The sequence below is a fragment of the Mytilus trossulus genome, chromosome 1 (genome assembly GCF_036588685.1).
Source record: "Mytilus trossulus isolate FHL-02 chromosome 1, PNRI_Mtr1.1.1.hap1, whole genome shotgun sequence".
NCBI lineage: Eukaryota > Metazoa > Mollusca > Bivalvia > Mytilida > Mytilidae > Mytilus > Mytilus trossulus.
This window is the reverse complement of record NC_086373.1, coordinates 66094635-66166723: the sequence shown is the minus strand read 5'-3', so window position 1 is coordinate 66166723 and position 72089 is coordinate 66094635. Positions and strand designations below refer to the sequence as shown.

The window sequence follows — 72089 nt, the reverse complement described above, 5'->3', positions numbered from 1 at the left end:
GTCAACCAACTCGTGATGGCGTCCAATATGGCTATCAATCCTGTGATACATATATACTTTATTCGTAAATAGCATATTAAATTTACTGTTAAATGATGAAGCTTAATGTAATCAACCAGATAAAAAGTGACAAGTGAGGTAGAAAAATTAACATATATGCTGGAAAGACGATTGTTCGCTTTATATGGTGAATTGCCAACCAACTCATTAATTGACGGTCTCTCTCGTGACAGATGTAGTGTGATCAAAATAGTTTTTTGAATTTGAACATCTTTCACAGAATTATTTTCATTTCACTTCATTCATTAGAAGTTATATTTTTGCCTAATTTTACAGTAACTGTAGGTTTTACATATCGCTTTGAGTCGTGTAAACTTCGTACTTTTCTTTCTCCGAAGTTTTATTTGACTAAATCACAAAAGGACTATCATATATGCATATTATTGTTGGTGTCATGAATAAAAGATCATTAAACAAAAAAGGGTAAAAAATAAAATTCGGTAAATGGGTTTTAAAGTGTTACTATGTTTTTAAAGGACCAAAATATCAACTTTATTTTTTTCTTTATTCTCCCCCTTTTTGTTTGAAGAGGAGGGGTGTTGTTTGTTATATCAAGGATGTATAACTAACATACGTCTCGGTTATACAGAGTCTGATCTCTCTATACTTTCCCATCACGTTGCCATTGTAAGACAAAAATATTACAAAGTCGCTACTTATTTAAGTGTATTTGATCCACCAGCTGAAACTGAAACGGTGTAACTCTTCTCGTTTTGACAATGATCTTTAAATTTACTTAAAATTTTAAAAATTTAATTTGAAGTTAACTAGTTTACTCTAGTTATTTTTTATATTAACAGTCTTCAAATTTACAGTTTAATTGATCTGAAAATAAACATTTGCCTACGTCTGGCTTGCTCGTTTGGTTACAGTTGTTTAATTGTTTTCAAAGAAAATTAGTCTAGCTTTCGGTCTCTTCTTGATTATCTCTCACCGAATTGATGTCTAAATCAATAATTAATACTCATTTCAAAGCTGCTTTTTTTTAATTGCTTATTGGATACCTTTCTAGATGTGCTACTTTTATCGCCTCGTCTCCTTTTTCTAGTACATATAAACTTAAATCTTTCAGTTGAATACCAACGTGTGAGAAATTAGGAACAAAAAGGCAATACAAACGCTGTTTAATTGATTTTATCATTTACTTGGTAGCAATATTCCCAGACTTATATTCCACGAAATTAATTTGTGTGTACACGCCCGCATCTGATGAAATTGAATTTAACGATATTAATGGTACATGTGCTTTTGCGTCATATCCTAAATATGGTTTGGAACTGATGGTACAATGGTCAACAAAACTCAGTATTTCTATAATGGTCATCTTTTCGTTCAACGTAGTAATTATCTAGCTTATGACGCTGACTCAGTATTTCACATCGTGCAACGTGGTCTCATTATGAAGATTTCATCAACCGAGTTGTTCTCTAAAAACACAACTCAACCAAACAAGGCTATGGACGATATCGTATCAGAAAATGTATACCCAAGCTGCACACTAAGTTGATCTTAGTTCTAATTCTTCAACTTTTCTACATGTGCCTCCGACGTAATATATATAACTGTCAGCTCAGAATCCAGTGCTTCAGTTCTTACTAGTTTCTTCGTTGATAAACTAATACATCATTTAGAATTAAGAGTCTAACTCCCTTAGGCAAAATCGACAGTAGATGGTTTTGTCATGTCTTTTTTAAAAGTCGGACAGCCATCTGTGTATTGAAGTACTCTGCGTCCTACTCATTCAGTTTTTAATTTTTTGTGCGTTATGAGAAACGTATATCCATTAAAGCTTTTCAAACGCATTTAATTTTAAAAAAAGAAGAAAAAAATAAAGAAAAAATGTTATTTCGTTTAATATCCATTTAAATTTAATTTCCTCGTGGTTGTATATTTTCCAATAAGGGCTTACTTAAGTGGTTAAGCATATTTTTTGATTCCCCAAACAGTGTTTAATTACAATCACAAATGTATTCGGGATATTGTTTATTCCTATTGCACAACATAGGCAACTTCTGCTGTGCAATAGTTGAATCTCGCTCCTTTTAAAATCTTACTGTTACACTTAACGGTTCACGAACCTACCGCAACAAGCTACTCTAGCGAACGTGTCCACATTTGAATTGTGACCATGCAATCATAGAAACGATACTTCGCGAGGGAAGAAGATTTAGTTTTGGTTTTTTTACGTCCATCACATAATTCCTTTTTTTTAAACTGTGCAATATCTCAAGTTATTTCGTTGCATGTGCACACATATTCCTGGCTCTACAATCTGTCGATAGCTGTATCTCGGCATTGCGCTTTGTCATGTTTAATTTTCTCGAAATTACGTCTTTCATCTTAATCTTTTAGATGTTGGGGATTGATATTTTAGTCTAAGATGCATGATTATTTTTATTAGTTGTTATTGGCTTTGAACTAGCTGTCGGTAACTGAGAGTACTTTTAGATATGTACTTAGTGTCGTTTTGATGTGGGGATGTGTAAGTACCCTGCCACGTCCCTCTATGTTTTTGTTAGATGTATTGATTTGATGAATGAAGCCTTTGTTTTAGCTATATTTTATAGTTTGTCCCTATACAGTACTGTTACACTACTGTCCGATGTTAGGGGGTGGTTGGCGCCTCCATACTATATTTACTCCGCCTCATTCTGTCTGTTTCTGTCATAAATCAAGAGCCTGTATTTCAGTGGTTGTCTTTTGTTGTTGTATAAAATATTTGTTTTAGCTCATTATTTTGTTCATACATCAGGCCGTTAGTTTTCTCTATTGTATTGTTTTGCGTTTGTCATTTCGGGGTCTTTTATAGCTGACTAGTATGCACTACGGATTCTTTTCGCATTTTTAAAGACCGGTGACCTATATTAATTTCTGTGTCATTTTTGTACGTAGTGGATGTTTAACTGGCAATCGTACCACATCTTTTTATTTTTATATTATATTTTGTAGATGTTATTTCTTAAATATTGCTAAAAATATGCATGCAAGGCCTGTCAAGATTTTTCAAAATCGTCACATCTGATTATATGCAGTGTGACAGAATCATCAATGTAAATCGACTAAGAAAATAGTAAAGTACTTAACAAAACTTAATGTGAAAATGAACGTATTATTAAACACATCCATATCTTAAATAACCAAGTTAAAGAAAGCTAGCAAGATATGACACAAACTGAAGGATAATAAATTTACTTCTCATAAATCAAGCAGATTTATTGTATTGTATATAGTTTCAGCAACCGATTTTGAAGTTTAGATACTTATTATAGTGACTGGTGGATTTGTCGTGATAACTAAACGATACTGTTCGTAAAAGAAAGCAATAAACAAAGAACTTATCACATATTTATATCGTTTATTATACATTTTCTGAAACCTCCAGGATCTGACACTACAGTGCATCCTTAACAAAATCATCTCTCCAATATGAGGAGAATTGTACATTGTTATCTCTTTTATCGAGAGCACTTTTAAATGTCTTTGAATTTGAAATACACAAAATATAAATTGCATGATGTGTTAAATGAGATGTGGCATGAAATCGTTCAGATTGCATAATAGTTAAATTGCATTGAACAAATTCAAAATTGCTTAATCAATTAAAATATCTTTTTGCCAAAATTAGATTATAGCAATATTCCTTGTGTTTAATTTCCTTTTTCACAACACAGAAATAATACATTTAATTGATTGAATAGATGATGAATTTTCAACATTGTAACAGTTTTCAAGGAACAACTGTCAAGATCAATTAAGTTTTTAAATTAAGAGGTATATTGGCCAATTTCTACTGTATTTGATTCGCTATTTCACAAATGATCAAAATCTAAAAGAAATAGTATTTTAGAGAGTCTATATTATATATTTCAAACATTCTTCAATAATTTTACTTGCAGCCGGTATTCAGAGCTACATGTTGCGCTTCAGAAGGCATTTTGAAAAATATGGTGATGCGTTTGGAAATAGCCATGTTTGACCGTTGAAGTACACATGCAACGAGCAATGTTTCTGTGAATTTTTACAGAGATTAAAAAAGCTTTTGAAATATGAAATAAATTATATGTTCTCTCTGATGATAGAATGTATAAAAATTAGCATTTCAACCTCTCATTTGATTTGTCACTATTAGTCAATTCAACTACAAATACATATTTCAATACTCAATCTGAATATATTTGCAGTGGTGTAAATATAAATGTAAATGCAACTCCTATACATACATTTGATTCAAATATACATTATGTAAGTAACAATATATGTACCAAATTAAAGATGAAACTACACATAATAAAATAAGTTGTACGGGTTTTGCAATATTCATTGTCTGAAATGAAAGTCGGATTTTAGTTGTACTGTCACTATCACCCGTCAAAAAATACTTTGCATACATTACAACGTTTAATCCTAATATGAAATGACTGAAACTCAATCCTCTTAAAACATCCACACGCAAACATACATTCTACAATTAACCTGCACATCCACCGCATCCTCCACAACTACCACACGCTCCGCCACAACCGCCACAGCCACCACAACCACCACACCCTCCACAACCTCCACAAGCTCCTGCCTCGCCTCCCGCCTCGGCGGCAACCTCAGCACCAGTATCACCGATGTCACCAGCAGACGCTTCACCAGGTGCTTCTATCGTGTTTTGAGCCTCAGTCATTGGTTCTGTACCAAGTTCTTCAGCTATAGCATCACCAAAATCGACACCCATTCCGTATCCAACCATTTCAGTTTCGTCCTTTGATGAACACGGACCATTTCTATTCCGCAGTTGAAGTTTTCTTATGAATTGATTGGTTGGCGCTTCTACCGAATACCCTGCAGCGACTACTAGCCCTAGATCGCTGGAGGGAATGGAGCGTATTAGTTTCATTCCTCTCATTGGCGTTGTATTTTCACCTAGTTTCTTTAGTTTCTTCCTTGGTTGGCAGAGAACATGAAGTAATGCAACACCAAAAGCCATAGTAAGATTCTCAGCGACTTCTCCGTTTTCAGAAGATATGGTAAGGACGCCATTTTGAAGGTCCACATTTGAATCGCCAAGATTAAACTTGAATAGATTTTCCAAGTAAGGTAAGGCTAAATGGTTCCAGTGTCCACTCTTTATATGGAAGAATCGGATCGTCAATGTACCTGGACTTCCTTTAAGTCCCTTTTGAGCTGTAAAAGAGATGAGTGCCTATAGATATTTTTAAGAATATTTTGTTGGAAGTAGTATTTTCCAATTACTTATCTGCTTTTTTTGTCATCATTTGATAGATTTTGTTTTTATTTTATCTATATGATGTTATCGACGGATTTTTTTTTGTAATTGCTTGTTTATTTAGTTATCAGCTTATAATTGTCTGCATTTCATTTTTCTTCACGAACATATGTTTAACCATGGAAGTATTATATTGACAGGAACTCCAACGAAAAATTAGCACATTCCCATCCCACTGATTTCTTTAAGAAAATAAAAGGTTCCGACTCAGTTTGTCAAGTACGTGATAACTCCTTTGTGGGGTATCTGTGATGCCGCCTTCGCCTGTTCCTTTAACTGAAGCTGGTCTTATCACGTGATTTGGTATCGATTGTCTTATCTACCTACCAATGTAAATAAACACGGAAACTCCCGTGGTTATTTGTGAATCGCCACATGAATAACAACACCTGTGTCCGTTCAATAAATGAAGAACAAAGCTGAAAAGATCGAAAAAATAGGTCCACATTTAACAGAATGACATAAGAAAATTAACTGCATTCGGAAAGAGGGCAAGCTTATTTTTAGTTTTGTTGAGAATGTTTTAATCATTGGAACTTGGAAATCGGGAAATATCCGATTTTGAAAATTACATGATTCTGAAGAAGAGTGTTAGCAGAAAATAATGGGATGCGCGTGTTGTGTGCCAGATATTGCCAGATTACTTAAATTTTAAGTTAAAGATTGTAAACTTTATCGAGTGTAACACAAATATTTATGGTTTTCTCTATCGTAAAATATCGTAAAATATCGAAAAATGTAAACTTATTTATCAAATATGTTTTAAAGACTAAAAGAGGTTAATAATACAAAGCAATATCAGGTTACGAGACATACAGATGAATTGTTACACCTTTTATGATAATTCCAAAGTTGCAAACAACCTTAAACATTCAATCTAGTCCGAGATTACTCTGACGTCTGACAGATTTATTTTTACGGATGGCTTTAAATATTTCTTGATGCATTTAAAGATCGATCATCATGATGGTCCCTTACTTGGCAGTTTAAGTTTTTTTTATCATGGAAACCAAATTAGAATTTATTTGTGTTTAAAAGCTTTTACAGTTCTGAAACATCTTACACCGTATGCTACGCAATTTATTTTTCTATTTCTTGTTTAATTGCATGAAATATTTGCCATTGGACTTTCAGTAAAGATCAGTAAACAATAAATCAATATATTTGATATTTTTCGGATCAAAGCTCTTTAACCCCGTACTCTCGGCCAACTTTTGGATTAAATTTTTGTTGGAAAGAATTTCCTTAAACACTTCATTAGAATATTTGTCAAAGATAGCAGTAAAACCTGATAATAATTAGTAACTGATCAAAAACTTTTCCGTTTACTTTACATGAAAATTTTATGATTTGCAAGACTAACATGTATATTATATAACAGTAACGCGTGTTTAGCCAACGGCCCTTTCATGAATAAAAATCTTACTATTTTAAAATTTCAACTAAAACTGAAATGTTTATGGATTGTCAGTAGTTTTACTCTTCAGAGTTTTTTTTGTTTTTTTATGTTTGGTGAAAACAGTCGCGGGGATTTCGTTTCGTTTCTTTTTAATTGTTTTAAAGCAGCAATACCCGTAAAAACTGATATATTTGTCATTCACAGGGTCGGTAAATGTCATTTCCTTGACAATTTTAGTACACATCCGGTTATTTCGGTATGTTCCGTAATTACGATCATTCACGACGTTCCAAAATTTTGATCGGAACCCATGCATCCATAAGACATGTCGAGTTAATTAACAGATACTTAACGATTTTGCGGCATCGCACTATAAACGTATGAAGTCCGCTTGTTGGAGTTCCTGTCAATATAATACTTCCATGGTTTAACAGTATTGCATCATAACATTCAATATGAAAAGTTTATTACGTAACTTGGATTTATTTTACCATGATAATAAACATAGATTTTATCAGTAAATAGTTTTAAATAAGTACAAACTAACTTTCAGCATTACCTCTGGTTCCTGGCTTTCCTCTCCGGAACCCAGTCCACTGTCCAATCAGAATTCCCCAGTCCCCCTCCTCTGTTTTGATCAACAAAGCACGTTGACCTTGTTTGGAATTCAGTGATGGACAAGATTTAGGGTCTGAAACCTATGAAATTAAAAAACAATATAAGTTTAAAACAGCAAAAAAAATAAGAGGCTTTTTTTCATATAAACATGAAAATGTGAATTTTCTTAAAACATGAGCATTGGTATTTCAAACACATTTTCACTTGTTTCAGTGGTACCTCATAGATATTCAACAACATGTGTATATGTTCTATGTTAAAGCTCTGGTATTATCCTAATTGTATTTTTTTACTATAGAGCGTATATATCTTACACACATGATTTCTTCTGAAGATAAATTATAATATTGGTTAAAAGCATCTATGGTTTTGTAATTTGTCTTAAAGTTTGTAGGCTGCATGTATACAGATAATATAAAATAATATGATATATGATATGAATACCAATGAGAAAATTCTCCACAAGAGACCAAAAGACATAGAAGTTAACAATTATAGGTTATCGTACGGCCTTCAACAAAGAGATGATCCAAAGGCGCATAGTCGGCTATAAAAGGCACCTAAATGACAAATGTAAAACAATTTAAAAGAATAAACTAACGGCCTAACAGAAATAAAGATACTAGTAAGAAGATGTGGAAAGAATGCCAATGAGACAACTCTCCACAATAGACCAAATTGAATGACTCAGAAATTAACAACTATCAATCACTTTACGGCCTTCAACAATGCACAAAGCCCATACCGCATAGTCATCTATAGAAGACCTATTAATCACAAATGTAAAACAATTCAAAGGAGAATATTAATTAATGTACAAAAAATTAACGAAATTTGATATGTAACACAGCAACAAACGACAACCACTGAATTACAGGCTCATCACTTTGAACAGGCATGTACATACATAATGTGGCGGGATAAAACGTATAATCGGGAACTATGAAAAATCAGTTGAAAAAAGCTTAACTCATCAGATGGATACAAATAGAAATGATTATCATATAACGAAAACACGTGCCCAGGTAATTGTACATCCCAACAATAAAAAGACATAAAGTAAAAATCTGAGAGTATACGCAAAAAACTTCATTTTTGTTTGCCAGAAACATGAGTACACATACACGTCTGTTTTTCTTAAGGAGATGTATAAATAGACCACCGAAATGTTAAATATGCACTTATATGTAGCCACTTCAAAGAGATAATTTAACTCTATACTGGAAAACAAACTGACATTGCATGGCTAAAAACGACCAACAAACAAACAACAGTTCTTCATACACAACAAAGAGAACTACAGACTGAACATCGGCTTGCAAAGCAAAGGTTGTGTTTGTATAGACAAAAAAAACATTACGTGATACATTTTATACGTCCAAAACGCTATTTGGATTTCCCTTCATCGGGAACGCTCATAGCCAAGTATCTGAAAGTCTGACTGTATAAGACTGGAAACAGTTAAGAGCTATATGACAAAAAGAGACATTAAAAAATAGCCAAAGTCATATAGTATCAACTTTGCTAAAGGGTACATTAGTTTCCATTAAACAAGTACGAAACAATATATTTAGAAAGTCAAATGTAAACAACTTTACAGAGCAGAAACAGCATCTAGATTAGTTCCTATCTCAATAGATACATAGATGTTTCAGAAATGATGCTCTTTAAACCTAATTGTAATATTTGGTCTCGAGCATTACTGAAGATATATTAATTGTCGAAGTAAAATGGTTAACTTAAATGTTATTATTTTAAATGTATACATGTGATTTCTTTATGATTTGTTTACATATATATCTGTATATTTTATTGTAATCTTATTAATGTAAACTCCCACTTTTCTGTTAGATAATTCATGATTGGGAAAGAAGCCAACAAGTCTATACCCTCTAGACGAAAATGTTCTCTATTTCACAAACTGGTTCAGTAACATTAACTTAGATACTCAATAAACATACATAGCCGTTAGCTTTCAGGTTTAGGATATTAATCAAATCTTAACAACAGTAACATATCAGATTCAATGTGTTGACAGGTACTAAAGAGAATTAATTTTGATGACTTTTAAAAAAAGATCTGCGGTTGATTTGTCAAGGAGACCCCAACAGCAACATATCAGATTGAAAGTGTTAAAAGGTTTCGGAGAGATATTTTAAAGATTACTAAAACAGTCGGGGGTTTAACTCAATGAGACAGAAACCCAACAGTAACATGGCAGATTCGAAGTGTTCCGGAGAGATATCATAAAGATTACTAAAACAGTCGGGGGTTTATCTCAATTAGACAGAAACCCAACAGTAACATGGCAGATTCGAGGGGCTTGAAAATTACTAGTTAAAGAGAGCATTAATTAAGATGGCTTAAAAAGGATCTGGGTTATATATTTCAATGATACAGTAACTCAACAGTGAAAAATCAGACTGAAAGTGCTGAAAGGTACTTAGTACTTATAGAGAGATCTGGGGTTAATTTGTCAATGAGACAGCAACCCTGACAGTTATATATCAGATTCAAAGAGCTGAAAGGTGCTACAGTGGGTTAATTTGTCAATAAGACAGTAACCCAAAAGTACAAAATACCAAAAGACATCTACTCGTCAACCTATGGTCTTCAACTAAAGACAGGTGTCAAACATATGTTTGTCCTAAACTTGCACGAATTGATTGGCACTGGATATCTAACAAGCATACATAAATTAAAACAATAGTTCAATACAAAACTGTTACCATTTAGTTTTTACAGCTTACCTCAGTAGAACATGGTAACTGTTCTGGACCAATCAAATGTGCCACTGTTACCATTTTGTCATGGTAGAACACTTGTATCGCTGACATCAGTAACGGTATACTGTGTATTACTCGACATGTAAACGTCATCTCTCCCATGTGATTAACAAACCTGTAGATATAAAACACTGCAACATGTTTTCGTGATTTGCTTGTTCTTTCCGTTTTTAATCTTATTTTGTTTTTAGTGTCCCTAGTCACTGACTTAGCATATCCGTAAATAAATTCTGTGAGAACAAGAAAATTTGGTAGCATTTTATTTCAATATATGAGCATAATGAGCATATATGAGCATAAATTAACCGGTAACTTTATTGAAGAATGTTAAAAAGTTGTGTAAGAGACCAAAACATCATCAAAGATACCAGGCTAACAATTTGTGACGCCAGACGCGCATTTCGTCCGCACAAGTGGCGCTCAAATCCATGCAAAGTTTGAAGCAAAAAATCTGAAACATTGTGGCAATACCTCTAAGGCCATATATGCTTGTGGTAAAACTTCCTTAACTTTCTTATAACTGAACATTTTGCAACACAAAACTTTACAGAAATTAACCGGATCGTCAATGCATAAATTCTGGTTGAAGAGTATTTTAGAAACAAAAAGTCCAAAACGGTAAGTAGATTATTTTTTTTAAATGAGGATGAACGAATGGTTGACTGTTGAATGTGCAATGGCAAATATAATACATATTCAGGACGAGAACGTGATAACAAGATATGGATATAAGATAAGATAAGATAAGATTTATTTTATTAAAGTGTCACCATCCATTACAATATCAATATATACATATACACATAAAGTCATAAGAACCCAACATTTATGTAAAAGGATGCCAGCCGAAAACGACTTATGAGACACTATCATTAAAACAAACATCTAATACATACATAAAAGGACAGCTTTGATACATTTAAAATGTATTTCGTAAATTAAAAAAAAAAAAAAAATAACAAAACCCAGCTTTGTACAAGACAGACGTTCTAGTATGCAATGTTAGAGTCTGCAAGAAGGCATGCCACCATACCCGGATATAATTATATATATAGATTCATACTTCTAATGACACGTGATTAGCCGAGAAGCCGCAAATACGAATTTTCAAGTCTTTGGTTTGACTCAGCCAGGGTTCAAACCCACGACCTCCCAAGACTGGTCTCCCAAGATAGATAAATAAGGGCAAATAATTTGGAATGGTTTTTTGTCTCATTTTTCTGTTATTTGTTATGCAATTCTCCTTAGTTTATTTTCTTGTCACTGACCTCATTATGTTTTAATAATTAATTGTAATGGGTTATAATTTTCCGTCTATTACATTAACGATGCCATTTTCACTGCACCAGATGCACATTTCTTCATAAATTCATTATTTTATATTCATTAATTTAGATCAAACAGTCATGAATGTTACTATAAAATATACGAGTCACTAAATGAGGGTATAGATGGGGTTTACAGAATAGAGAATAATGGACCAAGACTACAGAAAACGGTGGTGCAAAAATAAAAAAAATGAAAGACAATGGCCAAAATAAATAAAGAATGGGTTAAATACAGAGATGAAGTGAAAATAGAAAATACATTGTAACTTACTTGTGTGATGCAACTACACAGTTATTATCTTGTCCTGCTGGTAGCCTAGGCAACGGAATTGGTCCCCACAATTGTCGTATATTTTCAGGCATGATGCAATACTTTCTATCGAAGTTTCCATTCTTTAAAAATAAGAAACACGGTCCCGGTTTATCATACACGTGAATATTCCCATTGAAATTCAAAGTTATATTCTTTTCTTCGTTTAGAACTAATGTTTCTGATAATTCAGTATCACATCCGGTGTTTGATTCAGCTAATGGAAGAACGTGAAATTTGGCCTCTGCTGTTTCGATGGTAGCACTAAAACACATGCGTTTTGGTTGATGTATAAGTTTGAATTTCAAATAGTTGTAGTCTTTTGTGTCAAATTCAAACTCAATTCCCTTTTTCTTGTCCCAGTGACTAGGTAGGCCTTTAAAATTCAATATTACAGGGCCTTCTTTATCATTGGAAACATATTGAACTTTTAACTTGTAACTTTTTATGATTTCAGGTAAGTTCTCAATTTGTATGTTGTCTAGTTTAACTTTTGCTCTCTTTGTTGAAAACGACATTACGTCACTTGAAGACAGTCTATGCAGCTGTCCCATTGGAGGATCTCCTCTGTACATTGCTCCGTTACGGGAAAAACTTTCGTTGTATGCTTCTTGCCAAAATTGCTTTGTTTTAGACTCGGCTCTCAGTAATCTAGATCCAGAGCTTCGATCGTTTACGGAGTCGTCATGATTGAACATTTTGCCTAATATCCTTTCAGTGTCTTTTTTATAAACTATAGGATGAAGTTGATGTGTGTGCCATATCAAATCATTATCGTAACAAGGAACAAAAAATAGTCCTGGATGTTGAACTTTCAAGAACAATAATTTCTTATACCGCTTGACAGCTTGCCTTAAAAAGTTTTTGTCATGATAATGTGGAAGGCTAACTTGATAATTAAACGCTGACTGTCGTATAGCTGCGGAAACAACATCATATGTCAACTTACTTTCCCACATATCAACACTATCCCTCTCCTCCTCTGGAGATTCGTCCTCATTTTGGTCAACATTTATCTCAAAAGGGGTATCTGGGTATTTTGCTTCCCATAGCTTTTTTGAAATTTCAAGATGCTTTTGTCTCTCTTTGTCCTTGACAATCACATGATTAACGGTTTTACCTACAAGATTTTTACAGTCCTTTTCGTAGCATATTGGTGATAGCATATGACAATGCCAAATCCATTCTATATCTAGAGGGGCTGTTAAAACCTTTTCGTTGTGTTCCGCGGCCAAATCTAACCAAAACTGTTCATATCGACGCAAAGCTCGACGTAGAAGCGGAACGTGAAATAAGCTTCTGTGTTTGTTGATGTTTTTAAGAAATTGTAAGTGACTTAGAGCGCCCTCTATGATATCTACTCCAAAATGAATAGATTTGTAGCTGGCTACTGTTATTGTCTCCTCAGAGTCCATCTGAAATAAACAAAAAACAAGTTGTGATTTTACTTAATATTATACTTAACTTACTTAATGATATTTAATGATGTTTTCCGGTATAGGATCCCTACAGTTTCTCTGCACCAAACTCATAGTTTTAAAGAAAGGTTATGCGAGTCAAAAACCGAGAAATAGGTAAAGATCCATGAAGATATATAGATATGTGTTTAACACTGTCGATTTGTGAGCACAACAATGCATTGTAACACAAATCAGGATTAATTGCTTTGTTCATCGTGATAGTTTTCACAGGGCAACAATATGTTTTCGTCAAGATAGCTATAACAGGGCAACTCTTTGTTCATTAAGGTAGCTGGTTTCATGTACAATGTATACCCCCGACGAAAATGAATAAGTCTTTGAAATGAAATCGTGTGTTGAAAAATATAAAAATATAGAATGTGAAGTATTCTAGATAAGTTGAAATTAACTCTTTTGTTTCAAGAAGTACTGATAATACCGGTATTCACTACATAATTATTCTTTCTTTCTTTGACATCGTTGATCAACTTTAGGGTAAAAGCAACCATGCGAAACAACACATAACAATTATCTCAGAATTCAGCGTATTGAATGTTGAGAAGATTCACGTCTATGGTAAGTCCGACTACAAATTTATTGTTTGAGCATTGGACCAAGAAGTACAAATATGTATGGTAATGCGATAAAACCATACAAAAGATACCAATTAAATTATAATTAGTTCCATACATTCAGCAGAAGATGTATGATAATGAAATTAAATCAATTAATATTTCATAAGCGAAAGTATAGATAAAAAAATATCTAGTAAAGAAACAACTGTTTTGAGACATTTTATAATTGAAGACAACTATTATATTATCTTTTATTTCAGCATCAGGTTTTTTCCAAATTTTTGTAAGCTTGCATGTCTCCCCCTTTTTTCCTATCAATGTTGGTTATGTATTCATCTTTGCTTCGTTACAAAATATGCATCAGTTTTCTGCTGATTATAAACTTTTAAAAGCTTAAAATGCTTTTATAGATTGTTTTAATCTTACAAAGGATAACAAATCTTTTAAATCTAAAAGATTATATATCAACGCCTGCATTAACTTGTATAAGAGTTCTAACGTACTTATGTCTTACAGTAAAACCTTTTATAAAAATCGATTTTTCCCACTAGTCTTATAAATAGATACAGAATTATACGGGCATTTAACAACTCTAAAAACATATCAAATACATATAAAATAGATAAAATGCATAAAAATGTGTTACCTTGAAAAATCTGCGCCTCATCTTGAAATAATGGTGTATATCTGACGAACTGAGGTTGAAACTTCTGTTTTGTCAATTAAAATGCGTGTATGAATTGTGTAATTGATAACCCAATGAATTGCTTAAGTTCTGGTTAATTAGTGAAATGCCATGTACAGTTCTATAGTATATATCTTCCATCTAAAACTATTAATACTTAGTTGATTTTCTGTGTGGTTTGCATGTTTATGAAACTCCCAATTGATGACTGACAACAACCTATTTCATTATTAATACTTAATTTCTATGATTTATTACTCTCAGTTTAGCATCAAACAGTCGCTTCATGGATTTCCAATGAAAGTGGAATCAAAACATTACTTTTTATGTGTTTATGTATTCAATTATGGATAATTATATTGCATCGTTTGATTAAATAAATATGGTTATATTCCAACTTTAGACAAAAAAAACTAATAGATCACCAGATAATTATAGATGTATATTTTAAGTCAACGAAAAGTACAAATGTACCATAAAAACATGAAAAAAACAATTTATAAATTTTAGGCGTCCATAGCGCTTTTCTATATCTTTACCTTCAAAAGGAACGTTCAGATCTGGTTTAGTTTAGTTTGTATAAAAAGACAGACACATAACGAATATGGCTGGGTTAAACATGTTTCTTCCTAACTTGGGTCTAATAATGAAAATAACACTTAATAAATCTGGTGTATTCCAAGTGCGTTTCTGGATTTGCCTTCGTTAAAATTGCTCAAACCCCGAAATTTGAAAGTCAATGATGCATTTTCTTCTTGAAGGCCTGAAAAGCTATTTGACCAAATACGAAAGTAAAGTATTCTATTAGTCACATAGGTGCAAAACAAAACAAAACAAATGTCTTTAATGTTTCCTGCACTGTGTTTTCTACATTAAACTGAAATATTACGCAATTATAAACACTGTATTACTTCAAACCATCTGTTTTAAGCATAAACATGCAAGTTTTTACGTTTATTTATTTTTTAGAAACCTTGAAAAATTAATAGCTTTAAAACATTAAAATTTTGATTGAAAACAATGGATATGCATTAGCGATTACTACATGCTTTAAGTATAGTAGAGGTTTATTCTAAAGTTATCGTGTGCATCTCATTGCTTTCTCGTGCTGGTTTTGGCACGAGACTCGCTGATTCAATTCCGTATCGTTTGAAACAAATCATTATAGAAATGCCAACACGTGCTCTGTCAGTTAAAAAGATAGTGAGATAATTTAGAAAAATGAAATGATTTAGAAATTTTTTGCAAGGTCTGGAGGTAATAAATTTATTATTTTAAATTAATGATGACATAAGATGTGCACGGAATTAAATTGTATTATCAAAAATATTGAGATTTATCATTACAGCATTTACAATTGGCATATTCTAAAATATTGTCTGATCTTTTGATCTGATCGTGTAGGAATCTTGCGAATATGGTTTATGGCATGATGTATTATCAAATAATGACAGACTTGAATAAAAAGGCTTACTGATGCAGATGAAATATAAAGCTATTTGTAAAGTACACTTCCCCCTTCTTCGAGATTGTTTCATCGGGAATATACTATTCAAACAAATCATTTCTGCTGTTATTTTATTTTTGGCGTTGAGCTCATTTCTAACCGACAAGGATGCAATTATTTTCTCGCGATTTTCCAACTCAGCTAATGTATATTATGTTTCGCGATTTTCCTACTTAGCTGATGTAGAAATATATCTAGATAACGAAAGTTGAGAAGCTTGTCGCATAATCTTCAATAATTAACGTAGACTTGCATATATAGTGCGAAAGATCATGCAGACAAGACCAAAAAACCTGTTAATAAGCAAACATGTGCAATACCAGAAAAATATATGACGAACAAGACTCAGTAATTTAGGCATCAGTCACACTGTAAAGTTTTACTACGTTTTAAGTTGCTACGTTTCAACTACATTTTGAATAAAAATGTCCCGTTATTTTGAAAGCTAGGTTTTAGCTACGTTCTTTCAAGATTTGCTACGCATTAGTACTGTAGACCCACGTACGTTTCCACTAAACATTGATATGTTTTGGTACACAGTAAGCACATTATGATGCGTTCCACTCAGCTTTGATACGTATTTACTAAGTTTCTAGTGCGTTCCAATTTTCGCTACGTTTGTTGTTGAATTTTCAAAACATAAGAGGCAGATCCAGTTTTGAACAAAGGATCACTACGTTTCGATAAGCTGTGTTACGTGTATTCCCGTTTCGATACGCTTTCAAAACGTAATAAAACGTAGCTCTTGAAACGGACTGTGACTGGGGCTCTAAAGAAATTTAGATTCGTGTAACTGGATAGATGGAAGATTGTGAGAGTATAAAAAACGTAGATAAGACACCAAACCTAAAACCGAATAGACATTGGCCCCGCATCTCGATTTGGCGCGCTTTTGCTCGTATAGTGAAATAATCCTTAAATATATTTTGCCCACTTTTGTATAGCGAGCGAAGATATAACTATAAAGTTTAGTTTTGTATAATAATATTTGTTTATTTTGTTTTTTATGCTTTTTGCTGTGCGTGTAATGATTTTGTGTCATATGTAGATACCCCATATTCTAATGGGTTTTTTTCTACTATGTCCTTAATAAAAAAAAATTGAAATGGTTATTTCTCTGGGTGGAAATAACCGTTTCTCGATTTCGATGATGGATTCATATAAACTTTTGATGAAGACCATTAATTTTTATTAATAATTGTGCAATATTTTAGATACAGGAAGCAAGACCAAAGAAATAAATTAGCTAATATACTAATAATATCATAAACGCAAACATCGATTTTTTTTTATTGTATATATATGTCACAAAATATATTAATGTTTGGAACAGCACGATTGCGTGCAAAGCCTCTTCAATAAACATGTGTACAGAACGTCAATAGTGTAAAATCAAACATTTTTTGTAATTAAAAGTTCCAGAAAATTAGTTCATATCAACGTACTTAGTACTTTGATATAAAAAGAAGATGTGGTATGATTGCCAATGAGAAAACTGTCCATGCACAAGAGACCAAAATGACACAGAAATTAACAACTATATGTCACCGTACGGCCTTCAACAATGAGCAAAGCCCATACCGCATTTGAGCCTGCTTTCAGTTGCAGCAGGCATTTTCATACGGTATACTGGTGTTTACTTTCTGTTTGTGTACTAATGTTTGGTATCTGTTATGCTGTTATGTTAGAGTCAATTGTTTTTTTTTTTCCTAAATGCATTTTTATTGTATGTTCTTATATACACCTTTTGTTTGCTCACTTATCAAGAATTAAGGGTGAGATAAAAAAAAATCAAAGAGGCTGTCAGAGTGAGAGCAAATCGGATTTTACTGCAGAGGTCGATCCTTGAACAGTTAAGCACATATGGGCCAAATATTTAAGCTTAAAACAGCTCTGAATTTGGATTGTAATTGAATATTTGAAACAGAAATAAATGTGGTCAAAGAACTGAAAAAATTCAAATTGGACATTTATCTATTATTTATGGTCCTATATCCAATTTTGCTATTGAAAGGTCTACGACTTAAGCTTAAAACGTGAAAATTAAACTTGAGCTTCATTTAGTCACAGGAAACAACATTTCCAAATTTTAAAAGATTTCATCTTAATGAGCGGACACTGTTTTGAAAACCGCCCTCCAGCCAGCTCGCCCGCCGTATACATCCGAAAGTCAATTACTGATTTTTCTTTCAAAAATCCGATTTAAAAAAGACAGTTAAATCCCAATTGATATTCGCATGCCTGTCTAAAATCAGTTGTCTTATGTCATTATATCAATTCTGTTTCTTTGTTGTTTTGTTGTTTTGTTGTGTGTTGTTTTTTGTATGTGGTTTTGTTGTGTGTTGTTTTTTGTATGTTGTTTTGTTGTTTTGTTGTTTGTTGATTGATGTATTGTTTCTTTGTTGTTGTTTTTTTGTTTTTTTTGAGAATCTGGCTTTATTGGCAGGTCTTTTATAGTGTATGTTTAACTTAGTCTTGAGTTATTCGGGACGATTTACAACTTGATATACTGCATAAAATGCTTTCTATATAGTGAGGTTGCCCTCGAGATATGTATCGTGAATTTATCTTAATTAGACTGGTATCAAGCTATTTTTTTGTGAAACAAAAGGTGTACAGTACCGGTTCCAGTGCTTTCGCAACAGTGATGCTTTCCAAATAACCTCCATCAGATACATTCGATACTATAAACATTTTGGAAGACAGCATATGAAATGGACAATAACACACAAAACAGGAAACGGTCATTTACAACAAATACCGCACAAGGGGAACTCTGTCTTAGTCTATAAAAACCTAAATACTCAAACATAATAACAAAATGTATGATATATATAGTTATAAATCATGTCAGTACCGGATCGAGCACTAGTTATTTGTTTGATTATACCCTTGGGGACTAGTAGTGAATAAAAAATAGGAAGATGTGGTATGATTGCCAATCAAACAACTCTCAACCAGAGATTAAATGACGTAGAAGCAAACATACATATATAGGTCACTGTCCGGTTTTTAAGGATAAGCGAAACCCATATCGCATTTAGAATTCCGCTTAAAACAGTACCGACTCAATTATAATGGACATGAACAATCTCCGTTATATACCCCACCCCACCCCAAAATCTATCCTTGCAACCCTGAAATCAAGAAGCGAATATAAAACTTCCAATCTTTAAAAAACCAGAACAGAAAAGATCATAGTAAATTGAGCTTTTCAACAAATAGTCATATGGAGATGATACCGGTATTTAAACGAAAGATAACCAAAGTAGAAATGCATGGGTTTTATTGTGGTAGCAGCGTAGTTTGTCAAATTGCATATTCGTGATCGCTTGAGGTGTAGTTAAAGTATTAAAACCAATGTCCTTTTAAAGCTGTAGGATAAAAAGATCATTCACTCTCGAAAAAAACATAAATGAAAAAGAAGGGGTGTGTTTTAATGATTCATGACACAAAATTACACCCACTCATCAATTATACCCAAAAGCAAAGAAACTGCGCTCTTTTATTCATGACTTTCATTTCAAAGTCAAATGCATATATGCCTTTGACACGGATATTGATGTGAATGTATATAATACGATTGGTTTAAAATTTTGATTTAAAAAACTGTCCGAATTAATTAACATAAAAGAAAGAATTTGGAGTAAGTTAATAAAGTTTATGGATACCTTAAAGATATAACCATCGAGAAAAAATGTAAATTATGGTTCGTATTGAAGATAGAATGATGATTTTATAAATTTCAAATATCTCAAAGAAACACACAAAGTAATAATTAATCATGTTTCAAACATATTTCTTCTAACTTCTATATTAATCAATTTTACTAAAACTCAGACATGCAATTTGATTAATTTGAAATTTTGAAAAAAAAGGAGGACATAGACTGTATGGGATATTTATTAATTATCGACATGAAGAAATATATCTTTAAACAATACTGTAATTTTGCTAGAAAAAATATAATGTGTGACTATAGCAGCAAGAGAGTTCTTACATTGCTGTTGAATGGTATACTTACGTAGAAGCTATCAAATATGTGATGGCTCCATCTAGATAAGAAATTGTGTATAGGTTTAGTGATACATCAGATTTCGACATAAAAAGATGAAGATTTCAATACTTTGCGTACGTAATTAAGTGATTTTTACAATAATGAACTCAATTATACAACTATCTTACATAAGCTGAGGTATAAAAGCAAAGGATACTTACATTTTTATATACATTGATTTAATATCCTAAAAAAAACTACACGCCGCATCTATTCCTCTAAAGAATTCTGCAAGTTAAATTAAGTAAACACTTGAGCTTATTTTCTGCTAAAAATAACTGAACCGGTTGATGATGTACAAATTCAGCTGCTGAATGGGGGGAAATATTGCCAAAGTTTCCAATAATGTCGTTTTATTGATCTCACACGGAACTACTCATAAAATTATTGAATGAACATTTGCCGAATGATTGATTTGAATGTGGGAGATATTTAGTACATTTATTTTGATCCTAAGATTAATTGGAAACGATTCATGGAATCTGGAAACAGTTTCAGTAAAAGAGAGAAAATGGGGGCAATTTTAATTTGTGTGGTGCAATATAGAAAAGATGATAACTATATATTATAAGATGCATAATCGGTGATTGCAATAGGGGCTAGGGGCGTCTGAGAGATAATATTGAGAACCAACGTATTGGTGTGCCTTTCGCTCTCCTACTTCAAACAACTTTTGAGAGTCGATCAAAATAGTTGAAGCACTATATTTTGATCCTAAAACAGACCAGCGAAACACACTATTTCGTATATTTGTACCATTGCCATAGCTTTTTTTCATCAGTCTCCAAAATATTTCTGACATTTCAACTTTGACTTACAACATTTCTAGACCCCCCTCCACACACACACACAAAAAATAACACAACATCACTAACGAAGACGAGATCAGTGTAAATTCTGTAGTCCGGTGTAATGTTTTCCGTGTAATAATGGATATTACCTCATGCCACTTTTTAGTCAGTTGTTAACTAATTTACAAAGATATAATACATTATGGAGTAATTCAAGGAAAACATATTTTTGATTATTAAAGCCTTGACAAAGATATTAGCTACATATATATTTAAATCACGCCAACACCAATGAACTGGTACTAACTGCATGAAAGAAGTATTTTCAATCAACATTAATTAGAATTGATGACAGGGAACCCATAAAATATCGACTGAAATGTGGCGTAAGGTTCTAAGCAGTGCAAGTTTCATGATTTTATCAATATTTTTGTTTAAAGTCTTTTTGTCGATGTTTCAAGCCTGTTTAACGTTTTTCATGTGACCATGTTAGTGCATCTTGTGGCTTATTGTGTGGTTTTGGTTTGCTCGTTGTTGAAGGCCATGCAGACCTATGGTTGTTGCATGGCTTCTTTGGCATGTGGTCTTTAGTGGAGATTTATCTCATTGGCAATCATACTGCATTTTCAAATTTGTATGCCTATTTTCGAATATATGACACACGCTTTAAAAGCTCCTCTCAGTTAAAAACACTCCGCATAATCTCTTCACTGGTTTTTTTTTGTTTTTTTGGGGTTTTTTTTTATATCGGAGAAAAAAGCATTTACAATCACTTCTAGTTTTTATAGCACGTTGATTCGTTTTCATATTTGCCAGTTCTAAAATACTTTGTTTCGGTAAGCAACCGAAATTTAGATATTTTCGACAGTCAAGTTAGAATTACAAAACTGCTACGTCAGAATGGACAGCTATTCGATTGAAGTGAAGGATAGATTTCAGATCGAAATGATTGTTATATTGAACGTGTAGCTTGGCTATGTATCAGCGCTCTCTGAAAACGATATAGCACGTACACTACTTCAGTATGTAAAAAGAGTAGCTATATATTCCTCAATTCAAAAATAATGTAACTTTGATTGGACTAGCTGAATGTCAAAGTAAACCGTGTAGACAATCGAAATTAAAAATTACACCTACGAGGCAACCGAGTTCTCTTTTAAGATCACATGATACCATTTACCACAAATTTGTATTGATTACTGTCTGCTTAGTTTATTGTTTTATTGAAATAGAATAAATTCGATACAAATTAAATTTTGCACGTTGGGCTGAGGAATGAGTCTGAACAAAGACGTAAGCATTAGTCGGTAGAAGTTGTTTCCGGATGTCATTATTAATCGGCTTGATATAAAAATAAAAGCTTAATTGAAATTGAGTCAGTATGATGTAGTTTTAGAATAGCAATGAAATTGGAAACCAATCAACTTAATGGTTTTCTCTATTGTTGTAAAATTAATATATTTTAATATGAGTTTAAGGTACTGTCTGACTTATGACGAAACATGCCGCCTGAAACATACGACATAATAAGTCGATTAGACTATTCCTTCTGTCTTCACAAAATACGTAATTATTTTTTTCAGGTCATCCATTAGAACAGTATATTGATAAAATTATATACATTTGTATATGGCAACAAAGACGAACAGTATAGTTACAAAAGTCACCAATCATTAATTTTATGCTTTTCTTTACCATTTTTTTATGTCCCACCTACGATAGTAGAAGGGCATTATGTTTTCTGGTCTGTGCGTCCGTTCGTCCGTCTGTCCCGCTTCAGGTTAAAGTTTTTGGTCAAGGTAGTTTTTGATGAAGTTGAAGTCCAATCGACTTCAAACTTGGTACACATGTTCCCTATGATATGATCTTTCTAATTTAAATGCCAAATTAGAGATTTTACCCCAATTTCGCGGTCCACTGAACATAGAAAATGATAGTGTAAGTGGGGCATTTGTGTACTGAGGACACATTCTTGTTTAAAACTATTTTGTCCCAAATCGTAAAGTAACAATTAGAAGCTTTGTATGGCTCCCATGAATAAAAAGGAAAATCACACACGTTTGCACGCGTATTTAAAATATAACAAAGAATAGTTACGTATATTTTGAGATAAAGCAATCTTATACAGTTATTTTGTCTATAAAATGAAATATCAGTGGCCATATACAGAATTTAAACGAGAAAATTTCGGCCTCAAAAAGTAAAAATCAGCCAATGAAAAAATCAAATATCTAGAGATACATGATTATTGTTTTTTTATCATATAGCATTGAACAAAACTAGAACATATAAAATAAGGTTCATATCTATATTAACTTTATTTGAAGAATGTCAAATTTGGTAAAAATGTAGAAAACTTTATTAACAAAGATATCAATATCCATTCAAAGGGAATCATCTCGAGACACCAATATCGGACTGAGAGACAATTAAGGTTGTATGATCATGATGATATGGCATCGATCGTCGATACCAGTGGAGACATGGGAAAACGCTCCAAACGGGTAATATAAATTGCGTTTTTCAATAAGGCATGCTGGCGTTGGTGTGAATGTATGATGAAATCCCCTTTTTGCTTATCCGATTTGCTCCGTGGATTATGATAAAATTCCATTATATTTGGAGTAAGGACTGATTTAAATGTTGGCAAAAATAATTATTGGTCCTCTGATTTCGAGGATTGATTTCGAAGATACAAATTAGTCTGTACAGTTTGACAAAAATTATATATTTCACATCAAAATGTGTTATAAAATTATTTTGAATAAACCTGACCAATGAATCCGAACCTTTTAACATGAATACGAACAAGTTAAATTTAATATGGAATTGAATATTCTCAAATTCTCAATGGATATTATACATTTCTTAGAAGGGCTATCGCAGTTATGATATGCTTCTCCTAATACATCCTACACAAATTGATGAACCGAATACTCTCTGGACACGGCTCCTGGAATGGCTTAATATACAACCATTTACATTTCGTACGTTGTGGTCGGAGCTATAACAAATTACCTCCTGCCTTATTTTTCGTTTATACGTCTAGACGTATTTATATTTATTTTACTGTAGATTACATCAAAACTTTCACTGATATAAGAATCCGTATACTTGATTAGCATCGATCACGTGACACAATCTTGATCAATAAAGAAAATCAAAAGAACTAATCTGATCATATATCATTCTCCAAGGAAAAATATAAAGTTATTTGTGTCTCATTATTCGTTACATCTATCATTGTATACATCACAGAGAACTACAAATGGAAACATCTGATAGAACAATTCCCTTAACATCTTTATGGATGAATAGCAGAAACAGAACATACATCTAGATATACAGATACAAATACGTTGCTACTCGGAAGAAGAAAAGATTCGTCTCACAGTATCATATTAAATAAATTCAATCTAGACATTAGAAATAGAAAATGCATCTATGTATACAAATTCAAGTACGTTGATACTTTTGAAGAAAGAGAGATTTCCCCGGTCTCACAGTTTTCCTGTAAAGATGTGCGTTTTAAAGAATTCAATGAATATCTGGAATAGATCATGTTTCTAGAAATACAGATTCAAATACGTTGCTACTTTGGAAGAAGAAAATATTCGTCTCAGTTTTTCTTTTTAATATAAGACGTGCGTTTTAATAAAGTCAATATTATTGTCATTAAAAAAATTCAGTGTTTGTACAATATAAATTTAAACAAAAGATAAAGAATAGAAAATTGAGATTGGAAATGGGGGATACGTCAAAGAGACAACAACCCGACCAAAGAACGGACAACAGCCGAAGTCCACCAATGGGTCTTCAACGCTGCGAGAGAATCCCAGTATACAAAAAAGATTAATTTTTTTTTATAAAACCTGAGTGATAAATTTACAATATTACAATATTAAATAGTCATGTTACAATGAGACCTCTGCCCTCGTGCAGTTTTTATGACCTTTGAAAAAAAGCCAATGATTTTACTGCCATGTCTTAAGGAAGCAGGGTTTATTGTATCGATGTTGTCTGATATTCTCGTGTAATGTCCATCTCCGAAAGTAAGATATGATGTTTAAGTAAAATTTAGACAGCACCTCATCAACACAGTTAGCTGGAAAACATAAATCAGGCCATTGGTTATGTCATTTGAGTTGTTTACCATTTGTCGATTCATGTCATGGCCTTTGAAAGCTAACTGTATGATGCGGTATGGCTTTTGGTCATTGTAGTAAAAGGTTGTACGGCGAACTATAATAGTTTCTTCTCAGAGTTTCTAACTTTTAGTATCTGGTGGAAATTTATCTAATTGCGTATCATATCATGCATCTTTTGATTCTATACAATTTTTTAATAGTCAAAAAATCTTTATCTTGGAGTCATAGGCGGTCTTCAAACCCAACTTGGCAACCTTCCGCATGACTGCTTGGCACCAGTGGAATGAACACCCCTTTATCTCGGCTGTAGGAAAGACGGTCTTGATGGCTGACCAAGACAGCAATCAACAATCTTCTTAAATTTCCAACTTAATCATTACTTGATTACAGCTGATTACCTTGTTTTATATTTCAAAACTGAACTCATTGTTTTAATTATGACAGAAATTAGTCTCCCATTCGGATATAGTCATTAATATTTATTCATTTTGTTCTATTTGCTATACACAAGATATCAAACAATCATCTAGAAAACAATAAGATATTTTAATATTTTATTAGATTAAACACATTCATCTACGATAAATTTATAACGAGTAAACAAAAGATATAACAAAAATTAAGATGAAAAATAATGTAAAAACAGTATAGTTTATTTAAAAGTTATAATAACCATGTATAAGTATCAAAATAATTCATCTATAACATCTATAAAAAAAAAAAAAAACAATGGACGATACGTCTTTTCAAAGTATGGCCGTTTTTGTACTATGGCCGTTTCATCTTTTCGGGGTATGGCCGATTCATCCTATGGCCGTCATGGTAGTATGGAGTATGGCGAGGTATATAATATGCAAGGTTCCTGATACAGTCACCGTAACTATCACCGTGTTCTGTGCGCATGCGCAAGAAACGCCCACCGAATTTCCTACTTTCATTTTTGAAAAATCTTCTTTTTGGAGATAGATTTGTACGCATCTATTTACATTTTATCTGCGAAAGAAAATACACTTGCTCAGTTGCTGAAGTGGCTCTCTTTCTCGTCCTTAAGAGCACACATAACTTCTAAAACGTAAAAAAAACATGTGAAAGGTATGAAAAATAATGCATTGTAACAATGAAAACATACATCATCTTTAAATGCAAAATAACATTTTAAAGGAAAGGAGGTTCCCCCCCCCCCCCTTTTTCCTTTTCCATCTACAAAATGTGATCTGGTTCAAAAGAGCCGGACAATTAATACTTTTCATGAGTTTGTGTCCGGTCAGTGTTCATAAGAGGTGGCCGAAATGATTTCTTGGGGAGTCCAGAAAGTTTTTAAAAGATTGTTATGGATCGTGCATGTATGAGGGGGATAGGACCTTTATCAGGACACCAGGATTGGGTGTTTTTAGCTTCAGGATTTTGGGATTGACTATTAGGTATCCAGGAATTCTATTTTTGAATTTCGGGATGTAGGGATTTAAATTTATTTAAATTCAGGATCTCGGGATTTCATGTTTTTAATCCCAGGATTTTGGGATCATGACCCCTCCTACCCCCAGTCATGTACATGTATGAGGGTGATACTTGTAATCCCCTGGGAATCTTGGTACCCCTGTCTTCACTTATAACCGTAAATAAAAATTGCCAAATGACAATAGACAATATAGACAATCGACAATATTTTTATTATGACATTTATAACAGTAATTTTTTATCCTTGACGATAGAAAAGTACACATTCCTTTAGGCCATATTAAAATCAATTGTTTTTGACACAGTCAAGAGGGGATAAATATAGTATTGCACAAGATTTAGAGGTTAAATATATTTCTCTGTCTTTTCATGTCGTCACAATGGGAATTTCAGATGAAAGCATGAAAATTTTACGTCATAATCAAATATTGACCAATGAACAACTACAATGTAAGATCAAACTAACCACACCTATATTAAATGAAAATAATCAACAGGTCGGGAATGCTATATATCAAGTTAAAAAATATTTATAATAAAAACAATATAAAAAATATTTATTTTTTATCACCAATGTAAACATACATGATATATATTACCATTGTATATATCTATCACCATTGCAAACATCTATCACCACTGTATATATCTATCATCCTACTGTTTTTATATCTCTCACCAATCTATATATCTATCACCTCACTTTATTTATCACTACACTATAGATCACCAATATATTAAAATCTCCACACTAAATATATCTATCACCACACTATATATTTATCACCACTCTATAAACCTATCAATCCACTGTATATATTTATCACCATTCTGCATTAAACACCACTTTATACAACACTGTATATATCTATCACCACCCTATCTATTTATCACCATTCTGTATCAATAGCCACTTTGTACAACACTCCCGTATATATCTATCACCACACTATCTATTTATCACCATTCTGTATCAATTGCCACTTTTTACAACACTCCCATATATATCTATCACCACACTATCTATTTATCACCATTCTGTATCAATCACCACTTTGTGCAACACTCCCGTATATATCTATCACCACACTATATATTTATCACCACTCTATAAATCTATTAACACACTGTATATATCTAAAACCACTGTATATATTTATCACCATTCTGTATTAATCACCACTTTGTACAATACTGTATATATATCTAACACTAAAGGTGTTTAATTCAGATCTTTTTATATATATTTTCCATTATTTATCACAATATATATCTATCACCATCTACAATATCTATCACTTTATCACTTTATCTCTCTATCACCATACTTTATATATATACCACTTCAGATATAGATATCCACTAACTATATATCTATGTCTTTACTATACATCTTTCACCTCACTTAATCTATCACTACACTTTTGTATCATCAACATATTTATCCATCACCACTTTATATTAATATCAACACACACTGAATATATATACATGTATTACCACTTTTTAAATCTATTACTGCTTTATAATTCAATCAACACACTGTATATAACTAAAAGCATTATATATAACTATCACTGTTCTGTATAAATACCAATTTGTACAATACTGTATATATTATCACCAAAAGATGTTTATATTTGTATCTCTCTGAATACCTTTTACACCATACTATAGTCATTAACTGCCTCCCTTTATATGTCTATGGCCTCACTGTTTATATTTATCGCCTCACTAGATTTCCTTTAGGTAGCTTCACATTTCTATCATCACACTTTATATATCCATCACCTAACATTATACACCAATCAGTGAATCACCTCACTTTTTTCTCTTTCACCACACTATATATCTATACATCACCACTCTTTATAAAGCTGTCACCACATTTTATATCTACCACCTCACCTCATTTATCTATCACATCACAGTTTTACCTGTCATCTCTCTTTATATTTATATTAACATATTGAATATATCTATCACCTCTCTATATATATATATATTATATATATATCCCCACACTAATAATCTATTACTTCTCTATACTTCTATCAATACATTTTTTTTTATATTTATCACCATTCTGTATAAAATCATGACTTTATACAATGTAATGAATGTTATACATATTTACCATAAAAGATGTTTATATTTTTATTTATTACTACTCTATGTATATATTTATGACCTCACTGTATATATAGACTATCAACTCTCTAATTATATATCACCATATTAATAAGTATAAATCACCTCAATAGAAATCTATATCACCACACTTTATGTATCTATCACCACATGTTATGTCTATCACCACACTATATACATCTATCACCACACTATATACATCTATCACAACACTATATACATCTATCACAACACTTTATACATCTATCACCACACTTAATATATCTATCACCTAACTTTATACATCTTTCACTTAACTGATCATATATCACCACACTTTAAGTATCTATCACTACACTATACATCTATCACCTAACTGATCATGTGTCACCACACTTTATGTATCTATAACCACACTTTATACATCTATCACCTAACTGATCATGTGTCACCACACTTTATGTATCTATCACCACACTTTATATATATATCACCTCACTATATACATCTATCACCTAACTGATCATATGTCACCACACTTTATGTATCTATCACCGCACTTTAAATATCTATCACCTAACTCATCATATGTAACAAAACTTTATGTATCTATCACCACACTTTATGTATCTATCACCACACTATATACATCTATTACCTAACTGATCATATGTCACAACACTTTATGTTTCTATCACCACACTTTATGTATCTATCACCACACTTTATGTATCTATCACCACACTATATACATCTATTACCTAACTGATCATATGTCACAACACTTTATGTTTCTATCACCACACTTTATGTATCTATCACCACACTTAATGTATCTATCACCACACTTTATATATCTAACACCTATCTGATCATTTGTCACAACACTTGATATATCTATCATCACACTTTATATTTCTATCACCACACTTTATATATCTTTCACCTGACTATATAAATATATGCACTGTAGCCATCCCGCTAGACCACACGACCACCTGGGCTTCATATAAATGAAGCTTTCGCTGGCCATGTGTTACCTTTCCACATCAGTTTTAATCAGTGTATATCTATTTTCACACTATTCACACTATGCAATCTAAAAAATAAATTTGTCTTTCCTTGTACTATATAGATCTAGTACAATTTTTTTTTTATATATATTAAAGATTTGTATATCCATATGTTAAAAAGTAAAAAAAACAGCTTTAATATATGTTAACAAGTAAGAATGGGCCTCATATAACAGTTTGTTGATATGGTAGAATGTCATTTGATTTACTGAATTTGTAATGTTATTTTTTATATGAATTTTTCCAGATTGCTATTCTACAGTGGACCTTGATAAATTCTGATGGAAAGGAAGTAATACAAAGGTACACATCAAGAAGAAAACTGCTTCTCATTTTGATTATTCATTTTAATCATGCACAACTTGCCAGAATATTCATGATATTTAGAAGAAGAAGAAGCTATGTCATGAAAAAACTGCTTCAAATACAGTTGGTGTATCTAGAAAGAAATGGATTGATTCAGGTTTTTTTTTTATTAGCTACCAACTATCCTGATTATATTGGATATCCCCACACTATATATATCAACAACCACACTGTATATATATAACAACACTTTTGAAAATTATTTGAAATTTATACAATAAAACAGTTAATACCGTATAACTAAGTTGTAAAACTTGTACAATTCTAAAATTTAACATAGGTTATATAGCTTCTTAATATTTTTAATTTTAAAACGGTAAAGAAATTCCAACAAATTCTGCTTTTCCATTGATATATGTTTGTATAAGCTTGTAAACCTATAATGACTTCATGTAGGAATTATTATTTATATTTTGATTTTTCTTACAGAGATACAAAACACGATTTTAAAAGGATCAAGATGTAATGGGTGAAAATGGAAGAAAAGAAAAAGGTATATTTAATTTCAAATAAAATAACAAGTATAATTTAATGATTTATAACAAAGAAGCACTCAGCAATTCTGTTTATAGTGATGGTGAAGGGTTTGTTAGAAAATGATTATGAGGAAAACTGCTACAGCATATCGCACAATATCTATATCAATGACTCGTCTACATTCTTGTAATCATGCACATGTATTATGTAAATAAAAATAGGAATATTGTATAATAAATGTTGGTCAAACATCCTTATTGAATACATGTATATATCCTTTAGTAACAAATTTATATAGTGATTATTTTAACACATGAAATTTCATTTTTATCATACCGCACTGCATATCTATCGCTACAGTCTCTATATCTATTACCATACTCTCAATATCTATCGCTTCAGTCTGTTACTTTATTCAGCCTTTTAAACTTTTTTGGATTCGAGCGTCACTGATGAGTCTTTTGTAGACGAAACTTGTGTCTGGCATATATACTATACAAAATTTAGTCCTGGTATCTATGATGAATGTATTTGTATATTACCACATTATAAACACCTATCACCTTACTATCAGCTCATGGTATATATCAATAACCACACTCTATAATTATCATCATACTGTCTTTATCTACCCCTACAGTCTCTATGTGTATCACCACATTATATATACCTATCACCTCACATATCAACCACCACTCCCTATATCTATACCTATACTCTCTATAGCTATCCCAACAGTCTGTATATCACCACATAACATACACCTATCACCTAAGTTTAAATACCTATCACCTCAATTAATATATCAATCATCACAATCACACTCTCTATATCTATACTTATCTATACTTATACTCTCTATATCTATCCCAAAAGTCTCTATGTATATCTCCTTATGCCTCACCTATCAACTTACTTAAGATACCTTTAACCTCACATTATATATCAATCACCACACTCTATAACAATCACCATACTCTCTATATATATCCCCACAGTATCTATATATACCACCACATCATATACACCTATTACTTACTTTAAATACCCATCATCTTGCCTTATATATCAATCACCTCACACTATATATTTATAATCTCACTGTTTATATGTAAACCTCTATTGATATATCTTTGAGGGGACTATATTTGTAACTCAACAAATAATACATCTAACACCTTTCTTTATATATCTGTAACCTTACTTGATACGTTTATAACCTTACTTGATACATATAACACCTTGCCCTTTCATTTATCACCTCACTTTTTATATATTTAGCACTTCACTATAGCTATATATATTAATGTCCTAACTCTCTCTCTCTCTCTCTATATATATATATATATATATCTCACCTCATTTTATATATCTATCCAATAACTTTATGTATTTATCACATAACTTAATGCATTTATCACTTTATACATCTGTCACCACACTGTATATCTGTCAACACACTTTGTATTTCTATCAAAACACTTTATATATCTATCACCACACTTTACAGATCTATCACCACACCTTATATATCTATCATCACACTTTATATATCTATCACCTCACTATATACATCTATCATCTACCTGATCATATGTCACCACAATTTATGTATCTATCACTTCATGTTATGTATCTATTACCACACTATATACATCTATCATCACCTTTTATAAATCTATCACCACACTTTATATATCTATCACCACAATTTATATATCTATCACCACACTTTATATATCTATCACCTAACTTTATACATCTTTCATTTAACTGATCATATATCACCACACTTTATGTATCTATCTCCTCACTATACATCTATTACCTAACTGATCATGTGTCACCACACTTTATGTATCTATAACCACACTTTATACATCTATCACCCAACTAATCATAATTCACAACACTTTATGTATCTATCACCACACTTTGTATATCTATCACCTCACTATATACTTCTATCACCTAATTAATCATATGCACCACACTTTATGTATCTATTACCACACTTTGTATATCTATCACCTCACTATATACTTCTATCACCTAACTAATCATATGTCACCACACTGTATGTATCTATTACCACACTTTATATATCTATCACCACACTTAATGTATCTATCACCACACTTTATATATATATCACCTAACTCATCATATGTCACCAAACTTTATGTATCTATTACCTCACTTTATATATCTATCACCTATCTGATCATATGTCACCACACTTTATGTATCTATTACCACACTTTATGTATCTATCACCTATCTGATCATATGTCACAACACTTTATATACCTATCACCACACTTTATGTATCTATCACCACACTTTATATATCTATCACCTAACTCATCATATGTCACCACACTGTATGTATCTATAACCACACTTTATACTTCTATCACCTAACTAATCATATGTCACCACACTTTATGTATCTATCACCACACTTTATATATCTATCACCACACTTTATATATCTATCACCTCACTATATACATCTATCACCTAACTAATCATATGCACCACACTTTATGTATTTATTACCACATTTTGTATATCTATCACCTCACTATATACTTCTATCACCTTACTAATCATATGTCACCACACTTTATGTATCTATTACCACACTTTATATATCTATCACCACACTTTATGTATCTATCACCACACTTTATATAGCTATCACCTAACTCATCATATGTCACCACACTTTATGTATCTATTACCTCACTTTATATATCTATCACCTATCTGATCATATGTCAACACACTTTATGTATCTATTACCACACTTTATATATCTATCACCTATCTGATCATATGTCACAACACTTTATATATCTATCACCACACTTTATGTATCTATCACCACACTTTATATATCTTTCACCTAACTCATCATATATCACCACACTGTATGTATCTATAACCACACTTTATACTTCTATCACCTAACTAATCATATGTCACCACACCTTATGTATCTATCACCACACTTTACATATCTATCACCACACTTTATGTATCTATCACCACACTTTATATAGCTATCACCTAACTCATCATATGTCACCACACTTTATGTATCTATTACCTCACTTTATATATCTATCACCACACTTTATGTATCTATCACCACACTTTATGTATCTATCACCACACTTTATATAGCTATCACCTAACTCATCATATGTCACCACACTTTATGTATCTATTACCTCACTTTATATATCTATCACCTATCTGATCATATGTCAACACACTTTATGTATCTATTACCACACTTTATATATCTATCACCTATCTGATCATATGTCACAACACTTTATATATCTATCACCACACTTTATATATCTTTCACCTAACTCATCATATATCACCACACTGTATGTATCTATAACCACACTTTATACTTCTATCACCTAACTAATCATATGTCACCACACTTAATGTATCTATCACTACACTTTATATATCAATCACCACACTTTATATATCTATCACCACACTTTATATATCTATCACCACACTTTATATATCTATCACCTCAATATATACATTTATTATCTAACTGATCATATGTCACCACACTTTATGTATCTATCACCACACTTTATATATCTATCACCACACTTAATATATCTATCACCACACTTTATATATCTATCAACTCATTATATACATCTATTACATAACTACTCACATGTCACAAATCGTTATGTATCTATCACCACACTTTATATATCTATCACCATACTTTATATATCTATCACCACACTTTATATATCTATCACTACACTTTATATATCTATCACCTCAATATATACATTTATCATCTAACTGATCATATGTCACCACACTTTATGTATCTATTACCTCACTTTATATATCTATCACCTATCTGATCATATGTCAACACACTTTATGTATCTATTACCTCACTTTATATATCTATCACCTATCTGATCATATGTCAACACACTTTATGTATCTATTACCACACTTTATATATCTATCACCTATCTGATCATATGTCACAACACTTTATATATCTATCACCACACTTTATGTATCTATCACCACACTTTATATATCTTTCACCTCACTATATACATTTATCACCTAACTGGTGATAGGTCACAACACTTTATGTATCTATCACCACACTTAATATATCTGTCACCACACCGAACATCTGGTACCATGCTTTGATTATCTCTTCAATTTATACATTGATCACCTTACTTTATGTATATTTTACTTCACTATACATTTGTATCACCTCACTTTTTAAATCTAAGACACAACTATAATTTAAACCAACCTTTATATATATATATTACCTCACTTTATATATCAATGTCCTCATTTTATTGATGCATCACCTCATTGCTAATATCTTATTGGCCTGACTGTCAATATTTTTCTTCCTTTTCACTTTATATATGTAGTCCCTCCTCTGTCACCTCTCTGAAAATATCTTGATGACATCATTGTAAATGTTCTTTCCACCAGACACTTATCTATAACCAAACTATTTATATCTATTACTTCACTATTTATCTATAACCAAACTATTTATTTCTCTAATCTTACTATATATATTTATCACTTCACTATAAGCTATGACCTCGCTATATATATGTACATACATATCAATCACATCACTTTATTCATCTATCACCTCACTTTAAACATGTATCACTGCACTTTATGTATCTATCACCTCACTCTATATATCTATCACCTTAATTTGTATATCTATCTCCTCATTTTATGTAAGTTATACCTCATTTCATATATCTATCACCTTATTTAATATATCTATCACCACACTCTACATATATTACTACATTTTATATCTCTATCACCTAATTTTATACATATATCACCACACTGTGTATCTGTCACCACAATTTTTATATCTCTCACCTTAATTTATATATCTATCTCCTCATTTTATATATGTATGACCTCCCTGAAAATATCTTATTGACCTCACTGTTGATTTTTTTTCATCACATTTTATATATATTTTTTTATATATGTATCCCCTGCACATATGTATCTATTAACTCACTACACTGTTTAAATCAATCACAACACCATTGATATATGTCACCACACAGTATGTATATATATATCATCTTTTTGTTTATATATCATCACACTGTATATATCTTACTACTGTATATACACATAACCCAACTATAACTAAGTCCACACTTATCACCAATCTATATCTATTTATCACCATCTTATCATATTTATAGTAACACAACAATGACATCTATCATCATTCGTTATCTGTTTTTCACTAGACGGTATACTATTGTTGTATCTTCTATACGTGAGAGAAATGGACTGGTTATTGTATAATTTACAGTGGAAGGAGATATGCAGATATGCAATGTCCACTTAGATATGTTTGTATAAGATTGTACACTTATCATGTAGCAATTATAAAATTGATTATTTATATTTGTGTTCTTCTGACAGAAATACCAAACAAGATTTTCCAGGGATTTACAGGTCATTGGTGAAAATTGAAGAAAAGATAAATGAAATAACAAAAATAGTTAAATGATTTACAACCAAGCAGCACTCAGCAATAGTGATGATGGTAAAGTATTTTTTATAAAAAATGATACTCATTAAAAGATATATACAGTGTGGTGGTTGATAAATTCCTCCATTGCTGCAGTCGCTGTATTCATCACCACACTCTCCATATCTATCTCAACAGTCTCAATAGCTATCCTCATACTATGATTATCTATCACTACACTCTTCATACCTATGCCAACAGTCATTATGTATATCATAACAGTTTCCATGTATATCTCCGCATTATACAGAAGCTACACCCTTACTTTATTTATCAATCACCTCACTTTATATATCAATCACCACACTCTCTATATCTATCCTCATACTCTCTATATACACCCCAAATGTCTTTCTGTATATCTCCACTTAATAAACACCTATCATCTTACTTTATTTATCAATCACCTCATTTTATAAATCAATCACCTCACTTTATAAATCAATCACCACACACACTCTCTATATCTATCCCCCACTCTCTATATCTGCCCCAAAAGTCTGTATATTTCCACAAATTAAACACCTATCACCTTACTTTATTTATCAATCACCTCACTTTATATATCAATCACCACACTCTTTATAATTATCCTCATTATCTCTGTGTCTATCATCACATTCTCTATGTCACTCACCACGCAGTCTGTTTATCTATGCCCATACTCTAGATATCTATCCCCACAGTCTCTATGTTTACGACCACATTATAAACACCTATCAACTTACTTTATTTATCCATCACCTTTCTTTATGTATCAATCACCACACTCTGTAATCTATCCCCATAATCACTATATCTACCCCTTAGGTCTGTCTGTATATCTCCACATATTAACCACCTATCACCTCAGCTTATTCATCAATCACCACACACTCTCTATATCTATCCCCATACTCTCTATATCCACCCGAATGTCTTTCTGTATATTTCCACTTAATAAAAACCTATCACCTTACTTAATTTATCAATCACCTCATTTTATAAATCAATCACCTCACTTTATAAATCAATCACCACACACACTCTCTATATCTATCCCCCACTCTCTATATCTGCCCCAAAAGTCTGTATATTTCCACAAATTAAACACCTATCACCTTACTTTATTTATCAATCACCTCACTTTATATATCAATCACCACACTCTCTATAATTATCCCCATCATCTCTGTGTCTATCACCACATTCTCTATGTCACTCACCACACACACTCTTTATTTATGCCCATACTCTAGATATCTTTTCCCCACAGTCTCTATGTGTATGACCACATTACAAACACCTATCACCTTACCTTTTTTATCCATCACCTCACTTTATATATCAATCACCACACAATATCTATATCTATCCTTATACTCTCCATTTCTATCCCAACAGTCTCTATGTTTATGACCACATTATAAAGACCTATCACCTTACTTTACATACTTTCACCTACCATAAATTATCAATGACCACACACTCTCTATATCTACCCCAAAAGTCTCTATGTATATCTCCACATATTAAACACCTATCACCTTACTTTATTATTCAATCACCATACTTTATATATCAATCACCACACCCTCTCTATATATATCCCCATACTCTCGATATCTACCTCAAACCTCTCTATGTATATCTGCACATAATAAACACATATCACCTTACTTTATTTATCCATCACCTCACTTCATATATCAATCACCACACACTCTCTATATCTATCCCCATACTCTCAACATCTCTCCCCGCAGTCTCCATGTTTATAACCACATCATAAACACATATCACCTTACTTTTTTTTATCCATCACCTCACTTTATATATCAATCACCACACACATTCTATATCTATGCCCATGCTATCCATATTTATCAACACAGTACCTTTGTTTATGTCCACATTATAAACACATATCACCTTACTTTACATACTTTCACCTCACATGAATTATCAATGACCACACACTCCCTATATCTATCCCAATTAACCCTATATCTACCCCAAAATTCTCTATGTACATCTCCACACAATATACCCTATCACCTTACTAAAAATACCAATCACCTCACCTTGTAAATCAATCACCTCATTTTATATGTTTCACCTCACTCAAAATATCTATCACCTTACTCTTTAGATTTTCACCTCAATTTATATATTATGTCTATCACACCACTGGGTATATCTCTTAAATCCCTATTTTTACCAATTTGAAAGTGGATTAGCATGAAACAATCCTGGTTGAAATGAAATGATTTGAAAGAAATGTGTTTAAAGAATAACTGCTTCAACATATTATGCAATATTATATGTAAATATCATGTTAGGTGTCTTTTCAATAAAAGCATCAAATATGGTATACTAACTGTCGGTCAATGATTCTAACATTCATGATGAGTAAACCTAATAAATATATTATTTCGGTGTTATTGTACATTGTCGACATAATACATCTGCTGGCACACACATAATGTATATACCACCACACATTATGTATCTACTGCCATACATAATATATAATTATGACCACATATAATATATCTACTGCCACACATAATCAATTACCACCATGTATAAATCTGTCCTCACAGTCTGTATATCTATCACCACACTATGTTTGTATATCACCACACTATTGTCTCTCACCACACTATGTTTGTCTATCACCACACTATGTTTGTCTATCACAACACTTTTTCTTTTAATCATCACAGTTGTAAATCAAAGGAAAGTAATTACCCAAGAAAAAAATGATTTGAACTTTTCATTTAAATGATTGCTCTCACAAGTGAATTGAATTTCTGCATTATAAGTTTTACATTTTGATACTATCTTGGGATTCTGCCATTGCAATGGTGAAATATCCTATTTGTCCTCAGATATAAAGCCAATAACAACTGTTTGAAGCTTTTAAATTTTGTATTGTTTTGGAATAATTTTTTGGTCAACTGAACCATATCGTTATTTTTTTTTTAGGTTAAACAAGATTTAGTGCCTACCACACAGTTAAGAAAGCATGAGAGACAAGAATGTCTACAGAACAGAGGAGACTATTTTTACTGCACTTAGATTTGTGTTTTAGTTATATTCAATTAGTATTAAAGAACTACATAGAATAAATCATGTTATATTATGTTTTTAGATACTTTATGTCATTTCTCCTTCTCATGCTTGGGGTTCTTTGCCAACATGGGATACTCCGAGTAAAGTGAAAAATGCATATCTTTTTTTAACCATTTTTCTAACGTGTGTATCTGTAACAACTAGAAATTTCAGAAGCAGTTTTAATATGCCTTTATACTTGATTACCTTTAAACTGAATGTAGCTCCTAGTTAAGTTAGTGTTTATAATTCATTTTATAGGGGATTCATAATCAGTGCCAAACAATTATTATTGATGGAGTTATTCCCATTGGATATATAAATCATATGAAAAATTGCATGGAAAGCTTTTTCAAATCTACATCATTCATAGGATTGCTACGAAATTCATATTGAAGGTTTATCTTGGCAATAATTGGGGTTAGTTTGAAATTCATTTCAATTAATTCACTTTTTCCCCAGGAGTAATGTCCCTTGGAAATGTATATTTTATAGCAAATTGCCTTACACGTGTTTTATATCAAATGCACTTTTGGCAATTACAGAATGATTTTACACCAGACTAAACTGGATTGATTTTAACCTACTCACTTTCTGAATGTGTTGACCCCAAGTTTTCTACACTAATGACATGGCTGGTTTTCTCCTTTGAACTAAATTATACAATATGGTATGTGTTTTGCCATTTTTGAAAGTCTCCATTGGATAGTTATCTTCCTGATAATCATACCACATTTCAAGTGTTTAATTTTAAGCATGTGTGAAATAATGTTCAGTTGAAAGATTACTTCTAGATTTTCTTCATGTATTAGAATAACACATGATATGGGTATTCTTCCATGACACAAAATAAGAACATGCACAGCAAAAAGAATATGCTTTATTTGTATGAAGTAAAATAACAAAATAACAAAATTACAGAGCTCCTAGGAAAAGCAGAAACGGAAAGTTCCTGATCAAATGGCAAAATCAAATGATAAAATACATCAAATGAATAAACAGCAACTGTTATATTCCTGACTTTGTACCTGCATTCTTAAATGCAAAAAATGGTGGATTTAACCTGGCTTTATAGCGCTTGTATGACTCAAATCAAATTCCATTTATATATAACGATGTTTGAAAAAAACACAGACATATTTGGTATACCACCTGTCTTTTTACTGAAAGGGTACAGACATTTTCCGATGTAGAAACTGGTGGCTTTAACCTGGTTTTATAGCTAGCTTAACCTCTCAGGTGTATAAAATTCCATTATATTGACAACAATGTGTAAACAAACTTACATAAAAGGTGGGTCGTTAATCCACTTAAACCTATATGTATTGCATGTGTTCTTAATGAATTGTCTAATTGTTAGGTACGTTAGTGTGTCTTGTCTGTGGTTCTCCTTCACAGTCTGAATGTATTGTCTGTGGTTCTGAAAAGTAATCTGAATGTAAATAGTCTGTGGTTCTAAAAACAGTCTTTGTATTTCGGTGGTTGTAAGATACATCTACAGTTTTTTTTTTATTGTCTGTGATTCCCATATACAGTCTGATGCATGATTTTTTACTATTAATTGGTTTTGGCTTTTAACTAGCTGTCAGTAACTGCGAGTACTCTCAAATCGTATTTTCTTGTTAATTCGACCTGTTTATTTATATGGATCTTGGCTGTATACAAGCTTTGATTATTTGTAATATCTTCAACTTTTCACTTATTCTTACAACATTTGTATAAACTCCAAGATTATAAAAAACCGGTTTTTTTCTAAAGTGAACATTGATTGGTTAAATATTTCTCAGTGTGTTTGAATTTGTTTGATAGCCTTTTGGTCATGACTGTTTGTCTCTAATATTTAATTAACTGTGCATTTGTATTCAGATATCGCAGATCAAATTTATTCGTTCTTTGTGTAATCATACGTTTTTTGATTGAGTTAAGTCTGCTAATTGATATTTTATCGCATGTTTTTATATGTTGTGATGTTATGCTATTGTTTCAGAAAAAGGGAGAAGGTTTGGGCCCATTAAAACGTTTAATCCCGCTGCAAATGTTTGCACCTGTCCTAAGTCAGGAATCTGATGTACAGTAGTTGTCGTTTGTTTATGTAATATATACGTGTTTCTCGTTTCTCGTTTTGTTTATATAGATTAGACCGTTGGTTTTCCCGTTTGAATGGTTTTACACACTAGTTATTTTGGGGCCCTTTATAGCTTGTTGTTCGGTGTGAGCCAAGGCTCCGTGTTGAAGGCCGTACTTTAACCTATAATGGTTTAATTTTTAAACTGTTATTTGGATGGAGAGTTGTCTCATTGGCACTCACACCACATCTTCCTTTATCTATGTATATGTTTTGTTTATGGTTATGAGATGGTATGAGGTATAGGCAGTTGGTATTGTTCTGGATTCTGAGAACCAGCTTGTATCAGCCGTGATTCTGAGTATTTTGTTTGTTTGTATGTACTGAAACTATTAAAGAGTTTACACAGTTGATTAGCTGAAACTTGTTTGTTACTCAAAAGACGTTATCTCATGATTTTGATAATAGTTGGCAATTTATTATAAGGTGAAATATCAAATCCCGAAAGACATAAGCCGAAAGAATTGATCTCTTCATACTAACATTGAGAGAATAAAATCTTAATTATTTAAAGCAAAAAATATCATGAAGGTACCAGTAGATATTTTTAACGTTTTGTAGGGAATGGAATCTACACGGTCGTTACTATCTTTTGATAATACACTTTTGTTCACAACAACACACGAACAAATCTAAGAACAATGTGGAAAAATATGAAAAAACTACAGTCATGCGTTTTAACTTTATTTGCCAAACATTAATATACAGTTTTCATGGAGAAAATATATAGCTAACATGATATCATCATGGGTCTTTATAAGTATATGTGCCATATTCATCATTTTCCTGACCGAAGAGGACATGCTATTAGTTGCTGATAACAACTGGCTATTTTAAAAAACCTTTAACCATTGAAATAGAAATGAAGTACGCAAATCAAGAAGTCACAACCATCAATCGATTTGAAGGGAACATACAGGAGATGCAGTTATTTAAAACCTCCAAAAAGTTGAGCTTTAGAAAGTCGATCGATATAAAAGGGACTTACAAACTGAGAAGTCGAAAATAAAGTGACAACATCAGGGATAAAAAAGAAAAAGACCAAATGATAAACACAAACATCAGCATTAAAGCACATAAAGACTTAGCAACACAAACCACACAAAAAATCTTCACTAAACATATCTTTTTCCGTGGGTGGTTTAGAATGATTGAAGAAATACTTATATTTGTTAATACTACATACAAGATACAAGATGTGAAGAAGTTTTCGATATATTTTTCTATTGGTTTGCATTCAGTTATTCAGTAATTATAGAAATGGACGTAGCATTAACACATTTGTTTGACTAAAAACTACTTTAGCGTCTGTCCGATGTTCAGATTTATAACATATTTTACAATGGAATGAAGAAAATATTTTAATTGCTTAAATGTTTTGATGAGTGATGATACTTTATAAACTATAACCCGTTGATCTTAAAGTTTGATGTGAAAACACCAGTTAAAATATGATTTACACCTATAATGTTGGACTTTTCAATACCATGTTGAAAAAGTGTTAAGTGCTTTATGGACACTTGATATAACTGTCGCATAATTGATTAAAAGTTACTCCTCAACTTGGACCAAGTTTGTCTGCTATTTTGAAAATAAGGAAAACAGTCTGAAACAGCGAATAAAATTGAAGCAAAATCGGTTATTTTGAAGACAATGCCTTTGTTCATTTTTATCAATGCGAGTGAGAGAACAGCCTTTCGTGAAATTGTATATTAACTACCAAAGATTTAACCTTATATTTATAAAATAATTGAGATATTTTATTAACAGTGAATACAGGTTTATTTTGGGATTGCTGTATATGTGTTCAAAGTCCTATGACGCATGTTTCGTGTAAAGTGCCCATTCAGTGTATAATATTTTAAAATTGTTAAATAGTTTATTGCTGTTGTGTGTTTTAAGAGACTTGCAATTATAAGTTGTCTTTTATCAAAAGATATGTCCTACTGCATGCATTTTAAATTGTTAATGTTTATAAATCATTTTTATATAAGAAAATGTGGTTTAAGTAAGATAACTAGAAAAAAATACATCCAAGTTTAACCAGATTAAGTGCTTACAGATTTTTTTCAAGTAATGCCAAAACGAATTTGCCTTAAAGATAACTACAATTATATTTTGAGCTTGCGTGCCTGTTAAATTCTGGCTTTTCACGGGAATATTACTGTATCTCCAAGTGTAAAGTATACGCTATAACAAATCTGATAAAAAATGAGATGCTAAAAGATTATATGGTTAAGATCATGAGAAAGTTTAATTTATTGTAATATATGGTTTTAGAAAATTAGGTGTAAAATATCATATAATATGGTTAAGATTATAAGAAGGTATAAATCATTGTAATAAAGGATTTTTAGAGTTTGTGGATAAAAATTGGCAAGAATTTGTATAAACCGCAAAATCCTTTTCACTATAAAAATCCTTAACAATGTGTATCTCTCAAATAAACCTATTGCAAAATACGTTCATGCTTCGGCAAAGAAACCCACATACAGTTCTGACCCAAAAATCTACTAGCATATAAATTGCACTACAACATTAGAGAGTAAACATTATGCCAAAAGATTATTACATTTCGGTTAGGAGTTTTGGAGCAGATGGTGATCATTACAATGAGTAAAATAATGAGCAGATATGATGAAGCGCATGTCCCACAAAAGTAAAAACAAAAACAACTTGAAGATAAAGACACAGATAAAGAACTAACGATTTACGTTTTGTGGTGGTGCAAACATAAACGATACGATAGTTTGTGCAGATTCACAAATTCTAACCATAATCTTGCAATTTTTATTATATCAATGTACACAAAGGATTGTAGGTGTTGTTTCTCGAATTCAAGCACATACTGCCTACTGTATAAATGTACATTGATAGATTTCAATTATACCTAAGTAGCTATATAGCTCCTGAAGTCGGTAAACTCCCAAATGTGTACCTTTACAATAAAGGTTGTGCTTATCCTTGTGAAATTGTTTAACATATAATCCCTTATTTTAATGATTTTGAATTATCATTGTGGCATATATCAAACTCATTCGTTCAGTGTATATATTCACGTTTGTGGTAATATGTCCTTTGATTAAGTTAACCGATTTTAATTCATATTTTTTAGTGAGGTTTTATATGTTGTGATGTCACACTATCGTTCATTTAAGGGTTCAGCTTGGTACCTTGGTATCAAAACATTAAATTCCACTGCATTTGTTTTTTTCGCCTGTCATAATGAGGTACCTGATGTTCAGTGGTTGTTGTTTGTTGACGTGGTTCATAAGTGTTTCACGTTTTTTTCATTTAAATAAGATCGTTTGTGGTCCTGTTTATATGGTTCACACTAATGATTTGGGGGCCCTATATAGCTTGCTGTTCGGTGTGAGCCAAAACTCTGTGTTGAAGACAGAACTTTGGTTTATAAATGTTATAATTGGTTACTTTTACCACTTGTTAATTAGATGGAGAGTTGTCTCATATCGCAGCTTCTTATATCTATTTATGAAGGATTGTAGATGTTCCTTGTCAAATATCACCACTTACATCCTCCTAGTAATAAAAAAGAGTGCACACACTGATATATCTCGTCTTCGTTACTAATCATTGGTATTATGTTGATAGTCCTAAGTAAAACAAAGACCAATGAACCATGAAAATGAGGTCAAGGTCAGATGAACCATGCCAGGCAGACATGTACAGCTAGCAATGCTTCCTTACAACAAATATAGTTGACCTATTACTTATAGTTTAAGAAAAATAGACCAAAACACAAAAATTTAACATTGTGCAATGAACCGTGATATTGAGGTCAGGGTCAAATAAAACCTGCGGGACTGACATATAGATCATAATATATTTCCATACACCAAATAAAGTTGACCTTTGGCATATAATATTAGATAAAAAGACAAAAACTTAAAAACTTAACTTTGACCACTGAACCATGAAAATGAGGTCAAGGTCAGATGACTTCTGCCCGCTAGACCTGTACACCTTACAATCATTCCATACAACAAATATAGTAGACCTATTGCATAAAGTATGAGAAATTAGTTATCAAAACAGACCAACACACAAAACTTAACTATAACCGCTGAACCATAAAAATGAGTTCAAGGTCAGATGACATCTGCCAGTTGGACATGTACACCTTACAGTCCTTCCATACACCAAATATACTAGCCCTATTGCTTATTATATCTGAGATATGGACTTGACCACCAAAACTTAACCTTGTTCACTGATCCATGAAATGAGGTCGAGGTCAAGTGAAAACTGCCTGACAGGGATGAGGACCTTTCAAGGTAAGCACATACCAAATACAGTTATCCTATTATTTATAATACGAGAGAATTCAACATTACAAAAATTTTGAACTTTTTATTCAAGTGGTCACTGAACCATAAAAATGAGATCAAGGACATAGGACATGTGACTGACGGAAACTTCCTAACATGAGGCATCTATATACAAAGTATGAAGCATCCAGGTCTATCACCTTCTAAAATATAAACCTTTTAAGAAGTTAGCTTAAACCGCCGCCGCAGGCGCCGCCATATCACTATCCCTATGTCGAGCTTTCTGCAACAAAAGTTGCAGGCTCGACAAAAAAGAAGATATGGTATGATTGCCAATGAGACAACTCTCCACAAGAAACCAAATGGACACAGAAATTAACAACTAAAGGTCACAGTACGGACTTCAACTATGAGCACAAACCACAGCTTTATAATTTTCCTGGAAATATTTCATATTTCTGTCATTTGTTATATGTCATGCAGTCGGTAAAATACAAAATGTGTATGAAGGATTGTAGATTTCCCCTCTTAAATATCAACACTTGCAGCCTACTGTATAAATGTTCTTGGAAAAATGTCATCCTTACTAATAAACCTATATATCCCTTACAGTTAGTAAAATATCAAATGTGTATGAAGCATTGTAGATGTCATCTTAGTTCGACACTTACAGCTACTGAATAAATTTTCATGGAGAATATCATCCATAATAGTGTACCTATATATATATCTCTCCTGCAGTTAGAAAAATACCATAGAACTGTGTATGATGCATTGTTGATGTTCCCGCTCAAATATCAATAATACACCCTACTATGTAAGTGTCTTTTGGATATTCCACCCTGACTAAAGTACCTATGTATGTCTTACAGTCGGTAATATATAAAATGTGCATAAAAGATTGTAGATGTTCCCTCCGGAATAATCTGAAAAATTTCGGAAACCAATAACTCTATTTCATGAGTTTAATATACAACCATTTCAAGATATTCCAAGTCTCCCTATCATAAGACTGTTTACAATTTCTTATTATCATCATAGACACAATATTTAGTTCTTGTCAATAAAGTGATGAAGAATTTCATTATATATATAGAAAAGCAATCATATAGCAATTGTTGCTGGAAAATAATCACATTGATATTAAGTTAAAGTAATAATTAAATTTTAGAACTTTTTATTTCATGAAAATCAAACCTACATAGCATAGAACGAAGGTTTCAGAAAATTAAACATATTGTACAATTCTAAATATTCCAATATATAAATGCATAAACAACGTAAATATATTCTTAACTACACAATACAACTGCTTAGATTTGTATTCAAACATCCAGCAATCTGTTTACTTTCACCTTTCACCTTTCAGATAACATTTTATACATGTAAATTAATTCTGTGTTTGTTACTTTAATGATAACCATTTTCCAGTAGTATAAAGTTCATGCATTTTAAATCATTGTAGGTCTTCAATATATAAGAACACAGTTCAGTTGTCCTCCACATTGCAGATATTTTATCCAAGGACAAATTACAATATCAGTTAATTATAACAAAAACACAAATCTAAGTGCAGTAAAATAGTCTCCCCTATTCTGTAAAGACATTCTTGTTCTTATTCTTTCTTAATTGTGTGGCCAGCACTAAATCTTGATTAACCTACAAAATAATATATGGTTCAGTTGAATAAATAATTAGTCTAATACAATACAGAATTTAAATGTCTCAAACAGTTGACATTTATTTTCCATCTGAGAATAAATAGAAGTGTTTCATCAATGCAAAGACAGAAAATAATCCCCAGATTGTATCAAATTGTAAAATTTGTAATGCAGAAATACAATTCATTTGTGAGATCAATCATTTAAATGAAAAGTTCAAATCATTTTTTTTCATTAGAAATGCATTTCCAAGAACCATGATTTACCTTTTTTATGAAATGTCAATATAGGGAGAAAACAAGGCTTAATCATAACTATTTCTTTTTATCTAGTATTGGTAATAAGAATGTGTTGGTGAATATGTAAACTGTGATGATTAAAATATAAAGTGTTGTGATAGACAAACATACTAAAGTAATAGACAAACATAGTGTGGTGATAGACAAATAAATAAAAATGAAGATTACCTTTTCCTTTTCTTCTATTTTCTATCTCTCAAATATCTAGTTTCCTTTTTCTGAAAAAAAATAACAATGATAGGTGTCACATTGAGTAATTTTTAGTTTAAAATCTAAAAACACATAAACAGATTTCTGTACAGAAAAGTGGATTATTATTATTATGCTCATATCCACTTTGAAATTGGTATAAATAGGGTGCTTTGAGAGATATACCCAGTGGTGTGATAGACAAATTGAGGTGAAAATATAAACAGTGAGGTGATAGATATTTTGAGTGAGGTGATACATATAAAATGAAATGATTGATTTACAAAGTGAGGTGATTGGTATTTTAACTAAAGACACAGGTGTATATAGTGTAGTGTGGTGATAGACAAACATAGTGTGGTAATTTATGAACACAGTGTGGTGATAGACAAACATAGTGTGGTGATAGACAAACACAGTATGCTGATATACAATAGTGTGGGGATTGACAAACACAGTGTTGTGATAGACAAACATAGCGTGGTGATAGATATACAGTGTGGTGATAGACAAAAACAGTGTTGTGATAGACAAACATAGTGTGGTGATAGATATACAGTGTATTGATAGACAATAGTGAGGTAATAGACAAACAAAGTGTGGTGATTGACAAACATAGTGTGGTGATAGATATACACACAGTGGTGAAAGACAATAGTGAGGTGATAGACAAACATAATGTGGTGATAGACAAACATAGTGTGGTGATAGACAAACATAGTGTGGTGATAGATAAACACATTGTGGTAATAGACATTAGTAAGGTGATAGACAAACATAGTGTGGTGATTGACAAACATAGTGTGGTGATAGACAAACATACTGTAATGATAAATAAACATAGTGTGGTGATAGACAAACATAGTGTGGTGATAGACAAACAAAGTGTGGTGCTATATATACATAGTATGGTGATAGACAAACATGTGATATACAAACATAGTGTGGTGATAGACAAACACAGTGTGGTGATAGACAAACAAAGTGTGGTGATAGACATACATAGTGTGATGATAGACAATAGTGTGGTGATAGGCAATAGTGAGATGATAGACAAACATAGTGCGGTGATATATAAACACAGTGAGTTGATAGACAAACAGTGTGGTGATCAACAAAATAGTGTGGTGGTTGATTATGTGTGGCGGTAGCTATATTATATGTGGCCATAATTATATCATGTATTGTAGTAGATACATAATATGTGGTGGTATGTACATTATGTGTGTTCCAGCAGATGTATTATGTAGACAATGCTACAAGTACAATAACACTGAAGCAATATATTTATAAGGTTTACTCATCTTGAATGTTAGAATCATTGACCCACAGTTAGTATACCATATTTGCTACTTTTATTGAAAAGTTACCTGACATGATATTTACATAAAATATTGCATGACATTTTGGAGAAGTTATTCTTTAAAAAACATTTTTTTTCAATTATTTCATTTCAACCAGGATTGTTTGATTGCTAATTAACTCTTTACATTCATATGTATAATACTATCAATATCAATGAAGATTACCTTTTCCTTTTCTTCTATTTTCTATCTCTCAAATATCTAGTTTCCCTTTTCTGAAAAAAAATAACAATGATAGGTGTCACATTGAGTAATTTTTATTTTAAAATCTAAAAACACATAAACAGATTTCTGTACAGAAAAGTGGATTATTATTATGCTCATATCCACTTTGAAATTGGTATAAATAGGGCTTTGAGAGATATACCCAGTGGTGTGATAGACATAATATACAAATTGAGGTGAAAATATAAACAGTGAGGTGATAGATATTTTGAGTGAGGTGATACATATAAAATGAAATGATTGATTTACAAAGTGAGGTGATTGGTATTTTAACTAAAGGCACAGGTGTATATAGTGTAGTGATATACATAGAGATTGTGGGGGATAGATACAGAATTCATGGGGATAGATATAGAGAATGTGGTGATTGATATATAAAGTGAGGTGATTGATAAATAAAGTAATGTCATAGGTTTTTATTATGTGCAGATACACATAGACTTTCAGGGTACATATAGAATATAGGGATAAACAAAGAAAGTGTGGTGATTGTTACATAAAGAAAAGTGATAGCTGTTTATAATGTTGTGATATACATAGAAATTGTGGGGGTAGATACAAAGATCATGGAGATAGATATAGAGAATATGGTGATTGATATATAAAGTGAGGTGATTGATAAATAAAGTAAGGTGATAGGTGTTTATTATGTGCAGATAAACATAGACTTTGAGGTGGATATAGAATACGGGGATAAACAAAGAGAGTGTGGTGATTGATGTATAACATGTATAAACTGAGGAGATTGATAAATAAAGTAAAATGATAGGTGTTTATAATGTTGTGATATACATAGAGATTGTGGGGAAAGATACAATGATTATGGGATAATTATAGAGAGTGTGGTGATTTATATATTAAGTGAGGTGATTGATAAATAAAGTAAGGTGATAGATGTATAGTGTTGTAATATAAGAACAGTGTGGTGATAGAAGTATATAGGGTGGTGATAGATATACAAAGTGTGGTGATAGATACATAAAGTGTTTTGACATATGAATAGTGTGGTGATAGATATATAAAGTTGGGTGATAGATATATAAAGTGGGGTGATAGATATATAAAGTGGGGTTATAGATATATAAAGTGTGGTGATAGATATATTAAGAGTAGTGATAGATATTTAGAGTGTGGTGATAGTTATATAAAGTGTTGTTACATATGAACAGTGTGGTGATAGATGTTTATTGGGTGGTGATAGATAAACAAAGTGTGGTGATAGATATATAGTGTTGTAACATAAGAACAGTGTGGTGATAGATGTATATAGGGTGGTGATAGATAAAAAAAAGTGTGGTGATAGATATACAGTGTTGTAACATAAGAACAGTGTGGTGATAGATGTATATAGGGTGGTGATAGATATACAAAGTGTGGGAAAGATACATAAAGTGTTTTGACATATGAATAGTGTGGTGATAGATATATAAAGCGTGGTGATAGATATATTAAGTGTAGTGATAGATATTTAGAGTGTGGTGATAGTTATATAAAGTGTTGTTACATATGAACAGTGTGGTGATAGATGTTTATTGGGTGGTGATAGATAAACAAAGTGTGGTGATAGATATATAGTGTTGTAACATAAGAACAGAGTGGTGATAGATGTATATAGGGTGGTGATAGATATACAAAGTGTGGTGATAGATACATAAAGTGTTTTGACATATGAATAGTGTGGTGATAGATATAAAAAGTGGAGTGATAGATATACAAAGTGTGGTGATAGATACATAAAGTGTTTTGACATATGAATAGTGTGGTGATAGATATATAAAGTGTGGTGATAGATATATTAAGTGTAGTGATAGATATTTAGAGTGTGGTGATAGTTATATAAAGTGTTGTTACATATGAACAGTGTGGTGATAGATGTTTATTGGGTGGTGATAGATATATAGTGTTGTAACATAAGAACAGTGTGGTGATAGATGTATATAGGGTGGTGATAGATATACAAAGTGTGGTGATAGATACATAAAGTGTTTTGACATATGAATAGTGTGGTGATAGATATATAAAGTGTGGTGATAGATATATAAAGTGTGGTGATAGATATATCATATGTAGTGATAGATATTTAGAGTGTGGTGATAGTTATATAAAGTGTTGTTACATATGAACAGTGTGGTGATAGATGTTTATTGGGTGGTGATAGATAAACAAAGTGTGGTGATAGATATATAGTGTTGTAACATAAGAACAGTGTGGTGATAGATGTATATAGGGTGGTGATAGATATACAAAGTGTGGTGATAGATACATAAAGTGTTTTGACATATGAATAGTGTGGTGATAGATATATAAAGTGTGGTGATAGATATATTAAGTGTAGTGATAGATATTTAGAGTATGGTGATAGTTATATAAAGTGTTGTTACATATGAACAGTGTGGTGATAGATGTTTATTGGGTGGTGATAGATAAACAAAGTGTGGTGATAGATATACAGTGTTGTAACATAAGAACAGTGTGGTGATAGATGTATATAGGGTGGTGATAGATATACAAAGTGTGGTGATAGTAAATAAAGTGTTTTGACATATGAATAGTGTGGTGATAGATATATAAAGTGGGGTGATAAATATATAAAGTGTGGTGATAGATATATTAAGTGTAGTGATAGATATTTAGAGTGTGGTGATAGTTATATAAAGTGTTGTTACATATGAACAGTGTGGTGATAGATGTTTATTGGGTGGTGATAGATATATAGTGTTGTAACATAAGAACAGTGTGGTGATAGATGTATATAGGGTGGTGATAGATATACAAAGTGTGGTGATAGATACATAAAGTGTTTTGACATATGAATAGTGTGGTGATAGATATATAAAGTGTGGTGATAGATATATAAAGTGTGGTGATAGATATATCATATGTAGTGATAGATATTTAGAGTGTGGTGATAGTTATATAAAGTGTTGTTACATATGAACAGTGTGGTGATAGATGTTTATTGGGTGGTGATAGATAAACAAAGTGTGGTGATAGATATATAGTGTTGTAACATAAGAACAGTGTGGTGATAGATGTATATAGGGTGGTGATAGATATACAAAGTGTGATGATAGATACATAAAGTGTTTTGACATATGAATAGTGTGGTGATAGATATATAAAGTGGGGTGATAGATATATAAAGTGTGGTGATAGATATATTAAGTGTAGTGATAGATATTTAGAGTGTGGTGATAGTTATATAAAGTGTTGTTACATATGAACAGTGTAGTGATAGATGTTTATTGGGTGGTGATAGATATATAGTGTTGTAAGATAAGAACAGTGTGGTGATAGATGTATATAGGGTGGTGATAGATATACAAAGTGTGGTGATAGATACATAAAGTGTTTTGACATATGAATAGTGTGGTGATAGATATATAAAGTGGGGTGATAGATATATAAAGTGTGGTGATAGATATATTAAGAGTAGTGATAGATATTTAGAGGGTGGTGATAGTTATATAAAGTGTTGTTACATATGAACAGTGTGGTGATAGATGTTTATTGGGTGGTGATAGATAAACAAAGTGTGGTGATAGATATATAGTGTTGTAACATAAGAACAGTGTGGTGATAGATGTATATAGGGTGGTGATAGATATACAAAGTGTGGTGATAGATACATAAAGTGTTTTGACATATGAATAGTGTGGTGATATATATATAAAGCGTGGTGATAGATATATTAAGTGTAGTGATAGATATTTAGAGTATGGTGATAGTTATATAAAGTGTTGTTACATATGAACAGTGTGGTGATAGATGTATATAGGGTGGTGATAGATATACAAAGTGTGGTGATAGATACATAAAGTGTTTTGACATATGAATAGTGTGGTGATAGATATATAAAGTGGGGTGATAGATATATAAAGTGTGGTGATAGATATATAAAGTGTGGTGATAGATATATTTAGTGTAGTGATAGATATTTATAGTGTGGTGATAGTTATATAAAGTGTTGTTACATATGAACAGTGTGGTGATAGATGTTTATTGGGTGGTGATAGATAAACAAAGTGTGGTGATAGATATATAGTGTTGTAACATAAGAACAGTGTGGTGATAGATGTATATAGGGTGGTGATAGATATACAAAGTGTGGTGATAGATGTATAGTGTTGTGATATATGAACAGTGTGGTGATAGATGTAAATGGTGAGGTGATAAATATATCAAGTGTGAGGATAGATATATTAAGTGTGATGATAGATATATTAAGTGTGAGGATAAATATAATGATAGATATATTAAGTGTGATGATAGATATATAAAGTGAGGTGATAGATATATATATGTATATACAGTGAGGACATCAATATATATAGCTATAGTAAAGTGCTAAATATATAAAGTGAAGTGATAAATGTATCAAGTAAGATGATAGATATATGAAGAAAGGTGAAAGATGTATCAATTGGGGTGTTAAGTATTTACTCAGGTCATTGATATATCAATTAAGGTCTAGATATAAACAGTATGATGATAATTATAGAGTGTAGTGATTGATATATACCGTCAGCTGATAGTAAGTTGATACGTGTTTATAATGTGGTTATACACAAAGGGACCTATTGATAGATATTGAGAATATGGTAATAGATAAAGAGACTGTATACAAAATGTGATGATAGATACATAAAGTTAGTTTACATATGAATAGTAAGGTGATAGATGTATATAATTTGGTGATTGATACATAAAGTGTTTTTGACATATGAATAGTGTGGTGATAGATATGCAAAGTGTGGTGATAGATAAATTAAGTGTGGTGATAGATATTTAGAGTGTGGTGATGGTTATATAAAGTGTTGTTTAATATGAACAGTGTGATGATAGATGTATATAGGGTGGTGATAGATATCCAAAGTGTGGTGATAGATGTATTTAGTGAGGTGATAAATATATTAAGTTTAATGATAGATATATTAAGTGTGATGATAGATATAAAAATTGTGTTGATGGAAAAATAAAAAGAGGTGATAGATACATAAAGTGTTATGACATATGAACACTGTGGTGATAGATGTATTTAATTTGGTGATAGATACATAAAGTGTTTTGACATATGAATAGTGTGGTGATGGATATATATAAAGTGTGGTGATAGATATATAAAGTGTGGTGAAAGATATGTTAAGTGTAGTGATAGATATTTAGAGTGTGGTGATAGTTATATAAAGTGTTGTTACAAATGAACAGTGTGGTGATAGATGTATATTGGGTGGTGATAGATAAACAAAGTGTGTTGATAGATATATAGTGTTTTGACATAAGAACAGTGTGGTGATAGATGTATATAGGGTGGTGATAGATATACAAAGTGTGGTGATAGATATATAGTGTTTTGACATAAGAACAGTGTGGTGATAGATGTATATAGGGTGATGATAGGTATACAAAGTGTGGTGATAGATATATAGTGTTTTGACATAAGAACAGTGTGGTGATAGATGTATATAGGGTGGTGATAGATATACAAAGTCTGGTGATAGATATATAGTGTTTTGACATAAGAACAGTGTGGTGATAGATGTATATAGGGTGGTGATAGATATACAAAGTGTGGTGATAGATATATAGTGTTTTGACATAAGAACAGTGTGGTGATAGATGTATATAGGGTGATGATAGGTATACAAAGTGTGGTGATAGATATATAGTGTTTTGACATAAGAACAGTGTGGTGATAGATGTATATAGGGTGATGATAGGTATACAAAGTGTGGTGATAGATATATAGTGTTGTGACATATGAACAGTGTGGTGATAGATGTATATAGTGAGGTGATAAATATATTAAGAGTGATTATAGATACATTAAGTGTGATGATAGATATATTAAGTGTGATGATAGATATGAAAATCGTGGTGATGGATATATAAAATGAGGTGATAAATATACAAAGTGTGGTGATATATATACAAGGTGTGGTGATAGATATACATTGTGGTGACAGATGTTTAAAGTTAAGGGGAAAATATGTAAAGTTAGGTGATAGATATATAAAGTGAGGTGATAGATATATAAATAAAGTGATGTGATTGATATATATATGTATATATAGTTAGGATATCAATATATATAGCTATAGTGAAGTGCTAAATATATAAAGTGAGGTGATAAATGTATCAAGTAAGATGATAGATATATGAAGAAAGGTGAAAGATGTATCAATTGGGGTGTTAAATATTTACTCAGGTCATCAATTAAGTTTTAGATATAAACAGTATGATGATAATTAAAGAGTGTAGTGATTGATATATACCATGAGATAGGTGTTTATAATGTGGTAATACACAAAGGGATGTAGTAATAGATATTGAGAGTATGGTAATAGATAAAGAGACTGTAGCAATAGATATGCAGTGTGTGGTATGATAAAAATGAAATTTCATGTGTTAAAATAGTCACTATAAAAATGTGTTACTAAAGGATACATAAATGTATTCAATAAGGTTGTTTGACCAACATTCATTATACCATATTCCTATTTTCATGTACATAGAACATGTGCATGATTACAAGAATGTAGAAAAGTCATATATATAGAGAGAGGTGCTAGATATATTCAGTATGGTGATACAAATATAAAGAGAGATGATAGGTAAAACTGTGATATGATAGATAAATAAGGTGTGGTGCTAGATATAAAATGTGGTGACAGCTTTATAAAGAGTGGTGATGCATATATATATAGTATGGTGAAAGACAACAGTGAGGTGATAGATATATAAAGTGGGGTGATTGGTGTATAATGTTAGGTGATAGATATATGAATTGTGGGAAGAGATATGTGAAGCTACCTAAAAGATATCTAGCAAGGCGATGAATATAAACAGTGAAGCCATAAGCATATAAAGGGAGGCAGTTGAGGTCTATAGTATGGAAAGAAATTCAGAGAGATACAAATATAAACATCTTTTGGTGGTTAATTTATACAGTATTGTACAAATTGATATTTATACAGAACAGTGATACTTATATACAGTGGTTTTAGTTATATATAGTGTGTTGATTGAATTATAAAGCAGTCATAGATTTATAAATTGGTGATATATATATATTCAGTGTGGTGATATTAATATAAAGTGGTGATTGGTGATATAAAGTGTAGTGATAGATTACGTGATGTGATAGATGTATAGTAAGGACATAGATATATAGTTAGTGGATAGTTAGTGGATATATATATATATATATATATATACAACTCGTCTAAACATCATCCAAACAATGTTAGATCTGTAAATTTGCTTTCGCAAATTATATAAACAAGTCTAAATTGAAAACTACGTTCAAACCTATGATTGTGATGGATAAAAACCACAATTTTATACGTGTGCATGTAATAAAATTGAGAATGGAAATGGGGAATGTGTCAAAGAGACAACAACCCGACCAAAATAAAAACAAAAAAAACAAAAAAAAAACAAAAAAACACAACAGCATGTAAACATATATATATATATCTGAAGTGGTATATATATTAAGTATGGTGATAGAGAGATAAAGTATGGTGATGGAGAGATAAAGTTAGGTGATAGATATTGTAGATGGTGATAGATATATATTGTGCTCAATAATGAAAAATATATACAGAAAGATCTAAATTAAACACTGTTGGTGTTAGGTATATATACAGTGTCGTACAAAGTGGTGATAAATATATACTGTGGTTTTAGATATATACAGCATGTTGATAGATTTATAGAGTGGTGATAAATATATAGCATGGTGATAGATGTATACAGTGTTGTACAAAGTGGTGATTAATACAGAATGGTGATAAATATATAGCATGGTGATAGTTATATTGTGTTGTACAAAGTGGTGATTAATACAGAATGATGATTAATACTGAATGGTGATAAATATATACAGTGTGTTGATAGATGAATAGAGTGGTGATTACTGTTAGAATTGTCATTTGGCAATTTTTTTTTACGGTTATTCATTAAGACAGAAGTACCAAGATTTCCCAGGATTACAAGTATCGCCCTCATACATGACCGGGGATAGGAAGAGTCCTGATCCCAAAATCTTGGGCTTAAAAACATGAAATCCTGAGATTCCGAATTTAAATCCTGACATCCCGACATCCCGAAATTCAAAAAAAAAAATCCTGGATCCCTAAATAGTCAATCCCGAAAAACACCTGATCTTGGAGTCCCGATATAGTGGGTCTCATTGATGTCTAAGCGTGACATGGGATTGCCAATTCATTTGTAAGCATGACACGTGAAAGTCAAATTATTGTGTCATGAAAACGGGAAATGAGGTCTTGCGGGACCAGGGAAATGACAAAAAAATGAGAATTGCTTACGTATATAGTGTAAGCAGGATACAGGAATCTGATAAAACAGTAAGCGGGATCCGGGATCGGAACACCCCAATGAGACCCTTGATAAAGGTCCTATCCCCCTCTTACATGCACGATCCATAACAATCTTTTTAAAACTTTCTGGACTCCGCAAGAAAACATTTCGGCCACCTCCTATGAACACTGACCTGACATATACACATGAAAAGTATTAATTGTCCGGCTCTTTTGAACCAGATCACATTTTGTAGTTGGAAAAGGAAAAAGGGGGGGGGGAGCCTCCTTTCCTTTTAAATGTTATTTTGCATTTAAAGATGATGTATGTTTTCATTGTTACAATGCATTTTTTTTCATACCTTTCACATGTTTTTTTTTTTACGTTTTAGAAGTTATGTGTGCTCTTAAGGACGAGAAAGAGAGCCACTTCAGCAACTGAGCAAGTGTATTTTCTTTCGCAGATAAAATGTAAATAGATGCGTACAAATCTATCTCCAAATAGAAGATTTTTCAAAAATGAAAGTAGGAAATTCGGTGGGCGTTTCTTGCGCATGCGCACAGACCACGGTGATAGTTACGGTGATTGTATCAGGAACCGTGTATATTATATACCTCGTATGGCCGTTACGTCTTGCATCGATAATTATTAGGGATGGATTAATTCGATCATATAATAGAGTTATATACTGTTCAGATGCCAGAATTTCTACCTTTCATTAATAAAAGAATATTTAGCTATTTACTGTCGCAGTGGACAAAGTACAGGTACTTTGAACTGAACTGACTTTTTTCTAATTTTAAAATTATTAATCTATTTTCCCGCCAAAAGTCAATTTGGAAAATTTGAGTTGTCCCCCGTGTAAACTTCCGTCGTCTGTCATATGATCTCCCTTGAACGATTAGCACACGGTGCAAGATCTCAAAGTTTAAATGATGTTACTGCTGAATTGAAGAAATGTCATTTAGAACTTTCTTAGAGGATAATGTCTGGGTAAATAATAGATTCATTCAAATCCATAAAAACGAACCACAATTTGTTTAAGACATGAGAAAAACAAAGAAAAAGGTTGTTCATGAACGAAACTGAACTTCCGAACTGACCGAAGCCGAAGTCCTAAAACAGGGCAAATCGGCATTCAAATACTTATTTTCCAACTAGAGTAGTTAACATTCATGGCATTTAAAAGGATTAATCCCATAAAATTCACATATTTTACAACAACAGGAGATATGAGTAATAACATCAATGAGACAGCTATAATAGCCTATATATCCAAGAGGCAAGAACACGAATAATAATTAATATTGATCATTATTCGAGGAATAAACCACCATTCAGTTCCAAGAATAGATAAATGACCATTATGTGTGCACATGTTTCATAGATCAGAGGAGTTTGAAATGCTAGCAATAACGAACCGTGTAAAAATATGCCAAACTAGACTATCACAGTAGATCTTCTCTCGAGCTCTAAAGTTATGCCAAACTCGACTATCACAGTAGAGCTTCTCTCGAGCTCTAAAGATATGCCAAACTCGACTATCACAATAGAGCTTCTCTCGTGCTCTTCGAGAGAAGCTCTACTGTGTTAGTTGAGTTTGGCATATTTTTACACAGTTATTGCTAGGATTTCAAACTTCTACTGTGATACTTGAGTTTGGCATATTTTTTCACCGTTATTGCTAGGATTTCAAACTCCTGTGCATAGATATGTATCATCAGATTAGTATGTTGTCTGCAAGTCGATTTGTACCAATTAGCAGGTTGTCTGCATATGGACCATAATTTGCTATTGGGCTCGTTTCCTATAACTATAGAAAAGTGATAAAAATGTGTATTACTGTAAGAAAAGTTGTAAGTACATATAAAAAAGCCTTGATTTTTATCAACATACAAGTGTATGCTACTCTTCCCCAGAAAAAAATTTGAAATTAACAAATTTCAAAGATTATACGACCGTATTTTTGTGTCGTTTCTCGCGTTACTTATTGCTTCCGAACTGCATAACGCTGACTGATTTATAGATAATCGTCACCGGCAAATTCGTAACTTTTGCTTTCAAATAATAAAGAACATCGACCAATAAGAATAGTCAGAAGAAAATGCTGAGAATTATAAGTATTTCTGTAGCAGGTGTAAGAACAGTGGTGTAACTTTGGAGTCTGATTTCGTAACGCAAATTTTAGATGATGTAATCTGCTTTGTTGTAATAGAATTCTTTATAACAATATGCAAATATGAACTGTTGGGAGATGTTCAAACAGGTAAATCAGAGAGGATTTACATTCTAGATAGTTCTGTTTTTCGTAATAATTAAGTTAGAAAATGACGTTATCGTTATGCGTTACATTTCACACGAAACAGAAGTCCAGTTATTTCCTTTTTTTTAATTAAAATTGTTTGTCTATTCATTTCCAGTCATACTTGAAACATGTGACTAACATGTGATCACGCCATTACCGCCGGATTTACGAAATACTAGGTCTAAACATCGTTTTTGTTTCCAACGGGATGTTAGCAAACATAATCTGTAGACTTGTTTCGTCTTGTTTAAAAGAGGAAAATACAATTTTCAAAGAGATTGCGCCGGGGGTCTATTATTTTTCCTATGTGCATAATGTTACATACGATCCTGTGTGAAAATAAATGCCCAATGACTTGACAAAATCGATTTCAGATTTGACAGACGTTAGAACACACTTCGTTTCCCGATAACGATGTAAAGAGTCCTTGGAAAATTTAATCGAAATTACGTCTCTTATCATTGTACCAATGCTCGTTGGATTGATTTTACTTCAGCAGTAAATTTTACTGGATATTTTAGGTGAATAAATATAATTTAATAATAAATACATGTTAATATATTGTTACACTTGGAATGTACAAAGTTGGTATCTTTTCACAATTTTTAATTATTTTTTTTTATTCATGTTCTGCAAACACTTATCAGAAACGCAATAAACTTGTCAAAGGAGAAGTAAACTTTTACCATGCATGACTTGAAAGGAAGTACTTTATTGATTTTAGCCCACTAAAGTAGGTTAAAATGTGGAAACCATGTAGATGGTGTACAGGTCACAAATATCACATGGTGCCTATTTTAAAGATTTCCAAGTTAAAAGTTTTTTTCTTTACTGGAGTTAAAGAATTTTACATTGCCAATGATTTGGAATAAATTGTATATAACTAGAATTTCAAAACCAAATATAAATACATTTTTTTGGCTTAAACATCAAGATACAACGATTATGGTATCCTGTATCAATGAAGAAACGGTGGAAATTTCTGAATAAATTTACTAATTGTTTTCAAAACAAGCACATATTTCATTTTGTATTTAGGAGTTTTATAATACTGTTACATTAAAGATGGATTTTAAGAAAAAGTATACTGTTCAGATTATTTTAAGCAGATTTTGCAATAAAATAAAACTTGAAAAATGCTTTTGGTTTCTTATGGTTTCCTGTCGCATTTAAAAAATACTTTAATTAAACATTGAAAATACATTTTAAATATTAACATGAAGCAAGTAACACTTGTAATTGTGTTCATTTATGTCTTTTGAAATATATTGTGCAAAATAAAGAAAATAAAGATTGGTTTCCTGTTTGTTTTCCTGTCACGTAAATGGTGAATCAAAATGTATTAATTTTTTCTTGAAAAACTCAATTGTTCCATTAATACTATTCTAACACCAACACAACCCACAGAATAAAAGTTAAAGTTTTAGAACTTATAAAAAAGGATACCAAAAGAAACCACAGGCAGAATACCAAATTATGGTCCATATTGGTATTGTAAAATATCAGCTATGAATCACAATTGCAATATGACGCATTTTGTCGAGTGAGATCAGCGAACGAGATGGGACAACATCCCTAATGTGCCTCGAAATGAGGAACTCAAAAGTCACGTGTAAAGAAAAAATCTCTGTAGTGATATTGGACATGTTTCTATTATTTACAAATGACTGAACTTAACTATTTGTGGTGATTAGAAAAGTAGAGGAACATAGAATAAATGTGTAAAAACTATGGAGCTATTAAATGTGTTCAAAGTATTAAATTTTCAAAGAACTAATTGTGTTAAGGTAGCAATACACAGTTAGGAGTTTAGTTTCGCATTATGGCCCCTGTGGATTTTTCAAATAGGAAAGTTATTGTGTAATAAAATTCATTTTTAGACAGATGAGTGCTAATTTAGCCTTCAAAGGTGGTTTATAAGAGCATCAAGATTATTTTTTACATGTTTTATGGGCTGTTTTCTGTTTGACAATCCGTATTTTCATAGCTAGACCGTCCATCGGTCCAGAAATTAATGTACTGTTTACAAACACTCTTTTTCTACACGAAGTTTTTGATGCATTTTTACAAAAAAATGAGATGAAAGACATATGATTTTCATTGGATCTGCTGAATGATATATGTACACAGTTTCAGAATAGGTATTACTTCAAGCAATTGAAATTCTACTTTAAGTCAAATTTTGGGGAAATATGTGACATCTTTCCCCCCCTTTTTGCAATATTTTATAACAAATACATGCAGATTGTTGCCATAGATACACCAAAAAGAAATTATATTTTACCATTTTATATACTGGAAATAAAATCTATGGAAGATTCTGATTACATACATATGCCCATATATGACACAAACAGTAAGCTTGATATTGCAAGAAAGCAATGAAAAGGGAATGGTAAAATTCATAAGGGCAAATTTTAGTATTTTTTCCTAACTGTTTATTGCTACCTTAAAAGGGGATATTTTACCACAAGGAGCTGCATTACAAAAGGATGTTCGGTGTATGCTAATTTACAGAAAAAGTGATCTCACTTCGTACCCCGAAAATTTAACCACATATGTGAAAACGTCACAGCTTTGAAACGAGCTATCATACATACATATCCAAGTTTACGATATGGACTGAGCTACAGGAAAAAAGATTACCATAACCGCCTATGTAAACAATTAAAGATTTTGACACAGATAAAACAGACTTTACATATTGTGTCAAGCAGCTCATATTTTACAACCAGAAGATATGCCTTGATAACTTCAGGTCAAACTTATTAATGTTGGTTGAAATTCAAACATGATGATGTCGCTGATATGTCCTGGTCAAAGATCTTTTAAGGCAGAATCAATGTATTTGACTTCACAAAGCCATACATTTTTTTTTGGTAATTCACAATTTTATTAGGAGCTGAGCAGAGTGATATAGACAGTGGGAGGACTGATAAAACTTTTAAGTCATATGAAACGAGTGATTGGGGAAAAAGGATATGCTTATCCAATTCTTGAATTTTGGATTGTCTATTATGTCTATAGTTGTTTTAATCATTTAAAATTATTTACAGGTTCCAATAGTAGCTGGTGTAGTCCTATTGATTGCTGTAGTTATTATTATTTATTGCATGTGTACCAGATGCAGGTATGGTGTATTTTTCATTGCCATCCTTTTAAAGAGTCCAAACTGCTATGACTACAATCAAACATGGGCACCATCATTACAAAAATTAGAAAAGTTACAGGAAAATTCTGTGAAATGTCAATTACTTTTCAAAGTTTGGGGAAATGATCAAGGCATTATCTACAATATCATAATTTGATTTAACAATATTTTGACATGTAAAAAAAATAATCATAAATATATGTATAAAACCTGTAAGGTAATACCATTAATTTGGATATTATACCCCCATGAAATGTATTAAGTGTTATTTTAAAGATACACTTATTTACTATATTTTTAAGGGAAACAGTGATAAAATACAGCTGGGGCAACTAATTTCTATGTAAAAAAAGAAGACAAAAATACTAACAATAATCACAAAAAGTTACACAGATTTTATGAAATGTTCAGGACTCACTAAGTCTTTTGTCTTGTATTTTTTTTTAGCATGAGTGGCAAGCTAACTCATGCGTAAAAAATATTACAAGACAAAATACTAATAGTAAGTTATGAACATTTTAGTACTTACGATCTACTTTAGTCAAATATGTTTTGTGAAACATGTGAAATGTGCCCCAAAAATTAAAAAAAAAACAAATCAAGATGAACTCTGATGCTATACTAGTAACACTCGTGTTGCTTTCATTTCAATATCGTTTTAGAAAAGTACTTGTATATCAAAGTACATCACATATAAAAATTAGATATAGACAAAAGAATCTGACCTTTAATATGAAAAATACGTTTTTCTCATAATAGACGATGTCGTCGCTTTGACTACACAGCTTTGAGGGATGAACAGTCACTACCACAGAAAATCAGATTTGAAAAAACTCAGCAGGAAAACATTTTGAGAGGTAAGATTTTTTATCGTTAGAAATTTTAGATGAAATAGATGTAAAGGTTTTATAATTTATTTGACAATTAAAAATAATATTTTAAAAGTCTTTTTCAATGGAAAATTTTGATATAGCAAAATTATAGCAAAAGATGCTTTGTTCGTGAACTTGAATCACAAGCATTGGATGAATGAGAATTCTTGGCGCAGTAGATATGTCTTTGGATTTTTTTTTTTTTATAAGAAATGTATTGAACAAATGTCAAACTTTTGTCTTTGAAAAATGTAGTAGAAACAATGAGAATTTGGAAAATATTTTGACAATACTGTATTGGATATGTAGTTTGAAAAAACAAATATTGGAAAAAAAATGGGGTTGCTGAGCAAGCTATTGAAAAACTTTCCCTAGAGAAAAGCTGTATGAATTATGAAATATTGTAAATGTTACTTAGATATTAGATATAAGACTTCTGGAGATTTGTTCCTTCCAAAGAAAGTTGTTTTTAGCAAAAAATATTCTTTCCTATAATAGATAGCTAAATGCTTTAGTTATAGACATTGAAAGATAATATTTTATTTTGAATTGTAGATGAAGCATGGATGAGTTGTCAGTTTTATATGAGATCTAATCCACAATATGATTCCGTCCAAAGAATGGAAAATATTGGTAAGTCTCAAGTTTTATGTTGCTTGTATTGTGATCATCTTATAAATGAGAGTGGATGTGGCATAAACTTTAACCTTTAAATGAATAACCAGTGATCATTCAAAAGGCACCTCATTTTTAACTACAGGAGACAGGAACTCACATGGCAATAACAGGGACACATGTCCTGTGATAAGCTTAGATCTATACCTTTTATTGACAGGAACTTAATATTTTTATGCCCCACCTACGATAGTAGAGGGGCATTATGTTTTCTGGTCTCTGCGTCCGTTCGTCTGTCTGTCTGTCTGTCCGTTCGTCCCTCCGTCTGTCCCGCTTCAGGTTAAAGTTTTTGGTCAAGGTAGTTTTTGATGAAGTTGAAGTCCAATCAACTTGAAACTTAGTACACATGTTCCTTATGATATGATCTTTCTAATTTTTAAACCAAATTAAACTTTTGACCCCAATTTAACGGTCCACTGAACATGGAAAATGAAAGTGCATGTTTCAGGTTAAAGTTTTTGGTCAAGGTAGTTTTTGATGAAGTTGAAGTCCAATCAACTTGAAACTTAGTACACATGTTCCTTATGATATTATCTTTCTAATTTTAATGCCTTATTATATTTTTTATCCAATTCATGGTCCATTGAACATGGAAAATGATAGTGTGAGTGGGGCATTCATGTACTTTGGACACATTCTTGTTGTACATGTTATAACCTGTACAAAATTGCAACTTGTACACGACATATACAATATATGGCTTAAATAACACATTTTAGTATTGTTTGTTCATGTGTCCTTGTTGTGATGATTTTCGGTTTCCCTAGCATGCATTTTCCCTTAAATGCTTATATTTTTACGTCATCGTTCTATGATGACAGTTAGCTCATTCATAAAAATATTTATGACACAGGAGTAAGATCTGAACAGCCTAAACAATATATTCATATTTTACCACGGATGTGTACTCAAAAAAGTATTTGAAGAATGTCATGATAGAATGTAAGTTCAGAAATCATTGCATGTATTTTAATTGTGATTTTTCCTGAATGGACAAAAATGTTAGTTTAACAATTGAGACTTCTTAAAAATCTGCATACAGGTCAATGTTTCAATTATTAGAATGTTAGTTTCTATTATTCTGATAATCACCAAGACACATTATTTGCATTAAAAATATTGCAATAATTTTTTATTGACCGTATTTTTTTGGGTAAATAAGTTTTTGCACAGTGAGTTAATTGTAATTATCTTCTTGTTTTTCAGGTTCTAGATTTGGTCGACATTGGTTTAGTGTCAAAGACAGCATGAATAAAGAAAATGTTCTGACAATAACACAACTGTGTTCTAACATACCTATACCATTCAGTTCATCAACAAGAAGAACATTAAAAGAATTGTTTTCAATATTAAAAGTAAACTATTTCTTATTTTATTTATATGAATTGTAATGTTTTTGTTCACTAAGAGGCTAATTTTTAACTGTAAATCTATTGTAGAATTAGATATTGCACATTTTGTTGCATAACTTGGCTGTTGAGGGACCTAAATTTGCTTAAATCTAAGCCATATGAAACTTGGTGGATATTTGTTAACCTGTTCGCAATCTAAGTACATATTCTTGTTTTTATATTAAAAGAAATTTGGTATTTTTTTTGTCTCATTGGTAATCATACCACATCATCTTTTTTTTACATTGAAAAAGATGTGGCAACTAATCTTTTTGTCAGAATATTAAAACAGATTTTCTAATCATTATTTATTGCTTAATTCAGATATTGTTGTTTAATTTTTCCAGCATCCGTATGTTTTCCCGACAACAGATATAGATTTTGTAATAGACCAGAAGCTTGTTGTTGTTGTTCAGCCTGTAGCAAGCAGAGGGTCACTTAAAGATTATATTTTCCAGGTAAAATTGTATACCTTGTTTCTGATTCTTTCAGATAGTATGATGAATTGTAAATGTTGGTTTTATGCATTGCACTTTCTTGCCTCAGCAGGACTATTAAAATTCTGAAAATAATAACTTTTCTGCATGTTGGAAAAGTTTTAAAGACCAAATTGACAGTATTGAGAACAATTTTCTCTGAATCATGTTAGTTTCGGTGAACAATTGAAAAACGCCACAAGAAGAGCATTTACAATGAACTCTAGCCTATGTACCCTGAGGTTTTAAGTATGAAATCCTTTCATGGTGAGGTGTGTTTGACACTGATTAAAATTGACAAGGATTGCCATTTTTTTTATAGAAAATTGTGATAAAGTATGTGTACAATTGGTTTACTCCATTAAAAAGCTGACCACCGTAATATATCAGCCTAGGAAGTTGCAAGGGAATTTTTACAGCAACAAAGTAGCAAACATCCTAAATCTTGTGTTAAATATTAAACCAGTATACCAGTAAGTTTTAAAAGATACCTTTTGTTTCAGTCTAACAAAAGTTAAGGTATATGAATGATGCAAAAGCTCACATCTAATCACATCTTGTTACTTTGAATTTATTTCATTTTGTAAATTTTTAATTTCCATTTTTATCACTTTCAGAAACGCTATTCAGGAAGTTACCAAGATAAATATTTCCACAAAACCAAAGGATTAATAAATACTCAAGTTAAACTTTTTGGGAGACAGATTTTAGAGGTAAAAATGTATTTTGAATCTGATTTTGTACAACTGTAGGCATGATAAGGGCCTTTCAATAAGATAAAAACTCTTCAATTCTTTTAACTAAAGGATTAAAAAAAAAATTGAAATAGTAAATTGACCTTTGTTTAATTTAATTTAACCAAAGAAATATTTTTATCTATAATACTGCATTATATTTTAAATACAGAAAGGAATTAATATATATAAAGTGTCAAATAAAAATATACAAATTACTTTATAAAAAATGTCATGATATTTTTTTAGGCATTACTGTATTTAGACAGCAAAGGGTTTCCAACACATGGGCATTTAACCTCTAGTAATGTTATGATATCTGATGGATGTTGCACGTGAGTTACAGTATTTAATTTTGACCAAATATCAATGTAGCAAAGACATTATTTGACTGTTGGTATTAATTTAATAGATTATTCAATTTTGATTTCGGACATTAATTGTATTGTTTGATTAGTGTCTAACACCACCATCAATACTATTGTGCTTTTTCATGATGATCAGTTTTTTTGGTGAATGAACTTGAGTGTCAGGAGAGAACAACCTCCCTTCAGTAGAAAAAACTGACAATCCTAGTCAATCAAGATTGGAGTTGAGTGCACCTGCCAGACGACAGGGTTTCAAACTCTCAACCTCAGTGTTGACAGGCTAGTGATGCAGTAGTTACTTTGCTTAAATAATCATTGATACCTTTATATAATGTTCATTTTAATGAAGTATTTTCTTGAAGTAATAAGGAGAAAAGAGCTACCTAAACACAGATTTTACGTATCTATTTCTGTTCCATGTTTTATTAGTGTCAAGTCAACATCTGGTACATGTATATGAAAAATGTGGCTTGTAAAAACAAAAGTAAAAGTTTTTGACAAAGAAATTTTACACAAATAAAGATTCTAAGGCAGATATAAGTATGCTAATTTTGCACACTTCTAATGATGAACTGTCAATCTGACAGTTTATGTCAGTATATCGAAATTGTATCAAAAGTCAAGTATAATACTGTTGATATGCTAATCAATGTTCATATGATGCCAACTGATTACCATGATTGCCTTTTGTTACAAGTTTAGTCTTAAGGAATCAAATTGTGCTCAGATAACAAATGTCAGGCATAGGTTGCTTGATTAATGTAGTAATATAAACTTTTTACATAATTTTAGTGTTATCTGTAGGTTGGCTGCCATAGAGAATTCATTCCTAGGATATACATCAAAACTGTATCCACTCATACAGAAAAAAATTAGTAAACAAATAGATGCCATAGACAGTGTCTGTTTTGGTAAGTATGTTAGAATTGATATTCATATATAGTGTTTTACCCGACACCACAGTGTTGCAAAATTAACTTTTCTATAGTATACCGAGCATAGTCATCCATAGAAAATGTACAATAAATATATATACGGTGTTAGAAAAGTACACAAAAAAGAGAGGCATATGAAGATATCAGAGGAACTTTCAAACTGTCTAAAATAAACTGACAACATCAAATCTAAATACTTTGTATGAGACTGAGAAAATTGCTCTTTGCTCTGGTCGTTATCTCTTTGAAATAATCCCCATTTCCATTATTAGTTTTATATTTTACCATATATTTTTGGAATCAACATAAAGCAACCAATGATGTAACACTAGAAGTGACATTCAGTAAACCAGGAATAACAAATTATCTCCCTTATCAAATAAAAGAAATTAAAAAAACATTTGTTTTTGAATTTTGTGTAATTACTAATGTAGGCTGTCATATGACACCTGAAAATTTGTTTTATAACCAATTGTCTCCCTTATTTCAAGCAAAAGTGTGTGTAGTTTTGGAATCAGTGTATTGTAAGCAGACAAATTGTTCTAAACTGGAAATTGTTTCCTTTTTTTAGTAAATTATAATATAGAAACCTCATAATTTTGGAATCAGTGTTAAGTTAGCTATCTTTTGATTAATTCAAAAGAAGCAGATTATCTCCCATATTTGATAAAAAGATTTAAAAACATGTGTTGATTTGAAATCAGTGTAAGCCAAACTTTCTCCTAATCCCTTGAGTGACCTTTAGATTAAACAATTTTTCTCCACTATTTAAAAAAAAAACCAACATATTAGTTCATTGAAACAAAAATGAAAAAAAAAGTGTGAACTTGTAGGTATAGAACCTTCAATTGTCAATCATTTGAAGATTTGTAATTGGGTCAATACTTTTAATTGTTTTACATAGGCAGTAGTGGTAATGATTTTTTCCTGTAGCTCAGTCCATATCGTAAACTTGGATATGTATGATAGCTCGTTTTGAAGCTATGACATTTTTATACGACCACAATTGAAATTTTTTTCGTCGTATATTGCTATCTCGTTTGCGTCGTCATCGTCTGTGGCATCTGAATACTTTTAGTTTTCGCACTCTAACTTAAGTAAAAGAAAATAGAAATCTATGAAATTTTAACACAAGGTTTATGACCACAAAAGGAAGGTTGGGATTGGTTTTGGGAGTTTTGGTCCCAATATTTTAGGAATTAGGGGCCAAAAAAGGCCCAAATAAGCATTTTCTTGGTTTTGCACTATAACATTAGTTTAAGTAAATAGAAATCTATGAAATTTTAACATAAGGTTAATGACCACAAAAGAAATGTTGGGATTGATTTTGGAAGTTTTGGTTCCTACAATTTAGGAATTAGGGGTAAACAAAAGGGCCCAAATAAGCATTATTCTTGGTTTTCGCACAATAACTTAAATATTAGTAAGTAGAAATCAATGAAATTTAAACACAAGGTTTATGACCATAAAAAGAAGGTTGGGATTGATTTTGGGAGTTTTGGTCCCAACAGTTTAGGAATAAGGGGCCCAAAGGGTCCAAAGTTAAACTTTGTTTGATGTCATCAAAAATTAAATAATTGGGGTCCTTTGATTTGCCGAATCTAACTGTGTATGTAGATTCTTAATTTTTGGTCCCATTTTCAAACTGGTCTACATTAAGGTCCAAAGGGAACAAAAATTAAATCCTTGGGGTTCTTTGATATGCTAAATCTAAAAATGTACTTAGATTTTTCATTATTGGTCCAGTTTTTAAGTTGGTCCAAATCAGGATCCAAAGTTATCATATTAAGTATTGTGCAATAGCAAGAAATTTTCAATTGCATAGTATTCAGCAATAGCAAGAAATCTTCAATTGCACAGTATTGTGCAATAGCAAGAAATTTTCAATTACACAGTATTGCGTAATAGCAAGAAATCTTCAATTGCACATCATTGGGCAATGGCAAGTATTTTCAATTGCACAGTAATACGCAATGGCAAGAAATATGTAATTGCACTATACATTTTGTATTGTGCAATAGCAAAAAAATTTCAATATTCTTTGAAAATTTTAGTTATCTTTCTTTGTCCAGAATAGCAGTTGAATCAACTTAAATAATTGTTTTATACAATGTACTATGTATATTCACTTTTACTACCAACTGATAAATTAAAACAATCTCTACCATTCAGTACTTTTTACATTTTAATATTTTATTATGTATTTAAATGAGTAGTTATTGGGGCCATTAGAAATTTGAATTGAGATCAGGAAAGGGGGACGTGAATTTTTTTTTAATTAATATTCAACAGCATAGTGAATTGCTCAAAGACGAAACAAAAAAAATAAGTTCATTAGACCACATTCATTCTGTGTCAGAAACCTATGCTGTGTCAACTATTTAATCACAATCTAAATTTAGAGCTGAATCCAGCTTGAATGTTGTGTCCATACTTGCCCCAACCGTTCAGGGTTCAACCTCTGCGGTCCTTATAAGCAGCTCTGCAGAGCATCTGGTCACATATGTGGTTAAATATTCTGGGTGCGAAGTGAGGTTACTTTTTCTGTAAATTAGCATACCCCAAACATCCTTTCGTGATGCAGCTCTTTGTGGTAAAAAATACCCTTTTTAACACACTAAGTTCTTTGAACACATTAATAGCTCCATAGATTTTACACATTTATTCTATGTTCCTCTTCTTTCTTATCACCACAAATGGTTAAGCTCAGTCATTTGTAAAAAATAGAAACATGTCCAATAACCTAGCAGAGATTTTTTCTTAACATGTGACTTTTGAGTTCCTCATTTCAAGGTGCATTAGGGATATTGTCCCAATTATTAGATTTTACATGGTATTTCAGGTCATTTGTTTTATGAGATGTGTACTGGTAAACAACTACTGACAGCTCACCCAACACCAGTAGACTTGTCTGAGTGCAAAAATCCTGAAGCTGTAAATGTAAGTTAAAATCTTCTAGCAACTCTAGGGGCAAGCTTTTTATGCTGCTTTGGAGACCCATTGGTGGTCTTTGGCTGTTGTCTGCTCTTTGATTTGGTTGTTGTCTCTTTGACATATTCCTCATTTCCATTCTCAATTTTATAAATTGCTTGATATCAATGAATATCATTGATCAATTTTTTGGTCTGTTCTGTTTCTCAGGTAATATTAACAATAGGATCACTTTATTTTGTGTATGGAATGATTTTTAGGTTTATACTTGTCTGTCTGGCATGAACCAACTGACAGTGACCACATTTTCATAAAACATTAATGATGTTTACTTTATTTGATGCATGTTGTAAAACTTCCATATCCTAGACTTCCAACATGAATTCAATGATAATTAGACTAGTTGAGATATTTATAGATAATGTTACATAAGTAATACTATATGCAAAGAAATAAATTAAGCTTCTGCACTTTTGTCTTAAGTTGGATGCTTCAGTAATTGTTCTGTAATTTTTTTTTCGAATACTATCATGTCATTGTTAATTT

At 31.6% G+C, this 72089-nt stretch overlaps 2 protein-coding genes and 2 long non-coding RNA genes across 6 annotated transcripts; 2 read left to right on the top strand and 2 right to left on the bottom strand.

Annotated features, from left to right (window-relative positions):
* Positions 1 to 3401: 3401 nt before the first annotated feature.
* LOC134682446 (uncharacterized) lies at positions 3402 to 20387 on the bottom strand. Of its 2 annotated transcripts, none has more exons than XM_063541768.1 (5): positions 20222 to 20387; positions 11738 to 13191; positions 10103 to 10253; positions 7282 to 7432; positions 3402 to 5232 (listed from the first exon to the last, which is right to left on the bottom strand). In XM_063541768.1, exons 2-5 carry the CDS (start codon positions 13189 to 13191, stop codon positions 4529 to 4531), a joined length of 2460 nt encoding a protein of 819 aa, XP_063397838.1. In that variant the 5' UTR covers positions 20222 to 20387; the 3' UTR covers positions 3402 to 4528. The 2 variants fall into 2 exon arrangements, with proteins under 2 accessions (XP_063397838.1, XP_063397839.1); XM_063541769.1 differs by having other exon boundaries at positions 7294 to 7432.
* A 5580-nt stretch (positions 20388 to 25967) lies between these two features.
* LOC134709584 (uncharacterized) lies at positions 25968 to 39238 on the top strand. Of its 2 annotated transcripts, XR_010105989.1 has the most exons (5): positions 25968 to 26091; positions 29908 to 29963; positions 30456 to 30519; positions 36024 to 36147; positions 39103 to 39238. It is a non-coding gene; the product is annotated as an uncharacterized LOC134709584 (long non-coding RNA). The 2 variants fall into 2 exon arrangements; XR_010105992.1 differs by lacking the exon at positions 30456 to 30519.
* Positions 39239 to 47000: 7762 nt separating this feature from the next.
* On the bottom strand, positions 47001 to 58243 carry LOC134709577 (uncharacterized). The gene is made up of 4 exons (XR_010105986.1): positions 58067 to 58243; positions 49321 to 49370; positions 47771 to 47820; positions 47001 to 47301 (listed from the first exon to the last, which is right to left on the bottom strand). It is a non-coding gene; the product is annotated as an uncharacterized LOC134709577 (long non-coding RNA).
* Positions 58244 to 58581: 338 nt separating this feature from the next.
* On the top strand, positions 58582 to 71561 carry LOC134690105 (slowpoke-binding protein-like). Its single transcript, XM_063550114.1, has 10 exons — positions 58582 to 58698; positions 63067 to 63140; positions 63921 to 64018; positions 64589 to 64666; positions 65915 to 66063; positions 66447 to 66557; positions 67193 to 67288; positions 67559 to 67644; positions 68470 to 68588; positions 71455 to 71561. The coding sequence occupies exons 1-10, from the start codon at positions 58663 to 58665 to the stop codon at positions 71559 to 71561; spliced, it is 954 nt and encodes a 317-aa protein (XP_063406184.1). The 5' UTR covers positions 58582 to 58662.
* Positions 71562 to 72089: the final 528 nt, after the last annotated feature.

What these genes read in the sequence shown, in the direction of transcription:
- LOC134682446 (XM_063541768.1), bottom strand. Translation starts at nt 13,191, where the DNA reads ATGGACTCTGAGGAGACAATAACAGTAGCCAGCTACAAATCTATTCAT. An exon ending in AGTTACCATGTTCTACTGAG is followed by an intron (nt 7,433 to 10,102) that starts GTAAGCTGTAAA and finishes TTAATTTCATAG; the next exon opens with GTTTCAGACCCTAAATCTTG. An exon ending in AACCAGAGGTAATGCTGAAA is followed by an intron (nt 5,233 to 7,281) that starts GTTAGTTTGTAC and finishes TCTCTTTTACAG; the next exon opens with CTCAAAAGGGACTTAAAGGA.
- LOC134690105 (XM_063550114.1), top strand. Translation starts at nt 58,663, where the DNA reads ATGTCATTTAGAACTTTCTTAGAGGATAATGTCTGG. An exon ending in TGCATGTGTACCAGATGCAG is followed by an intron (nt 63,141 to 63,920) that starts GTATGGTGTATT and finishes TTCTCATAATAG; the next exon opens with ACGATGTCGTCGCTTTGACT. An exon ending in CCAAAGAATGGAAAATATTG is followed by an intron (nt 64,667 to 65,914) that starts GTAAGTCTCAAG and finishes CTTGTTTTTCAG; the next exon opens with GTTCTAGATTTGGTCGACAT.